Below are 69844 nucleotides of genomic sequence, written 5' to 3'. Positions count from 1 at the left end.
ATGAGAATTGATAACATATGAGATCCATCAAAGTCAAGGTCATGGTTCGAACCCCGGAAATGTCACTGGCAGATCGGAGGGTTGTCAATGTTTCTTCAAATTGAAGTTATCATTCCAAATTATCATTCCAAATTTTCGTAGTGGAGCCTTGGGACCTACACCTTAAGTTATTCTTCTAAATATATTACTATTTATCTTTAATAATCCAATAACACATGTTTTCATCCTCAAATTAGACTACTTTTCATTAAAAAGACATAAAAGGTAAAGATGTTCACTTTAGGTTATATTTATAATTTCTAATAATTGGAGGTTGTTTTTTTAAATATAGGAATTATTTTGTCTCATTCACCACAAATATTTCTTTAAAAGTTTATGCCATGTAAAAGTGATTTTGATGACAATGGTTGGCTTGCAACACTTTCATTAAGTAAAGTTTTAGTTTTATATTGTAGGATAATGGATTAGAAAGGACAAAATCAACGTGAATCTTTTTTATTTTATAAAAATAATATTTTCTTTTAAAATACACATTTAAATAATAAATTATTCTTCAAGTTGAAAAATGAAAGAGACTAATTTTATAATTTAAGAAATGAAATGACAAATCTAACCTTCCATTTTTTTCATTAAAAAAAATACCCATTTTGAATAAGAATTTCTTCATTTTTTTTCTTACAAAAAAAACTTTAAAAAAAAAAAAATACACATGTAAATAATAGAATCGTTGATTGGTATTTATGTCCAAAATTGTTTATTCTTCAAGTTAAAAAATTAGGAGATGTTAGGTTTACAAATTTGAGACATGAAATGACAAAAACACTTCTCGTTTTTTTTCATCCAAAAAATACCCATTTTAAATAAGAATTTCCTCTTTTTGTTTTTTTACAAAAATAACTTTTTTCTTTTAAAATACACACGTAAATAATTAAAATCTTAAATGATATTTATATCAAAAATGGGTTATTTTTTAAGTTAAAAAATAAAAAAGGTTAATTTTACAAATTTGAAATCATTTCATTCATTTTAATCTATTAATCTTATATTGTACTCATAATCATATTTTTCTATAATGTATTATTAATTTTTTGTCCAAAAGTACGTGTCAAGTGTTATTACAATAATAAAGTAATTTTTCTAAATTTTTAAAAGTAATTTTCATGGCCCTATTGTGAGAGTAATTAACACATTTATATTATTTGGATATAAATCAAAAGAAGAAACCTTTATAAACGTTAAAAAGTATTTTTTAAGTTTCCCATAATCATTCTTAAACATTTAATTAGAAATTTATCGAATATCTAATTTTTTTATTAAAAATTTTCAAATATTATGAATCACTTTTACCCTTCTTATATTATTCTTTTTTTTTTTTTCAATGAATCTAACAATTACCAAAGGAAATCGAATCATACACAAGGAAATATAATACATGTTAAAAATAAAAATAAAAATAAAAAACTATCCAAAAAAGCCTCCTTGAATATAAAAACCATAAAATTACCTGTAAAGTTGAAATTCACTATATCAAATAAAATTACATGGTGGAAGCGGATTTATACCAGATCTTATGATTTGATGTCCACGATGCGACACAACATGTACCTCCTGGTGAACTCCAGAGGATGCAAATTTCTATCATGAGCCGAAAGCAAATCACAAATAATTTTGAGAGTTTTGGGGTATGGAAAGATTAATAATATTTTCACAATTGGTTTGACATCTGTTTTTATAAACAATTTTATGTTTTCTAAATTAAAAAAAATAGGAAAACACGTTTGATAATAAATAAATAAAATTGTTTTCAGTTTTCTATTTTTAAAAACAAAAAATAAAACCTTTTTAAAAAATATCTTTTAATTATTTTTACTTATTTTAAAAATAATTATACACATATGAAAAATGATTAAAAATAAAGTACCATATGTAAAAATTATTTTTAAAACATTAAAAACAAATTAAAAATATTTATAATTTTCAAATATACTTTTATTTTACAAAATATTAAATAACCTTAGGTTATGTTTGGTTCCTGGAAAATACTAAGGAAAGAAAAAAAATATAAAGAAAAATGATTTTTTCATGTTTGGTTGTCTTATGAAAAATATAAAAGAAAATTAAATATAATTAAAGCTAATTAAAAACTTATGTATTTTAAAATTATTTAATCTTTATATTGATGAGTTAAAATAAATAAAATAAGTTTGAAGTAAAAAATAAAAATAACTTATCAACTTTTATTCCATTTTTTATTTTCCTTTACTTTTTCTTTTATTCTATTTTTCCTTTGTATTTTCTTTCCCTTGCATTTTCCCTCAAATTTTCTGAAAACCAAACATAGCCTAAATAATAGTTTTTAGGAATTGTTCTTAAAAATTGTATCACTTCTCTATACTTATCTACCTTCCTTTCTCGTACATTCACTTATTTATTTATTTATTGTTAATTTATTATCATACACGAAAATTCTCCTAGTTATATATGTTTACAAATCTATTTGGGTATTAAAGAAAGAAATACTAACTCACTCAAAAAGGCATAAGTGTAAAAAATTACTTAATTTATTTTATTGGAATCCATTAAAAAACAAAGAGGATATGCTTACTATAAGAGACAACGTAAAAGGAACAGTTGTTGACACTGGTAAAGTGGTACTCGTATGTATCTTTTATAAAGTTAAAATATTTTAATTTTAAATATAATTTATTTATACATAAATTTTCGACGAGAAAAATGTTTTAAAATTATATTTTGATTTGTCATTTTATCGTTTTATTTATTTATTTTTATCAAGAGAAAATTTTTGAGGAAAACTTGATCAATGAAGTAGCATATTTAATGGACCGGAAAACAATCAAAGTTCATAAAGGACTATGCATATGCTTGAGTTGAAAACAATCCATACTTTTAGCTCTGGTAAATGATTTTTCAGGTTTTTTTTTTTATTTTTTTTACCATATCATAAGCAATAATTAAAAAGATGAATCTATATCATAAATAAGTGTACAATACTTCGATGGAAAAGAAGTCAAAATAAATATTTTTTTATTTGACTTTTTAAATAGAATTTTATTTGAGAACTTTTTTTTCAAAACAATATTACATATTAATCCAAAAGTAAAGAGTGTTTTATAAAACTTAATACTTATTACTTAATAATTTAAATTGGTTTTAAGTTATTGATTTAAAACTTATCACTTAATTTTTATTTTAAATATTAATATTGTTTGATAAAATTAACTTAAAATTTATTATAAATCATCAAATTGATATATTTATTCTCATAAATTATAATTAAGACAAAAAATATTGAATAATAATGAAGATTGTGGAATAGCAAAAATGACTTAAAAGGTAACTAAGACAAATAAAAATAAAATTAAGATAGAGATTTAAGAATAAACTAATTATTTTTACTTATTACTTAAAATTATTTTTTACTTTTAAGTCATACTATTAAGTTATTTTACCAAATATACTTAATTTACTTAATAACTTAAATTAAGTTATTAAGTTACTTTAAGTTATTAAGTTGTTTTACCAAACGATGGCTAACTCTTTCTGTACAAATTGCATTTTTCTTTCTTGGTTTCTAAAAATAATGTTTTTTTCATAGAATTTGGTTAATTTGTGGATTACAGGACTGCAATTTGTATAGTTGTAGATGAAACTGGACCCAAGGCTGTCCAAATCAAGGCCCAACTTCACCTTGGCCCAATTTGCTGGCAACCAACTCCTTTGCATATGAAATTAACAATGCACTAACATCCCACAATTGCATGCTTATACATGAATAGTGCCAAATTTAAAAAAATAATTTATATTTTCTATAGATGTTTGCATATGGAATTGCCAAACATATTTTATGTTCATGCAATTAAAAAAAAATCATTTATATTTTCTATTTTAAAAATAACAAAAATAAAAATATGCTCAAGCATGACTTGATGAATTTTGAAAAATAATTACCTCAAAATTAAGAACTTTCAACATTGCTTATCATTTGTTAAGTGCAGTGAATTCATGATTATGCTAAAAAGCCGTTAAAGACTTTGAATTTGGTTTTTGAATAGAAGGGGATGATAAGAAGCTTATTTTAGTCTTTTGAAACTTCAAAAAGAAGATGAAATGACAAAACTAAAAAGGAAAAAAAAAAGAAAAAAAAAGTTTGAAATACAATAATCTCTACTTTAGTTTTCTCTCCAATTAAAGAAAATAAAAAAGAAAAAAAATGAAAATAATTAAGCTAAATTCGTAGACATAAACATCTATAGTACTTTTGTTAAAAAATATTGAAAATTATTATTTAGATTTCTTATATGTCTCTTTCTATGTTAGTAATAACACTCTAGATCCTGTGATTGAGAATTATCATCTCTCCTATCATAATATCTTTATCTCGATTTTTTTTTACTATAATGTGATTTAGAATCCATTACAAGAGATTGTTTGATATGAGACAAATTACTTGGTTACTAGATATTTTGTCTTTACAAAAGCAGGTGACGCTTCAAAGCGTAGTCACCACTATCTCATATGATTTGGTAGAGATGCTAATAAAATAATGATTTGATCTTCCTTTAATAATTGAGTGATGCACTAGTTAAATTTATTTATATAACCTGTAACATCCATTCCTTTATCTATCTTAAATCCAAATATTTGTTTTTTTTAAAATATAGCTTATTTATTAAGGATTTTGACACATAATTTTTTTTCTAAGTTCTCTTATAAATTAGAAGGAAATTTTGCATTCAAAACATTGTATTTCATTTCAAGAATAAAATTTAAATGAATAGCGCTTACTGTTCTTACTTCTAATTCTTCTCATTTTTCATTCATTATGTTCTTTAGTTTTTTGTCTTGTAAATTTTTGAGAAATTCTTGTTGTATTAAAATACTTTTGATAGTACTTTGTCAAATATTGAAATTATTATTCCATCAAAGGGCCTCATATCATAGATAAGGCCTAACATCATCTTCAAATTATTTTTTCCCATGATCTTCTTATCATAGCTTTGATACCATTTGTTAGGAAAAATTACAACAACTAAACTCAATAGAAAAAAAAAGAAGATTTATGTGGTTCAATATAATCACCTATGTCCACAAAAAGAGAGAATAAATCTATTAACAAACTTGAATACACACTTCAAACTTTTTCAACTTTTCATTACTCAAAACCCAATACACACTTTGTATATCTCTTTTCACTCTTTTCTTACTTTTTCCTTATCTCTATAAATCCTATATGAAACCACATATTTATAGAACTCATGGATTATTTCTTACTTTTTCCTTTTCCTATAAATGCTATATAAAATCACATTAGCCACCCATTTGAGGTGTCATGTTGTGTCCAAGGCCCTCCTTGGTTGCTGGAACATGTCATGACATTGCCCATGACCCTTTGATTGAGGTACATGTCATGGCATTGCCCCATGACCCTTTGATCTACCTCGTGCATAAGGTTGAGCACCCTTATGTCAGCGTCAGAGAGAGAGAGAGAGGTTGCACTACTCCTTATGCCATTACGATAACAAGTTGCACATCACATGTTATGGAGCCCATGTGTGCATGCTTACTGTTCATCCAAGTGTCATGGTCATGCACAAGGTTGTGCCTTAATGCTCCCTTGGTGCAACTTATGACTTGCCTAGGTGTCCATCACCTTTAGTCACCTACTCTCCTTATAAAGCATTTTGAGCTATTTTAAAATTTTTTTGAGGATATATCATATATACTTGAGGAGACATAATGGATTTATTAAAATAAAATAAAAAATTGAAAAATAACCTTTCCACTTCCAAACCTTCTTTTCAAGGTTCCCCTTCAAAGGAAAAATGGCAACAAGCCAAAATTGCAACCTTAAACTTTAGCTAACTTAGCCCATGCCACTTCTTGTTGTGTGCGGTGCATGCGTCCGTGCTATGTACATGTATCGATAACAGGTAGCCAGTACACCATCATTGCTTTATTCTTTGTTAGCATTGGGTCCACACTCAGGCAGTCAAAGAAACATAAATAAAACCTGACGAAAGTGAACAAAAACCTGACAACATGGCATGTGGAGTCCAATTTAAAGAATTCAAGAAAGAGAATCATGAGGACAAAAACTAAAGGGAAAGATAGTTTGAATAGTTCTATAAAAAGAAATCAGTTAAGGCAAAAATCTTATGCATGCAGGCGTGGGAATCTCTTAATTGAGATAGCTAAAAGAGGAAAGCTTGGAAGTGAGGTTGATAATGGACGCTTCAAAACCCAAAAGAAGAAAAAGAAAAAAAAGAAAGGAAGAAGGAAATAAAGGAGAAAGAAAAAGATTGTTCAAACAACCTTCATGATCTATCACATGTACTGACCATTTGGAAAAAAAACAGATTGGGAGAAGCGACTACCTAGCTATCTTCTGATGATATCATCCACTAGAATCACCACAAGAAAGATATTGCTGGCAATTGGAAACACTACACATAAGAAGTAAAGGCTAGACAAGAAATCATTTAAAATGAAGAATGTAGAGAATTGAGGATAACTGCTAAATAGCAAGAGCGGTTGCCCTCTTCTTCCCCCACTAGCTTTCTCATGCTAAGATCAATGTTTTCCGGAAGGAAGTCTATGTTTGCTTCATCTCCTTCATTTATTTTCCTAGCCTGAATATCCAGCTTGCCCATGTAGTGGCTGTATGGCTGGCGGGGACGCACATATAAATGGTGGCCTAGGTGATGACCATTACTATCCCAAGGATGTTGACTGTGATCACGTGTGCAGGGGCACTGTAGTAATGAGCATTAGAAATAAGATGCTTCAAAGACCCAAAACAGAATTTCCAATAAATTAAGAGTATCTTGTCACAGATTTAAGTATTTCCTAAGCTCATGGATGAAACTTAAGCAACTCAAGACATTTGACATTGCTAAGTTAGCCTTCGCCTCATACTTAGCTAGCTATGCTAAGTAATGCTATGCATCTTGATAGATAGGATGGGCTACGAAGGCAACACTTAAAAGAAATAAAACTTTGTATTGTATAAGGAATGCTTTATAAGGCTAGAAGCTCTCAACTTGCTTAATGTCTTGACCAAAAAGGGGTCATTTTCTATTTATAAACAACCAAGAAGCTCTCTAGAAGCCACAAAGGTTTCACTATATCTTAGAATTCTTTGAAATGCTTTATACAATGACTATGTACAAGTATGTACAAGATGACCCTAGAACTCTTTAAAACACTCTACTCATTTCTCTTGTCCTTCATCCTTTGTGTAGAGATGTGTGGGGTATCTCTATGTTTTCTTGGAGCTAGTCTTTTACACTCTTCTACTAGTAGCCAAATGTAGATGACTCCAAGAGGTTTCAGAAACTTTATGATTTCTTATATAAGTTCAAGAAATGGTTATTTGATTACGTTGTGTAAAATAATGAAGAAAAATAATAACAAAATTATTTAATTTATATATAATGAAGAAAAATAAGTTAAATGACTTTTAAAAAAACATATAAAAACAATTTATTAATTTTAAAACTATTTTTTATTTTCCTTCATTTTTCTTATTTATATTCTTCCTTCCTATTTTCTTTCCCACACTTTTTTTTTTTTGGGAAACATGACCTAAAAAGCCCATTTTTACTAGGATTTTTAGGAATATAATGTTTCTTTAGTAAGACTTTTTGAAATAATTTTAAAAATAATTTCTTCTTTGTCAATATCTTTAAAAAACAATTATGCAATTTTTGTTGAGATTTTTGTCAATATTAAGAAAATGAGATTTTTGTAGGAAGAAAACAGAAACCACAGGTAAAAACATGTTTGGATGATATTCAAATCAGTGTTTTCAATTGTTTTTGTTTTTTTTTTTTTTTTAACAAAAAGTAAAAAATGATTTCTAAATGATTGAAATCCGAGAAAGGAGTAAAATATTTTGTCAGGCACAAAATATATATAAAAAATTACAAAAATTAAACAAATATCATTATATATATATATATTTAAAATCAAATATTATCTTAAAATATGGTATATATAATTTTTTTTGTTTATTTTCTTATTTATTAAACTATGTATTGTTATAAGTGAATATATTTTATATTAGATAATATCTTTGATTAACTATAAGCATATTAAAATATTTTATTAAATTATTTTAAAATAAAAATATAGTAAAAAATAAATAATTATTAACGAATAAATGTAATATAATAATAAATTCAAATATATATAATAAAATATTATCTTTTTAAAAATATATTATATAAAATTTTAATTATATTTCATTTTAATATTTTTTTGGCAGTGGAAAGTGGAAACTCCAAACCTAATAAAATTTTATAAATAAAATTTTTCACTTTTCTTAATAAAATACATTTCCCAGGAAAAAAAAAAAAGGAAATGAAAATTGTTTTTAGAAAATGAAAAGTATAAAACGTTTCCTAAGTTTTTAAAATTAATATTTTTATAAAGCCTTATAAAATCCAAGTCTTCTTATAAAGATGAAAATGACCCATCCACATCTCTACACAAAAATGATGGGGAAGGGCAAAGGAATAGTGTGGAGCACTTGAGAGTTCTTTGGATGTTTGTAAAATATTCAACAAAATTTTACAAAATAAAATTTGGTAAAATGACAATGCATATAACTTAGTAATTATAATTATAAATTTAAATCTTAATTCAAGTAATTTTTACCACCTTAAGTCATTACATGGTAAAAACTTTTTTATTTAACAATTTTTACAACAATTGCAAGTGATATATATTAAAATGTAAAAGAGAAAAAAAAAAAAAAGGTTGAAAGTTGTCTATAACAAAGATAAATGGAATTTAGTTGGAATTCAAATTCTTATATTTTAAAAACATATTTTAAATATGTTTGGTTACCAGAAATTATCAAAGAAAAAAAAAAGTGTTAAAAAATATGATTTTTTTTATATTTGATTTTATTATAAAAATATAAATAAAATTCAAATATAATTTAAAATTATAAAAAAATTATATATTTTTAAATTATTTAATCTTTAAATAATAAAAAAATAAATTTACATAAACATATAAAAATAATTTATTAAATTAAAATCTATTTTTATTTCTCTTCATTTTTTTCTTTATTTATTTTTCCTCTCCCTCACATTTTCGGAGATCCAAACATAGGAAGGACATAATTCTTAATTCTGACCAAGTGTACAAGTCAAACAAAATTTGGGCACCTTTGGTGGCCACATGGGTTTGATAAATATTGTTTGTCATGTTTGGCTTGTGGCCCCATTACTTCTTGAAAACCAATCAATTGTGCCAGAGATGGTGGTAGCCCATGATACCTTCATCATTGTCTTGTTGCCTTATTTGGATTCTTCTCCATTTTCAAAATTAACTTATGACCCACCATAATTAATTCATCAAATAAATAATACCAAAACGAAATAGAATGGAAAAAAAAGAAAAAGAAAAAGAAAAAAGAAAATATGTTGCTTCATTTAACTTAACCTACTCTTCAATTTCAAATTCGAAATCTTAATAGTAAAAAAAATATATGATTATATTTTTTGTAATAATATTATTTGTATATGGTCATATTCTATGAATCATTTATTTTTTATTATGTTGCTTATATCATGATGGTATTTTATTTATTTATTATTTGCATAATAAGATCATATTTTTTGTTTTATCATGATTGTGATATCCCATATTGGATAGAGGGATAGAGAATAAAGTTTTTGACATTATATAAGTATAAACTTCGTTTAATTTTATAGATGCGTTTTAAAATCGTGAGATCCATTTAAATTTAGAACGGATAATTTCATATAATTAGGTGTAAATTATTATAAATGGTATTATAATCGATTCTTGACTTCAATGTGGGGATTTGTCTGGCTCTTTGAGAGGTGTTTGTTTGCTTGACCCCGTAAATTAACGATATATAACATCTGACGTTATATAAATATAAACTTTTTTTAATTATATAAACGTTTGTCATATCTATTTATACAATTAAATATAAGTTGTTAAAATGAAATTTATAATTAATATAAAATATTTGATATAATAAAAAAAACACAACAAAAATCAAGGTTATTTATCACAAAATAATTGTTGTAACATGCATTTACATGGTTGGGCTTTCATCGGCTACAACGATATTTATAAACATTTGATGTAATAAAATAAAAAATCAAAGCTATTTATCACAAAATAAAAAATAAAAATTGTATTTTTTTTTCAAGTAGCTTTACCATTCAAGTATTGGAGTTGCCATATCCATGGACAATGTAAAGATATTGAATGGATAATGTTGTAGCATTGGCACAATTAAAAGCTACCCAAACTCATCATGGCTTAATACAAATAAATATTAAAATATTAATAAAAATTATATAAATAAATATTAAAATATCAAATAAAAATTAAATAATATTTGACTCATAGCAAATTACAAACTAATCATTGCCCAATTTAAAAATTAAAATAGAGAATAAGTGTTTGGGATGATAATTGCGACCCACGTGGGTTTGGGTGTGATATGTGGGCTTTACACACTGCGTTGGATTCAGATCCAACAACTCAAGCTGAATTTGACTCTGGTTTTTCTTCCCATTCTCTCCTCTTCCTCCAATCACAAAGTGCCATGTCATCTTGGGGACGCACTTTCTATCTTTTTTTTATTATTTTTTTCCTCAAGTCTTCGTTGGCCTAACTGAATTAGGAAAGAGCGGCCCCAGTGGAACCTAACCAAAGGAAAAAAAGCTCACATGAGTTGGTTCATGGACCAGGACTCAGATGGTGAAGCCTCATCATCCGTTTGTTCAGAGGGTGGCCCCATGACCGCCAACCATGGCTGGCCCATCCAGAATTTTCAACCGACCGGTGTCTTGACAAAGCATATTCATCATTATTAGGGCATGTTTTGTTACAAAACTTTGTAAAAATAAAAAGAGAGGAAAAAAAAAATTTCTTTCAATATTTGTCTCATAAAGGGTAGTGGGAAGGAATAGAATATTAAGAAATGCATTTTTTTCTTCCTTTTAATTTTCATAAAATTTTAAATTATATTTTTTTAAAATTTCATAAAACACTTTAAAAATGAAAAATTCTCTAATCTCAAAACTTTTAAATAATTTCTAAAATTAGATATTAATATTCTTAAAGTTTGAAAAAAAAATAAAAATCATTGTAAAATTATTAAGAAGTTTTTTCGCTTGTAAATCTAATCCAAAATTGTGAGATATTTCTATAAATATATCCAAATCTAACCATTTAAAACGACACCGTTTTAAGTAACAGAATCCATTTTCTCCCAATTTGTACAAATCCAATCTCATTTCCTTACTTTCCTTCAAAATCAAATTTTCCATTTCTAACTTTCTTTCAATTTATCCAAATCCAAACTCATTTCCTTATTTTCCTTCAAAATCAAAGCAGATTTTCCATTTTCCATTTCCCATTTTCCTTTTTACACGCCTCATTGTCCAGATTAGCATCCCTTAAATTTTCTGTCGGAAAATAAATTCCGCTCAATAGGATTCCAAAACCTTGAAACGCCTTTGGTTTCTCATCTTCAAAGAAAATACATTGGTTTTTTTCCCTGACATATATCCGAAAATTATATTGAAATATTATCAGGCAATAAATGCGGATATGTTGATGGCAATCTCCATAAATATCGCCTCGGTTGATGTCTATTTCAGAAACCGACTTAAATACGAGGCCGTTTTGCTCATCCCTCAGTCATCTTCATCGACAGCGATAACAGAGCAGAGCCAGAGTGCTGTTTTCTTGCCCTTGCCGTGAAGATGAGAGTGGCGGCGTACGTTAGCGCGGTCATGCTAACGTGCGCGTGGTGCGTATTGTCGGAGCCGAGGCTGGAGGTGCCGATGACTCTGGTTCGGAATGCTTCTCATCAGGGAGCTTGTGAGTCATGAGTCACGGGTGGAGATTAATTTTATGTTTATTTTATTTTTATTCTGTTGATGAGTGATTGATTTTCCTGTTGCCTTTTTCTTTTCGGGGAATGTTTGTGTGTAGTTTGCTTAGACGGGAGCTTGCCGGCGTATCATCTGCATAAAGGATTCGGAGCTGGAGCTACCAACTGGCTTTTGCAGTTTGAGGTGAGTTTTGGCGTTGCGTCCAATCCAAGAGCGCCACATCAGCAGTTTTTGGATTGATTTGGATTGTTTTAACTCTTATTGGTGGGACCACATCACCGCCAAGGGCAGCCATGTCTCCGGTACACCGGCTGCCGAAGGAGTTGCCTAGTTGCTGATGTGGTGCTCCAGCTCTGAAACCAAGTATGAGCTAATAAAGCTGTTTTTAATTTTTTTAATTATATAATTTTGAAAATAAAAACGATAGTTTATAGGACAAATCATATTTATGAATAATTGATCAGTTGATAAACCCACATGAATATTATTACAGGGAGGTGGGTGGTGCAATGATTTAGAATCATGCTTCGAGAGAGCCGGTACTCGTCGTGGATCAACTCGTTACATGTCCAAGTTTGAGGTCTTTTCTGGAATTTTAAGCAATAATGCATCTCTAAATCCAGGTACGAAGAGCTTTTCGTAAAACTTTATAAAGAAATAGTTATTTAATTAGTAGAAATTGTTTGTTATTTTATAAAATATTTTATTCATAATTTTATTCTATCATTTTATTAAACGATTTAAGTCATGTTTGTTTTTTTAATTAGTGATTAATATAATTTTTATAATATTTTATTTTCATTAAACATTAAAAAATAAAAAATAAAAATTATATTATTATTATTATTTTTATTTTAAAAAAAATTAAATATTTTAATTCTTTTTTATTCAATCAAAAATTTATAATAAATCATAAAAAAAAATAGAAAAACAAATTACATCAAAATTTATTTTTAATAAAAAATTAAAATAAATATATGCACTATAATGAGTGATACTTTTTAATAATTAAATATAAATATAAGGATGATATTTAAATGTAAAGATGTTTTTAGACTATTAAAAAATTATATTTATTTATTTATGTTATTATTTGAGAACTCCCTTTTTGGACATTAATGTCCTTTGACTGTTTTTAAAGTGAAGGTCAAGGAACCTTTTTCTTTTGCAGAAAAAGGGTAGTTCCGGAAATCTCGGTAAGAAGGGGAAGACATGTCCATCTTCCTCATTCTGGAGTGTCCCTTTCCCATCATTTATTTAATGAAAGGCCCAATGCATCATTTTTTTTTTGTTTTTTTTTTTACTTAAAGCCTTTTCCTTTTTGTCAGCCATTGTTGGCCGTGGGACATGAAAGGACCAAACTGCCTTTTGTTGTTCCTCTATTCTCTCAAACCGTTTCTATGTTTTTAAGGGGTACAATTGTATTTTGAAAAGTCTAGTTGGCAACAAGTTGTAGACTTGTCTTACTTCTCAATTGTTTGAGTGTTTGCCTTTTTGGAGCCTTGTGGCACTTGCTTAAATCTTCACCGTTCATTTTTGTGATCATAGATAGAAATTTCATTCCATCCAATTTTGCACATGAACCCCCCACCGACTGAAGAAAAATTATAAAATGATATGACACTAATTTTTTCTTAATATATTTATTTTTCCAATTTTGAATTCAATTTGGTAAAATATTTTATTTTATTGAGCTTTAATACAAGAATTGAGTATGTCTTGAAATGCAAGAATTGCTCATGAAAATAATAATATTAATAATAATGAAGCTTTGATTTAGTAAAATTGCTTCCATCATTGCTTTGTAAGTTGTAGGAAGATATGGAAGTCAACATTATTGTAAAATTTGTAAATTGTAAATAGTTAGGAAGGTGCAAGAAAATTGAATGAAATGGATTAAGAGAGAATAGAGGATCATTGTGATGTAACTTTTTAGTTGTGTATTCTTTTGAATCACTTTGAAAAATGATTGAAGTCATAAGACACCCATGATAAGACAATAAGAAAAGTTCTTTGTTTTCGTCATGAACTAAATTGAGATTATTGGAACGATTAGAGATAATCATACACAAGTCCTTAAGAAAAAGGTTTCAGAGGCTAAAATATATTTAAATATTAATTTTAAACATCTACTTTCCACATGTTTTCTTAAGGAAGATCTTTACAAGAAACATGGTCATGTGCTAAGAAATTATATTAAGAGTTTGGTCAAGACAATGATCCTCTCGTGTTTCTTTTTTACATATTTCGTCTCAAAGTAGAAAATTGTGGGAAGGATTTAAAATGACTTATAAATTTATTTGTTAGCACAATGTTAGAACTTTCAATAAAACCCCCGAGTACTAACCTTTTAGTTAGACAAAGCATATGATGTCATTGATTCCATAAAAAGAGTTTACATGATATTTTATTATACATGTTCATTGAAATTATTTTATTATGTTCATTAAAAAAAATTTTCAATGAATTTATATAATATTTTTTGCATGTAAAAATTTGAAAATTGATATCCATATGAGGTTTATTAACTTCAAATGCAGTTTGTATCTAGTCTTTTCTTCCCATTTAAGGGGTAGGCTGAAGAGATTTAATTGATGGAGAGAGCTTGTAGACTTCTAATAACTCCTACAGTTTGGTGGAATGAATGCTCTTCTCAACAAATAAAAAGATGTTCTTCTTAATTTTGATAGATAGATGGGTATAAAACGGTTAGGTAATATCTGAATATGAGGTGATAGATTTATACCCACTTTGTTAATTTTTCCTGCTTTTTCTTAATGTTACACATGCCATAAGAAAGTGAAAAATCAATTGGCCACATTTAATGTAACAAGAATACCAACCAACATATCGCTTGCATTAATGGGTCAGTGAAGTTTTTTTTATTATACAATGACAAAGAGCATATAATCATGCCATTATTTTTATATGTTGATGTATCATTAGATATTGAATTTATTAGCCAATTATGCCTAGTTATTAAATGCTCAATGAATTGTTGAGTACTCATCTTTTAATATTCTCCTATCTAATAAAGACTATTTATCATGCTTTTTTGCTTATCTAGAGAAATAGCCATTGAACACTGAATATGAATGTTGACTAGATTTTTACAATTGGAACCGGGTGAAGCTAAGATATTGTGATGGAGCCTCATTTGCTGGGGATGCCAAGTTTGACAATGGGGTTTGTCTCTTACCCAACCTCTTTTTGTCACATGTTGGTCTTTGTCTTCCACCTTTTTACCAAGTTTTTAACATATATTACCTAACATTTCTCTTTTAATTTCATTGGAGCTTTTTGGTTTTCCTTTTATTTCCTAACTAGAATATAACTTGCTCTTGTTACAATTCACTTCTTTTACCATTGTTTTCCATTCCATATGAATTTGAAGAAAACAAGCTAGTTATCCATCCAAATTTATTGAATTTCATTATTAATGCTACTTGAAGTACTTCAAATTTGGATATAAGTATTGTTTTTATATTGAATATAAAAACCATGGTTGAAGGTTGGATGTGGATATATAGTTATGATTGAAATTATTCTAAACAACATTTTAGCTAAGTCTTTCTATGTTTGGGAAATGAACAGACCTCAATACTCTACTTTAGAGGGCAGAAGATTTGGCGAGCAATAATTAATGATCTTCTCCCTAAAGGATTAAGCAAAGCAAAGAAGGTAACAATTATTTAGAGTGGATTTATTGATCAAATTGCTTTCTTTTATTTTATTTATTCTTATTATTATTATTATTTTATACTTTTGCTTTGCAAGGTGACAATATGGCATCATAGTAATTTAATATGATTTATGTGTTAATATGACAATGCAACATCAGTTCTATATCAATAAAATGATGATATGTGTAGCATCTTTTCCTCATCTTCTCTTTAGCTCAGTGAATAAGTCATATAAATACTTGCTAAGAGTAGAGACATCTATGTATGCACTCATATTTCATGTCACTACATGCATTTCTCAAACATGTGTGTTCTATATGATGTGTACTAATGAATATATTTGCCTTTTGTAGTTAATCGTTTACTCAATTTTGGCCATTGATGGTCTATGATTTTAATATTGTACATGTTAAAACCTCTCACCAAAATGCTTCACCAAATACAAATAGGATGAAAATGCCCTTAATTTTGTGATGTTCACATGCCTTCCATTATTCTTTTAGACTAGTTCAAATGCTAGTAATTTTTTCATTCTGTTTTGGTACATTTTTATCAATTCCATTAAATTAATGCAAAATCTGCTACAAGTAGATGTAAATAAATAGAAGAACTTCTACACCAAAATGCTTATGGGATCATCTACAACCTACCAACAGGGTGATTATCCTTGTTTGGTGAAAGATTTTGAGTTTTACCTATGAGAAATTGAAAATTGAAGAAAAAAATATGGCTACAAGTTTGACAGCTAATATCAATCATTACTATTTGAAACAAATCGTTTTTCTTCAAGTGAGCTACTCATGGAATAGTAGTCATTATGAGAATGTTGTTTATTTTTGTCATTAGCAGGCTTCTTAACTTTAGAAGTAAGGGCTTAACTATATTGTCGGAATATTAATTGAATCTCTTCTCTAGGCTTTACTTTCAGGTTGCTCTGCTGGAGGTCTAGCATCTTTTTTGCATTGTGACAACTTTACCAGCTTTCTACCACAAAATGCCAGTGTAAAATGCTTGAGTGATGCTGGATTTTTTCTTGATGAGTAAGTTCTCTCTTCCTTAATTTATGGTGAACCAAATCTTGTATATTTTTTCTAATGTTGGATTTTGGCTTTTCATTACAGAAAAGACATAAGCTTGAACCACTCTATGAGGGCCTTCTATGAAGAACTCATTTCCCTGCAGGTACATCTTTTGTAATCTTTGAACTTAAAAGTAGCCTACTTGTTTGCACATAAGTTGATCGAAATTTGCTCGTTGCTCGTTGACTACAATGACATGCATATACAATATTCTAAGAGCATTTTTTTTTGTTCATTTTGTATTTACATGACAGGGGGTTGAAAAGAATCTACATGAAAACTGCACAAGTTCTCTCCATTATCCACATCTAGTAGGATTTTCAACAACCCTGCTGAAATACTATAGGTTCTTCAATGCATTCTTTTTACACTCTTTAACATTTTTCTTTTCTATTTTTGCACAGTGCCTCTTCCCACAGTATGCTTTGGAATTCATTAAGACACCCTTTTTTATCTTAAACTCAGCATATGATGTGTACCAAGTAAAATTCTCTATGTTTATTGCTTTGAATCTCTTACCATGTACTTTATGTTGCAATATGATGCTATAGTTAGACAATGAGAAGTTTTTTTATGTTAATAGTTTCATCATATATTGGTGCCACCTACTGCTGATTTGCATGGACGTTGGAATCGTTGCAAGCTAGATCCTGCGGCATGCAATCCAAACCAGCTAAGTATTTTGCAAGGTTGTTCTTCTACTCCTCTTAATATTCTTTCACAATTTTTAAGAATTTTATATATATATATATATATATATATATATATATATATATTCTTAGTTTTTATCATACTTTAGGAGCTCCTGCTTTTAGTGCTTTCTTCTTTTGAAAAAAGAAAAAGAAAAATCATATTATGCAAGTTACTTCTGAGAATGCATGACTATCCCAAATCTAAAGTTGAATTCAATTAAGTAGAAGGAAACCATTAAGTAATATTTATGAAGTTTAAAAATTTTAAAGTATCCATTTTGGTCCATTTATTACTTTCAATTTTCGTTGTTCAGGTTTTAGGAAAGATATGCTTACAGCTTTGAACCAATTCTATACTTATTCAAGAAGAGGAGGGATGTTTATAAATTCATGCTTTGCTCATTGCCAAAGTGAGTCACAAGACACATGGCTGGCAATTGACTCCCCAAGGGTGAACAATAAGGTATTTAAATTTAAGTCATTGCCTTCATTTGTATTGTTGTTGGCTTCCATTATCTACCACTAGATTAAGTTTAAAAAGTATGCAACTAAGATAGTTAATGGATGAGAGTTGAATTTTGAAATTCTATTGAAATCTGATTTAAAAGTGGCAAATAAGGTTAGTTTGCCTTTCCAATTTCCAACAAATATTTGAGTTAGGAAATGACCAATTCAAATTTAGATACAACCAAATGTTATATATCTAATATATTGGAACACAATCCTATTATGCGAGATATGCCCAGTGTATTTGTTTTTTTTTGAACCTGATTACGAGCTCATGTATGATAGATACTTAACATTTTTTTTTTTTCTGGAGCTGACCTCTCAATCCTATTGACTGAAATCCATTTTAGGATATGACCTCTCAATCCCATTGACTAAACACATTTTAGCTTGTGTATTATCAAATGTCTAGTTATTATTGTTTGAACACCAGTGTACCTGAGTTCAATTTAGATCCTATTAGTTGATGATGCATATGCTTTATGTGACTTTTGTGCCATGGTTCTCATAGATAAACTATCCCACTATTTATATGTAACTTCTAATAGACCTTATGTTGACATATCATGAAGTGATTGATATTTGTCATAATAATGCAAGGCATTTTTGGCATTTCTTTTCTCTTTAGCTTGTCTTGGGGTTGCCTTTTTTTTTTTTGTGAAATATTTGCTAAAGGGATGGAACATGAGTCATGTGAGTAAACATAGAAGGAAAATTTGGAGGACAACCCTCTTTGCTTATTTTGGATACTTTGAAAAGAAAGGAATCAAAGATATTTTAATGAAATTCAACACTTGGTTCTTTATTTACGGCAAAGGACTCTCTTATTTGTACCATATTCTAATAGCTTCACCAACATATTCAAGATGGTCTTGTATCCTTGTTAGATTTTATTGATTAGTTAAGTATGTGTTAGTGGGAGAGTGTTTTGTGTGCATATTAAGGTGGTTTTTGTTTGTTGTTTTGGCATCCTTTGTATATCTCCCATTACATGGGGTTTATCCTCGACTCTTTGATTGGTGCTTTTAATATATTTTTTCCTTTCAAAAAAATAATGACCACATGTACTATCATTTGTAAATTTTGTTTTTTTTTTTTCCATCTTTTTCAAGAACTAGAAACCTTATCGAAAACCAAATTATCTTATTTAGACCATCACATAAGCAATTGGTGACTGGTATTTTAGAAGAAAGATAACTAAAGAGATTGAGTGTGCATATCCTTGTGACACCACTTGCCATAGTCTTATATCATCGTCTTAGGTATTGCCCTTGCTTACATACATTGAAATTAAAGCTATTCCTTATATTTTCAATATAGGAATGAAGGTTTTTATAAGGTTTCATTATTCTCACACACAAGTTGAATTGTAGGTCTCAAATCAAATATTTGTAGGGTGGTAGCTGTCACAGGCTTCTTTTTCTTACTCAAGGAAATGAAGTAATTTGATAGTTTTATAAAAACCACATCAACACTTGAAGGAAGAATATAGTTTCACATAGATAGTTCAACAATTCAAATAATTCGGCGAAATTGGCATCATTCTTGCAATTCTATCAATCAATAAAGATCCATTTCTTTTATTTCTTTTTCTATTTTGTTTGTCTCTTTTGCAAAATTAGAGGAACTACAAAGCTTTCATTAGTTATTTTAGTTATTTCTCTAGAAAGTCTTCCTTGACTTTTGCTTAAGCAGATCACTTTGATTTTCAATTAAATTGATAGACATTTATTTTATGCTTACATCATACAATTAGTATCCTTAAGTTCTCAAATGGTGGTTGTTATCATTAATTGCTAGGAAAGTTACATAGTATGTGAGACGTGTTCATCAAAGAAAATTATTAATAGAAGGGAAAATATAGGAAAGTTCTAAAGGATATCAAATAATGAAAGTTTCTAACATCTAATTATATCTCACGAGTCATATCTCAAATAAAGTTTTCATGAAAGTTTCTATGTAGTGCTTTTTGTTATTGTGACTTAGAATAAGAAATATTGGTCCAAAAATTAGGTGTGTATTGTGAAAAAAGAATTCAATTTTAGGCCATATAAAACTTAATTTTAGTTATCTTTCTATAGTCAAGAAATCCAATGCTTGGTTCTTTGTTTTACAATAATGGACTCTCTTATTTGTACCATACTCTAATGGATTCACCAACAATATTTAAGATGGTTTTGTATTCTTGTTAGATTTTATTGATTAGTTGAGTATTAGTTAGTGGGAAAGTGTTTTGTGTGCATATTTAAGGTGGATTTTGTTTGTTGTTTTGGCATCCTTTGTATATCTCCTATTACTTGGGGTTTAGCCCTAACTCTTTGATGGATGTCTTTTATATATTCTGATTACATATCCTATCATTTTCAAATTTTGTTGTTTGTTTGTTTGATTTTTTTTTTTCTTAAATTAAGAAACCTTACTAAAAACCTAATTATCTTATTTAGACTATCGCAGAAGCAATTGGTGACTGGTACTTTAGCAGAAGGATAACTAAAGAGATTGACTGTGCATATCCTTGTGACACCACTTGTCATAATCTTATACCATTGCCTTAGGTATTGCCCTTGATTAAATGCATTGAAATTAAATTTGTTCCTTATATTTTCAACATAAGAATGGAGGTTTTTACAAGGTTTCATTATTCTCACCCACAAGCTGAATTGCAGGTCTTTGATCCAATATCTGTAGGGTGGTAACTGCCAAAGGCTTCTTTTCATACTCAAAGAAATGAAGTAATTTGATAGTTTTATAAGAACCACATCAACAATTACAAGAAGTGCACATTTTCAGATAGATAGTTCAATTATTCAAATAATTCGATGAAATTAACATTCTTGCAATTCTATCAATCAATAAAGATTTGTTTCTTTTATCTTTTATCTTTTTTTTTATCCTATTTTTTCCCTTTTGCAAAATTAAAGGAACCACAAAGCTTTCTTTAGTTATTTTGGTGGAAAGTTATGATTCCTTGACTTTGCTTAAGAAAATCACTTTGATTTTTAATTAAGTTGATAGACATTTATTTTGTACTTACACCTTATAATTAATATCTTCAAGTTCTCAAATGATGTATGCTATCATTAATTGCTAGAAAGCTTATATATGTTTTATATAAGATATGTTCTTCAAGGAAAATCATATTGATAACTAATCTCTCTCTCTTTTTGGGAAATTAAGTGATTTTTTAAAGTTTTTAAACTTCTTTTCAAGGAGTTGATATATGACAAATCAAATATTTTATAACAATTTAATAAGTTTTTAGGTTTGTTTCCTACTTTTCCATCATAAATGATGAGAAGAAAACTGTTCACATATTTCATTGTAACTTCATTTAAAAGAGTTTGTTTGAGAATTTCTAATTTTAATTTTGATCTTAAAACCACATAAAAGCAAAAGGAAAAATAAAATAAATATGGAATCTTTTCATAGAGCAATAAAAAAAAGAAAAGAAGATTAAAATATAAAATTTTTTATAAATTATAAAATCTTCATCTATTTGTTATAGTAATATGAAAAACAATAAAGAAAATACTTATTGTCTTGTTTGGATACACTTTCGTTTTTTTGTTTTTAATATGTAAATCTTACACGCTAGTCCAATCAATTGAGACGTAAAAACATTTGTATTCAATTTTAGTCCATAAAGTATTAGTGTCTAAATTAGGAAAAGAAAATTTTATGATAGCAATAATGACAATTGAACAAAAAATATACATCAATCATATAAAAACTAATTATACCTCTTCAACCAACTTGAAATATTAGGGTTTGTTTGGTTGCTGTTTTTGAAAACTGTTCTGGAAAACAGTTTTTGGTGTTTTTTAAAAAAAAATTGTGTTTGGGAACTAAATTTTGAAAAATAGTTTTTGTTCTCAAAAACAAAAAAACATGTTTGATTGAGTTAATAAAAAAAAATTTAGAACAAATAAATAAAAAACACGTTTGAAAGATTTTTTTTTTCTTTTCTAATTAATAAAATATTTTCTTCAAGTAATTTTATATTATAAATTTATAAATAATTTTTAGATATATAGTTCATTTAAATTAAAAAAATTATTTATTTTATTAATTTAAAAATAAAAATATTTTTTATATTTTTTTAAAATAAACCAAACATAATAAAATCATTTTTATTAATATTTTTTTTATTTAATTTTTAACTTTATTAAAAATTATAGCATATTTTATTAAGTTGAGATAAAATTGTTCTCATGATTTGTTAATTTTTTTTTATCTCTACTAAATATAAAATTCAAAATGCCACCCACTTCAAGCCCTTTTCTGAAGTTGCCCTCCAGCCGAGAGAATCCCTAAAAGGTCCTATTTTCCTCTGCCACTCTCAATCCTCGCAGGTACTAATCTAATCATGTTATTATTATTATTATTTTTTTTGCAACCCCCGTTTGATTCCCAAAAAAATCCATCCCCCATTCGATTTCCGGGAAAATTCATCCTCGTCTGATTTCCGAGAAAATCCAAGCAAAAACCCTGCAACCCCCGTTTGATTCCCAAGAAAATCCATCCCCCATTCGATTTCCGGGAAAATTCACCCTCGTTTGATTTCCGAGAAAATCCAAGCAAAAACCCCAAGGAAAACCAAAAAAATGGATTTTCTTTTGCTCCCTGTGTTTTCTGGATCTGTTTTAGGGGTCTCTTTGCTATTATGCCATTGGAATTAAATTTCATTAACCTTGAATCAAAATTGAGAAACGGGAAAAATCAAGAAGAGGCGACGCGACTGTGCTGGAGAAGAGATGAAAACGGGAAGAAAAAAAAAACACGGAGAACAGATGGTTTTTTTTTGTTTAATTTTGTTCTGTAAACAGTAAAAAAACGGGGAAAACAACATTTTGTTGTTCTCTAAACAGTGTCATTTTGAGAACACGGGGAACAACAAAAACAAAAACGACTCTCTCAACCAAACGAGTTTTTGGTGTTTTTTGTTTTCAAGAATAGAAAACAGTGCTTGAAAACACTAAAAAACAGGCCCTTATTATCCCTTTTATGAAATCCACATAAAGTTGGTAGATATCAACTTTTATGTGAAATTATGTGAAAGACTTCTGATATCAAGGATAAGAGGCATGCACATGGATTTTTATCATAAAAATATTAATGATAGTTTTACTCTTTTTTCTAAAACTATGATTTAAATAAAATCAAATATTAAACTTGATCAATTGACCTCAAATTCTTTTACTGATTTTTCTAATATGTAGAGTATCAACCCCTAAATTTTTCTAACAAACTTCCATGACATTGACTATTTCAATTGAACAAGAAAAAAAATGCTACTCATACAAAATCTAATGCTACTCACATGCAAAATCTAAATATACTAGTTCAGTCAATTTGAAATATTATTTTCCTTTATATGATTGCTTTACTCCGTCATGACTTTCTCTCAAGTTTCTATGAGCCTTTTTGTAGTTAGATTATAAGTAAACCGATGTGCTGTATGAAATAAGTTAAAACGAACCCTGAAGATGGGAAAGATGGGAAAGTTTGAGAAGTCTTCAATTGAAGGGTCAAGTAATTGCATCAATCAAGTTTGTGTGATTAAAGTGAGTTACGTTCAAGTTCAAATAATAGTTATTAGACTTATTAAATATTGATATTGTGAATATGCATTTTTCACTTATGTTTCTACTCGATGATGAGACTCGTTTTTTTAGTAAAAAACTTATTATTATTTTTTTATATAAAAAATTGGAGTTGTCACTTTTTATTATTTTTTTATAAAAAAGAAAAGAAAATAAGAAATAAAACCTTAAAAATGATTCCTTATTTCGGAAAAGCATATCTTTGAAAACTGAGTCAAAGTTCGGGGGTTAGTTACTCTTTGTGAAGGTACCAAAAAGTAGCACCCTTAAACTCTAAAACAGGTCTCTACTAAATAAATTAGGGTAACTATGACAATTAATTTGTAAACTAGTGAATGCCAAATTAAGGAGGATGTAGAAAAGGTGATAAAGAATACAAAACATATAAAAAAGACACTCAAACAAGTCATGCATATCAAAGAAAATCAAACAAATGAAAAATAGGAGAAATGTACCTTAATCGCAAATAGAACACTATTCAACATAAGAGTTAGCTTAGTAAATAAATCATAGCAAAAGATCCACAGTACACACAACATGCATTCCATTTAAATCAAGAATAAAAAAAGTGATCAGCATAACAAAACATACATGTCTATAAAACTAAGTAAATGAGAAAAATGAAGCATACCTTGATAGCATATAAAGCGCTAGTATAAAACCATAGGATTAACTTAATATTAAAGCAATAAAATGATTTGGAATAACATGTCAAGAGAAGAATATGTATAAAAGAAAACTCATCTCAAAATACATAATATATCAACAATAAATTGTAAAAGTCAAAGCAACCTAAAGAAGCTAAACCATCAATAACAAACAAGTTTTCAATAAATAGGCAGATCGGGGGCATTTACAAGATAATTCTGAAATAAATACCTAGTAGTGCTAAAACATCGCAATAAAAATTGAGAAATATCATAAAAGAGTCTAGATCATGATATAAAAGTCCAAATAATTTAATTATGTACCAATTAATACTAGATTAAATCACAATAAAGCTATTACGCATAATTTTTAGCAATTGATTAGAATAGAGGAACTTGAAAAATAAATCCTAAAACAAATATTTAATCATGAAATTTTATCATAAAAAAATTCCACATCATCTTCAACAAGTCTAGAAGGCAATCCAATTAGCCAAATTAATTATGTCTCATTAAGTACCAGTTTTAATCACAACCGAATTAGTCTAGAATAGAGTAGATTTCCAAGGCATACAAGATTTAATTTATTTATATAACTCAAAGATGTCCTAAAATCCTAAAAACATTTACACAAATTATTTAATATGTCTAAATTGAAAGAAAAATAAACCCAAGAGATAATCACATAATAACATATTTAAAATTGAATTAACATTTATCAGCTCTAGAAAAGGTTTTGTGCAATAAGTATTTAAAAGAAAAATCATATCTCTCTTTTTTTAAAATAATTTCTTAATATTTTATGTGTTTAAAATCAAATCTAAGAAGTCTCAATTAAGAGGGAAATATTCAAAGAAATTAAAGAGGTCATTTAATAATTTATTTTTATAAAAACATTTTGGGTGTCTAGAATAGTGCTTAAATTGTATATACTAGAAGACTAAATTGAATCTATTATTTGGAGAAGTGTGTTAGGTTCAAACAAAATTTGTTTCACATATTTAAGGAGTCAATAACAATATGTAAGCATTGAAATTTTTTTAGAAGATCTCTAAGTGATTGGATTCTAATTGACGGTTTCTCATTTTTTAATGCATTCAACGACATAATACCACCCCTTAATGAGTCTCCATAGCTGGCTGCCAACATCCCCATGTTTTCTCATTTTTTAAAAATTGTTTTTGATAATATAACATCACCATTCTTAAATTCCCATAGCCGGCTACCACTATTCCCATATTCTCATTATTAAATTCAAACAGTAAGGCTACTCGAGACCATGAATTCTTATTGAAAAGTAATCATTCATGCAAGCTCCATAAATAGCCACTTTCCATCATTAAAAATTCATATTCTCATTGTTAAATTCAAGCACTAAGGCTACTTAAGACCATGAATTCTCATTGAAAAATAATCATTCCTGCAAACTCCATACATAGCCACTTTCCATCATTAAAAATTCAAAAACCAAGCATGTTTAAATAACCATGAATGCCATAAAAAGGACTACACCATCATTTTTTTTCTTATTACATGGACACTTATTTTCATTAACTTTCATCCACAAATCTCCATTAACAATATCAAATTCAGCCTTAAATTTCAGCCTTGTGACTCACATGTGTACATCCATAATTTAACTCATTCATGATCCATTAAATTTTAACCATGCCAACCTCCATAAGTAGCCACAATTCCACCAATATTTCAGCCATCAATACATACATATGCAGGTAGGAACATATCTCCATATGGCTGTCTATCCTTGCATCTATACATCTCAATTTTTGTTTTTAAATTCAATAATAATCTGAATCGACTAAACATTAGACCTCATGAAGAACAAAAATTAAATTCAATTTTAGCCACAAACAAATCTCTCTATGGCGGGCTATCTTGCATCATTGTGTCTTTTTGTTTTTTTAAATTAAACAATGTAATTCTATGACCCACCACCATCCATTTCATTCATAAAAAATAGGAATTTTTTTTTGAATAAAAAAATATTTTATTGTTTTAAAATTTTAATTAAGTCATAATATATTTTTAATATTCAATGGTTAGTCTTATTTGTTTTGCCAATAATATTTAATTATGATTACTTTTTATCTTTGAAAATTTTAAAATAAAATCTATATATTTTAAGGGTAAATAAATCATAACGTGCATAGGGATGATGCAATTGTCTAAATAATTGATATTTTGTTGAGTGTGGGAGACAAGTGGGTTGCTATTGCGGTTATTATCTTTCTCCCCTTGTAGTGCCACACTTTTTGGCCATAGGACTGGATGCAATTTGATAAAATAATAATAATAATAAAAAGTTACTTGATTATTTTTTTAACTTGTAAAAAATGTTTTAGTTTAAAGTTATATTTGGTTAACAAGATATGACATAACATAAGATAAGATAAGAAATGGATTCTAAGATAGGATAAGAAATGAGATCCTATATTAAATTAGACATGAAATAGGATGAATGAAAGCATAAATTGAACCTCTTACCATTAAACCTTAATAAATTAATAGTCTGGGACCAAGAAAAATATATTAATTAAGTGAACACTAAATATTAATCAATAAATTAATAATTTATTAACTTATCAATTAAATAATAAATTATTAATTTATCAATACATTTCTTGCTTTTACAAACTATTATATCTATTCTAATTAATGAAAATGTCGCACCAAAAGTATTTCTTTCTACGTTATGAAAAGTTAAAGATGAAATCCAAGTTGACATCAATTTGAAGAAGAAAAAAGCAACACTTTAACCTATATTTTACAGAGTTCTTCTAGATAAATCATTTGAATTAACTGCATATAAGAAAATCATTAATTTATGTACTAAATGAGTCCTATATATATATAGGTTTTTTTATAATGTATTCTCTTCTAAAGTTATTCAATTATTAATTTAGAGAACAAAAAAAATGATTAAATTCAATAAGTATTGAAAAAAAAAAAAGAAACTTGATGATAAAAGAACATAATATATTTTACTCATTTTTAATATGTACCATCAAAACTTTATAAGTAATGATAAAAGAAAAAGAAATATATGAGACCAACCCTCAATTAAGATAATAAAATTTCATAGTAGTGGTTTTTCCAATAGAAGAAGGAAAGGTATTCAAAGAGAATTAATCTTAATCAAAACCTTATACATCCAAATCAAGCCAATAATATAATATAGATAATTTTTTTACTCATTTTTAGTATGTATCATCAAAACCTTATAAACAATGATGAAAGAAAAATAAAGATATGAGGTCAACCCTTAATTGAGGTAATGAAATTCCATGGTAGTGACTTTTCCAACAGAATAAGGAAAAGTATGTAAAAAGAATTAATCTTAATCAAAGCCATATCCATCCCATCTTAATCAAGTCAAGAATATAATATAAATGTTTTTACTCATTTTTAAAATATACCCACCAAAACCTTATAAACAATGATAAAAGAAAAAGAAAGATATGAGGCCGACCCTCAATTGAGATAATAAAATTCCATGGTAGCAGCTTTTCTAATAGAATATATGGATTTTTTTTTTCCATAGTAGTAGCTTTTCCAATAAAATTCCATAGTAATAAAATCAATTTGCAAGTATATGGATTGTTTTTGCTCATTTTTAATTAATATTAAATTCACTAGACATGTATATTATACTCTCACATAACTTATTAAATATGGTAAAGAAAAATATTATCCATAAATTTGGGCAATCAGATTTCATGCTTGTCAGCTTTTCTAATAGAAAAAGAAAAAAAATAAAAAGAAAAGAAAAAATTCACAAGTTTAATGCAACATTTTTAATAATAGTTAGTACTATCACAAACTATATATCATGATCACAATGCTTTGATTTAAATATAAATGGGTTGAATAAATAAGAAAGATTTACATTAACCAATTTTCTCTTAGAAAGTATTTCATTCAAAACTGTTTTGATTATCAAAATATTTATTAATATAAGAAGATTTATATCAAACGTTTCAAATTATTTTAGTACATAAAATGCTTTTATTATTCTTATGCCCCAATTTTAATAATGGAATTATAAATTTTGGTATGAGATGTGATAGAACTATTTCTAAATATTTGAGTTAGAAGTAGTTTCTTTTTATTCTTTTGAATTATAGTTTACAACTTAGTAATTATCATAATGAATAACTTTAAATAATAAACCAAAAACTTATATGCAAGTTATATTTCAAAGAGCCATGGAGGCAATACATTTTCTTTTTGGTGGGGGTGGGCAATGACAAAAATAATATATTATGTTCATCATTTACAAATTGCAAAGTTGTTAATGATATTTATTATTATCAAAAAAAAAATTATATTCGGATTTTCATTTTTCTAAACTTTGTTAATTATTTAAAGAGATTTTTTCCCTAAATTTGAGGGAATACAAAAGAGGATTTAAATATAAAATAAACATACGGGCACATGAATAATTTGTTTTTATAAAAACATTTTGGGTTTCTAAAATAGTGTTTAAATTGTACATAGTAGAAGACTAAATTGAATCTATAATTTGGAGAAGTGTTTTAGGTTCAAACAAAATTTATTTCACACTTTTAAGAAGTCAATAACAATATCCAAGCATTGAATCTCTAAGTGATTGGATTCTAATTTACAAGTTCTCTCATTTTTTAATGCATTCAACGACATAATACCACACCTCAATGAATCTCCATAGCCGGATCCCCATGTTCTCCTATTTTAAAAAAAATGTTTTTAATAATATAACATGACCGTACTTAAATTCTTATAGCTGTCTTCCACTATTCCCATATTCTTATTATTAAGTTCAAGCACTAAGGCTTCTTAAGACCATGAATTCTTATTGAAAAATAATCAATTCATGTAATCTCTGTGCACATCCACTTTCCATCATTAAGAATTCAAGAACCAAGCATATTTAAATAACCATGAATGCCATATAAAAACTACACCATTATTTTATTTTATTTCATGACCACTTATTTGCATAAACTTTCATCCACAAATCTCCATTAACAATATAAAATTTAGTCTTGAATTTCAGCCTCATTACTCACATGTATACATCCACAATTTAACTCATTCATAATCCATTAAATTTTAAGCATGCCAACCTCCATTCATGTAGCCACAATTCAGCCACATTTCCATCAATATTGCAGCCATCAACATATACATATGCAGCCATGAACATATCTCCCTATGGCTGGCTATCCTTGCATCTTTACATCTCAATTTTTGTTTTTAAATTCAATAATAATCCGAATGAACTAAACATTAGACATCATGGAGAACAAAAATTAATTAAATTTCAGCCACAAACATATCTCTCTATGGCCGGCTATCTCTGCATCATCATGTCTTTTTGTTTTTTCAAAATTAAACAATGTAATTCTATGGCCGATCACCATTCATTTCATTCATAAAAAATAGGGAAAAAAAAAATTTGATTGCTAAAAAAATATTTTATTTGTTTTAAAATTTTAATTAAGTCATAATATATTATTAATATTTAGCAATTAGTCTTATTTGTTTTGCCAATAATATTTAATTACGATCACTTTTTCTCTTTGAAAATTTGAAAATTAAATCTATATATTTTAATGGTAGATAAATTGTAACGTGCATGGGGATGATGCAACTGTCTAAATAATTGACATTTTGTTGAGTATGGGAGACAAGTGGGTTGATAAATTGTTAATATTAATTTGTGCCTTAGAATGATTTCAACTCATCCACCATTGATGGCAATCTCTAAAGCAATCATTGTGTTTCCCTTGCTTTGCTTTCTATCCTCTACCATCTCAATTCTATGTTACCCATACCCCTTGGTTTGTAATGAAACTGAGAAACATGCCCTTCTAAGTTTCAAACATGCTCTCTTTGACCCTGCACACAGCCTCTCATCTTGGTCTGCTCAAGAAAACTGCTGTGGATGGAATGGAGTCCATTGCCATAACATCACTGGTAGAGTCGTTTACCTCAACCTCTTTAATTTTGGATTGGTTGGCAAGCTTAGTGCTTCTTTGCTCAAATTAGAATTTTTGAATTACTTGAACTTAGGGTGGAATGATTTTGGAGGTACTCCTATTCCAAGTTTCATAGGTTCCATACAGAGTTTAACATACCTCGACCTCTCATTTGCTTCATTTGGTGGATTAATCCCTCCTCAGCTTGGAAATCTTTCCAACCTTCTTCACCTTCGTCTAGGAGGTGCTGATTCCTCCTATGAGCCACGACTTTATGTTGAGAACCTTCGTTGGATTTCTCATCTTTCTTCTTTGAAACTCTTGTTTATGTCTGAGGTTGACCTTCACCAGGAAGGTCAATGGATTGAATCTACATCTATTCTATCTTCTCTTTCCATGTTGCTCTTGGAGGATTGTGAACTCGATAACATGAGTCCATCTCTTGAGTATGTTAATTTTACATCTCTCACAGTCCTTTCTCTTTATGGGAATCATTTTAGTCATGAGATACCCAATTGGCTATCTAATCTCACCACTAATCTTTTAAAACTCGATCTACGTGACAATTCTCTAAAGGGTCATATACCCATCACCATTCTAGAGTTACGTTACTTAAATATTTTATATTTGTCAAGAAATCAATTGACAGGGCAAATACCGGAGTATTTAGGGCAACTCAAACATCTCGAAGCTCTTTCACTTAGATATAATTCCTTTGATGGTCCAATTCCTTCATCTCTAGGGAACCTATCATCCTTAAGGAGTTTATATTTGTATGGAAATAGGTTAAATGGAACTCTTCCAAGCAGTCTGTGGCTTCTTTCAAATTTGGAGGATTTAGAGATAGGAAATAACTCCTTAGTAGACACAATATCAGAAGTGCATTTTAACGAACTCTCAAAATTGAAGTACTTAGATATGTCCTCAACATCTTTTACTTTCAAAGTCAACTCCAATTGGGTCCCCTCTTTTGAACTTGAAGAATTGTTGATGAGTTCCTGCCAGATGGGCCCCAAGTTTCCTACATGGCTACAAACTCAAACATCTCTTCGGAATCTGGACATTTCCAAGTCAGGAATTGTGGACATAGCTCCAACATGGTTCTGGAAGTGGGCTTCACATATAGAATGGATCTATCTCTCTGATAACCAGATATCCGGGGATTTATCTGGAGTTTGGCTTAACAATACTATCATCTATTTGAACTCTAATTGCTTCACCGGTCTGTTACCTGCAGTGTCTCCAAATGTTACTGTATTGAACATGGCCAACAATTCTTTTTCGGGACCAATTTCCCATTTCTTGTGCCAAAAGTTGAAGGGAAGAAGTAAATTGGAGGCGCTGGACTTGTCAAATAATGATTTATCTGGAGAGCTTCCTCTGTGTTGGAAGTCTTGGCAGTCTCTGACTCATGTAAACTTGGGAAACAACAACTTTTCGGGTAAAATTCCTGACTCCATAAGCTCTTTATTTTCACTCAAAGCATTGCACCTGCAGAATAATGGCTTATCTGGAAGCATACCCTCATCCTTGCGAGAGTGCACATCTTTGGGGCTCCTGGATTTAAGTGGTAATAAACTTTTGGGAAATGTACCAAATTGGATAGGAGAATTGTCAGCTTTAAAAGTTCTCTGTTTAAGATCTAACAAATTCATTGCCGAAATTCCTTCACAGATCTGCCAACTTTCTTCTCTTATAGTATTGGATGTTTCAGATAATGAGTTGTCTGGAATTATACCCAGGTGTTTGAATAATTTCAGTTTAATGGCCGCAATAGAGACTCCAGATGACCTGTTTACTGATTTAGATAATTCCAATTATGAATTGGAGGGTCTTGTGTTGATGACAGTTGGAAGAGAACTTGAGTACAAAGGGATTCTTAAATATGTTAGAATGGTAGACCTGTCAAGTAATAATTTTTCTGGATCAATCCCTACTGAATTATCACAACTTTTTGGACTACGATTCTTAAACGTGTCTAAAAATCATTTGATGGGAAGGATACCGGAGAAAATTGGAAGAATGACATCTTTACTATCTCTTGATCTCTCCACAAACCATCTTTCAGGTGAAATTCCTCAAAGTCTGGCCGATTTAACATTTCTTAATCGCTTGAACCTATCATGCAATCAATTTCGGGGAAGAATTCCTTTAAGCACACAGCTTCAGAGCTTTGATGCATTCAGCTACATTGGCAATGCCCAACTTTGCGGAGTCCCTCTTACAAAAAATTGCACAGAAGATGATGAATCTCAAGGTATGGACACCATTGATGAAAATGAAGAAGGTTCTGAAATGCGATGGTTCTACATTAGCATGGGACTTGGGTTCATTGTAGGCTTTTGGGGAGTCTGTGGTGCTCTTTTATTGAAGAAAAGTTGGAGGCATGCTTATTTCCAGTTTCTTTATGACATTAGAGACTGGGTATACGTGGCCGTAGCGATAAGGTTGAATTGGTTCCACGACAATTTGAGGAGGCTGTTGGTAAGTGAAACACATCATTGATCATCTTCCATCAATTTTTGATTCAGTTAATATTTTTAAGTTTGATCGGTTATTTTTAATATTTCAGTTTATACTTTCTTATTCATTTTATCTTATATATTTCGGTTTGATGTGAATTTTTATTAGGATATGAGAGCCACAATTTAATTAATTTATTTCAGCTTTTATTGAGAATTTGAATAATTGTTTCAAGATTTAGAACCAAAGCTTAACTATTGAAGGTCCTTAACAAAATAATTTTTGCAAGTCTACTTCATTGCCTAAAAATGATTTGAAAATACTTGTTTTCAATTTGCCAAAAAAAGTTTTTAGGTTTATTTTATTTTATTTTATTTATTTTTATCTTTATTGACATGAAATTTAATTGACAAGTTCATCATGATTAAACTATCATAGCCGTTAGAGAAGAGAAGAGAATTGATGGTGAATTTTAACGATATCAAAAACAATTTCAAATGGAGACCTTTCTAGGCTTTTGATTTGTCATTTGATTAGCATAATAATTTATTGAAATGATTATTATTTTTCTTTTTTTAGACCCAAAAAATAAATGAATAATAAACTAGACGTTCTCAATCTAGTTTCCTGAACATATAAGAAAACATGATTTTGCATATGGTTAAGGATAGATATTTTAAAATAAAGTAGCAAAAAATAGTAATGTGGGAAAAAATATATATATATATATGATGTTATATGGTTTAGTATAAATGATTCTCAAGATATGTAATGGCACAGGGAAATAGGGAAGATTAAAGAAGGGAAACTTCAACTGTTCGGATGATCTCGCTTTCAACTCAACTTGAAGCTCACGAAGGTCCCCCTTAATATAGTTTTCATAATACTTTGTTTTACTTGTATTAATTTCAACATATAAGAAAAAGTAGTTACTTTGTCTGGATTATATTTTTATATTTTTGCAGTTGGATGAGTCTTTATTGAATCACACTCCTAAGCAAATTTCACATATTATAATTTAATACTTCATTAACTTTTTTTTCATTTTTTTTTGCATATTTTAATGCTTATATTTTTTTTCTGTATAAAAAAACATTTGTTAGTATTAACTCCTGCGTTATTTTTGCATGGAGAGACTTTTAGGTAATGTGTGTCTCTTATTGTATACTAAAAATATTTGGTATTCACTCATCATTTACTTAAAAAATAATGAAAAAAGGAATATAAGATAACATAATATTAGATTAAATCACAATAAAACTATTACATATAATTTTAGCAATTGATCAGAATAGAGGAACTTGAAAAATAAATCCTAAAACAAATATTTAATCATGAAATTTTATATTAAAAAAATTTCACATCATCTTCAACAAGTCTGGAAGGCAATCTAATTAGCCAAATTGATTATGTCTCATTAAGTACCAGTTTTAATCACAACCGAATTAGTCTAGAATAGAGTAGATTTCCAAGGCATACAAGATTTAATTTATTTATATAACTCAAAGACGTCCTAAAATCCTAAAAAAATTTACACAAATGATTTAATATTTCTAAATTGCAAGCAAAATAAACCCAAGAGATAATCACATAATAACATATTTAAAATTGAATTAACATTTATCAGCTCTAGAAAAGGTCTTGTGCAATAAGTATTTAAAAGAAAAATCATATCTCTCATTTTTTAAATAATTTCTTAATATTTTATGTGTCTAAAATCAAATCCAAGAAGTCTCATTTAATAATTTATTTTTATAAAAACATTTTGGGCGTCTAGAATAGTGCTTAAATTATATCTACTAGAAGACTAAATTGAATCTATTATTTGGAGAAGTGTGTTAGGTTCAAACAAAATTTATTTCACAAATTTAAGGAGTCAATAACAATATCTAAGCATTAAAATATTTTTAAGGGATCTCTAAGTGATTGGATTCTAATTTCAATTTCTTATTTTTTTTTTTAATGTATTCAACAACATAATATCACCCCTCAATGAGTCTCCATATCTGGCTGCCAACATCCCCATGTTTTCTTATTTTTTAAAAATTATTTTTGATAATATAATATCACCATTCTTAAATTCCCATAGCCGGTTGCAACTATTATTCCCATATTCTCATTATTAAATTCAAGCACGAAGGCTACTTAAGACCATGGATTCTCATTGAAAAATAATCATTCATGCAAGCTCCATTCATAGCTACTTTCCATTATTAAGAATTCAAAAACCAAGCATGTTTAAATAACCATGATTGCCATAAAAAAAGACTACACCATCATTTTTTTCTTATTACATGACCACTTATTTGCATTAACTTTTATCCACAAATCTCCATTAACAATATCAAATTCAGCCTTTAATTTCAACCTTGTTACTCACATGTGTACATCCACAATTTAACTCATTCATGATCCATTAAATTTTAACCATGCAAACCTCCATATGCAGCCACAATTCAGCCACATTTCCACCAATATTTCAGCTATCAACACATACATATGCAGGCAGGAACATATCTCCATATGGCTGTCTATCCTGGCATCTATACATTACAATTTTTGTTTTTAAATTCAATAATAATCTGAATCGACTAAACATTAGACATCAGGAAGAACAAATATTAAATTAAATTTTAGCCACAAACATATCTTTTTATGGCCGACTATCTTTGCATCATCAAGTCTCTTTGTTTGTTTTTTTTTTTAAAATTAAACAATGTAATTCTATGACCCACCACCATTCATTTCATTCATAAAAAGTAGGAAATTTTTTTTTTTGAATAAAAGAATATTTATTGTTTTAAAATTTTAAGTCATAATATATTATTAATATTCAATGGTTAGTCTTATTTGTTTTGCCAATAATATTTAATTATGATTGCTTTTATCTTTGAAAATATTAAAATAAAATCTATATATTTTGAGGGTAAATAAATCGTAATGTGCATGGGATGATGTAATTGTCTAAATAATTGATATTTTGTTGAGTGTGGGAGATAAGGGGGTTCCTATTGCGGTTATTATCTTTCTCCCCTTGTAGTGCCACACTTTTTGGTCATAGGACTGGATGCAATTTGATAAAATAATAATAATAATAATAATAAAAAGTTACTTGATTGTTTTTTTTAACTTGTAAAGAATGTTTTAGTTTAAAGTTATATTTGATTAACAAGATATGACATAACATAAGATAAGACAAGAAATAGATCCTAAGATAGGATAAAAAATGAGATCCCATATTAAATTAGACATGAAATAGGATGAATGAAAGCATAAATTGAACCTCTTACCATTAAACCTTAATAAATTAATAGTCTGGGACCAAGAAAAATATATTAATTAAGTGAACACTAAATGTTAATCAATAAATTAATAATTTATTAACTTATCAATTAAATAATAAATTATTAATCTATCAAGATATTTCTTGCTTTTCCAAACTATTATATCTATTCTAATTAATGAAAATGTCGCACCAAAAGTATTTCTTTCTACATTATGAAAAGTTAAAGATGAAATCCAAGTTGACATCAATTTGAAGAAGAAAAAAACAACACTTTAACATATATTTTACAAGTTCTTCTAGATAAATCATTTGAATTAATTGCATATTAGAAAATCATTAATTTATGTACTAAATGAGTCATATATATAGGTTTTTTTTATAATGTATTCTCTTCTAAAGTTATTGAATTATTAATTTAGAGAACAAAAAAATGATTAAATTCAATAAGTATTGAAAAAAAAAATTGATGATAAAAGAATATAATATATTTTACTCATTATTAATATGTACCATCAAAACTTTATAAATAATGATAAAAGAAAAAGAAAGATATGAGACCAGCCCTCAATTGAGATAATAAAATTTCATAGTAGTGGTTTTTCCAATAGAACAAGGAAAGGTATTCAAAGAGAATTAATCTTAATCAAAACCTTATACATCCAAATCAAGCCAATAATATAATATAGATAATTTTTTTACTCATTTTTAGTATGTATCATCAAAACCTTATAAACAATGATGAAAGAAAAATAAAGATATGAGGTCAACCTTCAATTGAGGTAATGAAATTTCATGGTAGTGGCTTTTCCAACAGAATAAGGAAAAGTATATAAAAAGAATTAATCTTAATCAAAGCCTTATCCATCCCATCTTAATCAAGCCAAGAATATAATATAAATATTTTTACTCATTTTTAATATGTACCCATCAAAACCTTATAAACAATGACAAAAGAAAAAGAAAGATATGAGGCCGACCTTGAATCAAGATAATAAAATTCCATGGTAGTAGCTTTTCCAATAAAATTCCATAGTAATAAAATCAATTTGCAAGTATATGGATTGTTTTGCTCATTTTTAATTAATATTAAATTCACTATACATGTATATTATACTCTTACATAACTTATTAAATATGGTAAAGAAAAATATTATCCATAAATTTGGGCAATCATAATATTTCATGCTTGTCAGCTTTTCTAATAGAAAAAGAAAAAAAAAATAATAAGAGAAGAAAAAAGTCACAAGTTTAATGCAACATTTTTAATAATAGCTAATACCATCACAAACTATTTATCATGATCACAATGCTTTGATTTAAATATAAATGGGTTGAATAAATAAGAAAGATTTACATTAACCAATTTTCTCTTAGAAAGTATTTCATTCAAAACTGTTTTGATTATCAAAATATTTATTCATATAAGAAGATTTATATCAAACGTTTCAAATTATTTTAGTACATAAAATGCTTTTATTATTCTTATGCCTCAATTTTAATAATGGAATTATAAATTTTGGTGTGAGATGTGATAAAACTATTTCTAAATATTTGAGTTAGAAGTAGTTTCTTTTTATTCTTTTGAATTATAGTTTATAACCTAGTAATTATCAGAATGAATAACTTTAAATAATAAACCAACAACTTATATGCAAGTTATATTTCAAAGAGCCATGGAGGCAATACATTTTCTTTTTGGTGGGAGTGGGCAATGACAAAAACAATATATTATATTCATCATTTACAAATTGCAAAGTTGTTAATGATATTTATTATCATTAAAAAAAAAATTAAATTCGGATTTTCATTTTTCTAAACTTTGTTAATTATTAAAGGAGATTTTTTCCCCAAATTTGAGGGAATACAAAAGAGGATTTAAATATAAAATAAACATACGTGCACATGAATAATTTGTTTTTATAAAAACATTTTGGGTTTCTAAAATAGCGTTTAAATTGTACATGGTAGAAGACTAAATTGAATCTATAATTTGGAGAAGTGTTTTAGGTTCAAACAAAATTTATTTCACACTTTTAAGAAGTCAATAACAATATCCAAGCATTGAATCTCTAAGTGATTGGATTCTAATTTACAAGTTCTTTCATTTTTTAATGCATTCAACGACATAATACCACACCTCAATGAGTCTCCATAGCCGGCTGCCACCATCCCCATGTTCTCCCATTTAAAAAAAAAAAAAAAATTTTAATAATATAACATGACCTTCTTAAATTCTTATAGTTGTCTTCCACTATTCCCATATTCTTATTATTAAGTTCAAGCACTAAGGCTTCTTAAGACCATGAATTCTTATTGAAAAATAATCAATTCATGTAATCTCCGTGCACATCCACTTTTCATCATTAAGAATTCAAAAACCAAACATATTTAAATAACCATGAATGCCATATAAAAACTACACCATTATTTTATTTTATTACATGACCACTTATTTGCATAAACTTTCATCCACAAATCTCCATTAACAATATAAAATTTAGTCTTGAATTTCAGCCTCATTACTCACATGAATACATCCACAATTTAACTCATTCATAATCCATTAAATTTTAAGCATGCCAACCTCCATTCATGTAGCCACAATTCAGCCACATTTCCATCAATATTGCAGCCATCAACATATACATATGCAGCCATGAACATATCTCCCTATGGCTGGCTATCCTTGCATCTTTACATCTCAATTTTTGTTTTTAAATTCAATAATAATCCGAATGAACTAAACATTAGACATCATGGAGAACAAAAATTAATTAAATTTCAGCCACAAACATATCTCTCTATGGCCGGCTATCTCTGCATCATCATGTCTTTTTGTTTTTTCAAAATTAAACAATGTAATTCTATGGCCGATCACCATTCATTTCATTCATAAAAAATAGGGAAAAAAAAAATTTGATTGCTAAAAAAATATTTTATTTGTTTTAAAATTTTAATTAAGTCATAATATATTATTAATATTTAGCAATTAGTCTTATTTGTTTTGCCAATAATAGTTAATTACGATCACTTTTTCTCTTTGAAAATTTGAAAATTAAATCTATATATTTTAATGGTAGATAAATTGTAACGTGCATGGGGATGATGCAATTGTCTAAATAATTGACATTTTGTTGAGTATGGGAGACAAGTGGGTTGATAAATTGTTAATATTAATTTGTGCCTTAGAATGATTTCAACTCATCCACCATTGATGGCAATCTCTAAAGCAATCATTGTGTTTCCCTTGCTTTGCTTTCTATCCTCTACCATCTCAATTCTATGTTACCCATACCCCTTGGTTTGTAATGAAACTGAGAAACATGCCCTTCTAAGTTTCAAACATGCTCTCTTTGACCCTGCACACAACATCTCATCTTGGTCTGCTCAAGAAAATTGCTGTGGATGGAATGGAGTCCATTGCCATAACATCACTGGTAGAGTCGTTTACCTCAACTTCTTTAATTTTGGATTGGTTGGCAAGCTTAGTGCTTCTTTGCTCAAATTAGAATTTTTGAATTACTTGAACTTAGGGTGGAATGATTTTGGAGGTACTCCTATTCCAAGTTTCATAGGTTTCATACAGAGTTTAACATACCTCGACCTCTCATTTGCTTCATTTGGTGGATTAATCCCTCCTCAGCTTGGAAATCTTTCCAACCTTCTTCACCTTCGTCTAGGAGGTGCTGATTCCTCCTATGAGCCACGACTTTATGTTGAGAACCTTCGTTGGATTTCTCATCTTTCTTCTTTGAAACTCTTGTTTATGTCTGAGGTTGACCTTCACCAGGAAGGTCAATGGATTGAATCTACATCTATTCTATCTTCTCTTTCCATGTTGCTCTTGGAGGATTGTGAACTCGATAACATGAGTCCATCTCTTGAGTATGTTAATTTTACATCTCTCACAGTCCTTTCTCTTTATGGGAATCATTTTAGTCATGAGATACCCAATTGGCTATCTAATCTTACCACTAGTCTTTTAAAACTCGATCTACGTGACAATTCTCTAAAGGGTCATATACCCATCACCATTCTAGAGTTACGTTACTTAAATATTTTATATTTGTCAAGAAATCAATTGACAGGGCAAATACCGGAGTATTTAGGGCAACTCAAACATCTCGAAGCTCTTTCACTTAGATATAATTCCTTTGATGGTCCAATTCCTTCATCTCTAGGGAACCTATCATCCTTAAGGAGTTTATATTTATATGGAAATAGGTTAAATGGAACTCTTCCAAGCAGTCTGTGGCTTCTTTCAAATTTGGAGGATTTAGAGATAGGAAATAACTCCTTAGTAGACACAATATCAGAAGTGCATTTTAACGAACTCTCAAAATTGAAGTACTTAGATATGTCCTCAACATCTTTTACTTTCAAAGTCAACTCCAATTGGGTCCCCTCTTTTGAACTTGAAGAATTGTTGATGAGTTCCTGCCAGATGGGCCCCAAGTTTCCTACATGGCTACAAACTCAAACATCTCTTCGGAATCTGGACATTTCCAAGTCAGGAATTGTGGACATAGCTCCAACATGGTTCTGGAAGTGGGCTTCACATATAGAATGGATCTATCTCTCTGATAACCAGATATCCGGGGATTTATCTGGAGTTTGGCTTAACAATACTATCATCTATTTGAACTCTAATTGCTTCACCGGTCTGTTACCTGCAGTGTCTCCAAATGTTACTGTATTGAACATGGCCAACAATTCTTTTTCGGGACCAATTTCCCATTTCTTGTGCCAAAAGTTGAAGGGAAGAAGTAAATTGGAGGCGCTGGACTTGTCAAATAATGATTTATCTGGAGAGCTTCCTCTGTGTTGGAAGTCTTGGCAGTCTCTGACCCATGTAAACTTGGGAAACAACAACTTTTCGGGTAAAATTCCTGACTCCATAAGCTCTTTATTTTCACTCAAAGCATTGCACCTGCAGAATAATGGCTTATCTGGAAGCATACCCTCATCCTTGCGAGGGTGCACATCTTTGGGGCTCCTGGATTTAAGTGGTAATAAACTTTTGGGAAATGTACCAAATTGGATAGGAGAATTGTCAGCTTTAAAAGTTCTCTGTTTAAGATCTAACAAATTCATTGCCGAAATTCCTTCACAGATCTGCCAACTTTCTTCTCTTATAGTATTGGATGTTTCAGATAATGAGTTGTCTGGAATTATACCCAGGTGTTTGAATAATTTCAGTTTAATGGCCGCAATAGAGACTCCAGATGACCTGTTTACTGATTTAGATCATTCCAATTATGAATTGGAGGGTCTTGTGTTGACGACAGTTGGAAGAGAACTTGAGTACAAAGGGATTCTTAAATATGTTAGAATGGTAGACCTGTCAAGTAATAATTTTTCTGGATCAATCCCTACTGAATTATCACAACTTTTTGGACTACGATTCTTAAACGTGTCTAAAAATCATTTGATGGGAAGGATACCGAAGAAAATTGGAAGAATGACATCTTTACTATCTCTTGATCTCTCCACAAACCATCTTTCAGGTGAAATTCCTCAAAGTCTAGCCGATTTAACATTTCTTAATCGCTTGAACCTATCATGCAATCAATTTTGGGGAAGAATTCCTTTAAGCACACAGCTACAGAGCTTTGATGCATTCAGCTACATTGGCAATGCCCAACTTTGCGGAGTCCCTCTTACAAAAAACTGCACAGAAGATGATGAATCTCAAGGTATGGACACCATTGATGAAAATGAAGAAGGTTCTGAAATGCGATGGTTCTACATTAGCATGGGACTTGGGTTCATTGTAGGCTTTTGGGGAGTCTGTGGTGCTCTTTTATTCAAGAAAAGTTGGAGGCATGCTTATTTCCAGTTTCTTTATGACATTAGAGACTGGGTATACGTGGCCGTAGCGATAAGGTTGAATTGGTTCCGCGACAATTTGAGGAGGCTGTTGGTAAGTGAAACATATCATTGATCGGTTATTTTTAATATTTCAGTTTATACTTTCTTATTCATTTTATCTTATATATTTCGGTTTGATGTGAATTTTTATTAGGATATGAGAGCCACAATTTAATTAATTTATTTCAGCTTTTATTGAGAATTTGAATAATTGTTTCAAGATTTAGAACCAAAGCTTAACTATTGAAGGTCCTTAACAAAATAATTTTTGCAAGTCTACTTAATTGCCTAAAAATTATTTGAAAATACTTGTTTTCAATTTGCCAAAAAAGTTTTTAGGTTTATTTTATTTTATTTTATTTATTTTTATCTCTATTGACATGGAATTTAATTGACAAGTTCATCATGATTAAACTATCATAGTCATTAGAGAAGAGAAGAGAATTGATGGTGAATTTTAACGATATAAAAATAATTTCAAATGGAGACCTTTCTAGGCTTTTGATTTGTCATTTGATTAGCATAATAATTTATTGAAATGATTATTATTTTTCTTTTTTTAGACCCAAAAAATAAATGAATAATAAACTAGACATTCTCAATCTAGTTTCCTTAATATATAAGAAAACATGATTTTGCATATGGTTAAGGATAGATATTTTAAAATAAAGTAGCAAAAAGTAGTAATGTGGGAAAAAAATATATATACATGATGTTATATGGTTTAGTATAAATGATTCTCAAGATATGTAATGGCACAGGGAAATCGAGAAGATTAAAGAAGGGAAACATCAACCGTTTGGATGATCTCGCTTTCAACTCAACTTGAAGCTCATGAAGGTCCCCTTAATATAGTTTTCATATTACTTTGTTTTACTTGTTGTATTAATTTCAACATATAAGAAAAAGTAGTTACTTTGTTTGGATTATATTTTTATATTTTTGCAGTTGGATGAGTGTTTATTGAATCACACTCCTAAGCAAATTTCACATATTATAATTTAATACTTCATTAACTCTTTTTTCTCTTTTTTTTTTTTTTTTTTTGCATATTTTAATGCTTATATTTTTTTTCTTTATAAAAAAACATTTGTTAGTATTAACTCCTATGTTATTTTTACAAGGAGAGACTTTTAGGTAATGTGTGTCTCTTATTGTAGACTAAAAATATTTGGTATTCACTCATCATTTACTTAAAAAATATTGAAAAAAAGGAATATAAGATAACATAATATTAGATTAAATCACAATAAAACTATTACACATAATTTTTAGCAATTGATCATAATAGAGAAACTTGAAAAATAAATCCTAAAACAAATATTTAATCATGAAATTTTAGAATAAAAAATTCCACATCATCTTCAACAAGTCTAGAAGGCAATCCAATTAGCCAAATTAATTAATCATGTCTCATTAAGTACCGATTTTAATCACAACCGAATTAGTTTAGAATAGAGTAGATTTCCAAGGCGTACAAGATTTAATTTATTTATATAACTCTAAGATGTTCTAAAATCCTAAAAACATTTACACAAATTATTTAATATGTCCAAATTGCAAGCTAAATAAACCCAAGAGATAATCACATAATAACATATTTAAAATTGAATTAACATTTATTAGCTCAAGAAAAGGTCTTGTGCAATAAGTATTTAAAAGAAAAATCACATCTCTCATTTTTTAAATAATTTCATAATATTTTATGTGTCTAAAATCAAATCCAAGAAGTCTCATTTCATAATTTATTTTTATAAAAACATTTTGAGTGTCTAGAATAGTGCTTAAATTATATCTACTAGAAGACTAAATTGAATCTATTATTTGGAGAAGTGTGTTAGGTTCAAACACACTTCAAATAAAAACATTTTGGGTGTTTAGAATAGCCACAATTTAATGTATTAGTTTAAGCTTTTATTGAGAATTTGAATAATTGTTTTAAGATTTAGAACCAAAGCTTAATCATTGAAGGTCCTTAACAAAATAATTTTTACAAGTCTACTTAATTGCCTAAAAATGATTTGAGAATACTTGTTTTCAATTTGCCCAAAAAAAAGATTTTAGGTTCATTTTATTTATTTTATCTCTATTGACATGGAATTTAATTGACAAGTTCATTATGACTAAGCTGTCATAGATGTTAGAGAAGATAAGAGAATTGATGGTGAATTTTAACTATATCAAAAACAATTTCAAATGGAGACCTTTCTAGGCTTTTGATTTGTCATTTGATTAGCATAATAATTTATTGAAATAATTATTATTCTTCTTTTTTTAGACCCAAAAAAAATAAATGAATAATAAACTAGACGTTCTCAATCTAGTTTCCTTAACATATAAGAAAGCACGATTTTGCACATGGTTAAGGATAAGATATTTTAAAATAAAGTAGCAAAAAGTAGTAATGTGGGAAAAAATATATATATATACATGATGTTATATGGTTTAGTATAAATGATGCTCAAGATATGTAATGACACAGGTAAAGCAGGAAGATTGAAGAAGGGAAACATCAACCATTTGGGTGATCTCACTTTCAACTTGAAGCTCATGAAGGCCCCTCTTAATATAGTTTTCATAATACTTTGTTTGAATTATATTTTTATATTTGTGCAGTTGGATGAGTCTTTATTGAATCATACTTGTGGGAAAATTTCATATATTATGATTTATACTTCATTAACTCTTTTTCATTTTCATTTTTTGCATATTTAAATGCTTATATTTTTTTTTCTTTATAAAAAACACTTGTTAGTATTAACTCCTATGTTATTTTTGCATGGACACCTTTAGGTAATGTGCGTCTCTTATTTATACTAAAAATTATCTAAATAATTTTTCATTTTATTGGCCCTTGAATTTTATGCACCACAAAATCTTTACTAAGAACCCATCAATACTATGTTGTACATTTCTCAAGCACAATACAAGTTTTAAATTTTTATACTTGTCATCAACTTAACTGTCAAAGAAAATACAAGTATTTAAAACTCAAACATCTCGAACGTATGTCACTTGTAGCAATTCCTTTGATGGTCCAATTCCTTTATCTCTAGGAAGCTTAAGACTTACTTCACATGATTTTGAAAATTGTTTTTAAAACTATTTTTAAGAGGAAAAGTGAATAAAAAAAAATAGTTTTTTTGGGTATTTTTTTAAATAAGGGTGGTTGATAAATTGTTTTTAAGAATATTTTTTTAAAGAAAACAAAAATAAAAAACTCAATCATTTAGATAAATAAAATTTAAATTAAATAAATTTAAATATAAATATTTATTGGTAAAATATGAATAATAATAATAAATTAAAATAATAAATTATATTTTAATTAAAAATGATACTATTTTAGCCTATATTATAACATGTGCATATTAACATCTTTATAAAAATATGATTGATTAAAAAAAAAATTATAATAATTTAAAACAGAAAATGATTAATTTTAATTTTTAATATATTAAGTTTTTCATTATATAATTTTTAATACTCAATTATAGTTACAGTATTTTGAATTAGTTATTCGATGTTTAATTAACTGATCAATTTTATAATTCATGAAAAAAAATTACATAATTAAGTTTTGTTTAATTCAATATCACTTGATTTTGAATCTATTTATCTAGTAAGATACAAAAAAAATTATAGTTTTTCTACAGAGGAGGAATAGTTCAATCATGACTCACTCTAAACCTACTATTTTGTGGTACTAATTGGATCTATTTTTTAATCCAATTTATTTTTAGAAATTACTAAACTTATTATTTTAAAACCTATGTTCATAGCAAGACTTGGTTTAGTTTGCCTAAAATGGTGCAGGGCCTAGCAGATAGAAAGATGAATTGGCACATTGGATTGGAAAATAAAAATGGCAAGTGGCTGGGCCCATTTGCCGGTCCAGAAGTTCAACGGATTGACCAGACTGCAAAAGGAAGTGAGCAAATTACGGTCTTTTATTTTTATTTATTTAAATTATGTTTTATGAGAGTTTTTATATTTTATTTATGAAATTTTATTTAAAAAAAATTATGATTCAGAAAGAAATTTAATGTAGAAATAAGAAAATATTATTTCTTATAAAATTTTTTATTTTAACTTATGTAAAAAGTTATTTATATTAATATTATTCTTTAAAAATTGTAAAATTAGCTTATCTTACGGTTTTCAATTAAGAGAAAAAAAATAAATAAAAAGAACTCCATTCAGGCCTAACATATCACACATTACAATAATTTTAATAAATGCCAATTCTCTTAATTACAACTAAATTAATTTTAATAAATTAATTTTTGATGCCTTAGTTGGCTCTCTCACTCCACTATTATTCTACTCATTCAACAAGGCAAAACATCTCGTGAAGCTTGGACTACTCTTGCCTATACTTATGCACTTCCTTCTCAAGGCCACATTAAGCATATTAAGGAACAACTCAAGCATGTTACCAAAAGTTTTCAAATGATCACCGAATTCATGCAATTTATAAAGACATGTGTCGACAAACTTGCTCTTTTAGGCAAACCCATGCATGACGAAGATTTTATTGAAAAGATTCTCGATGAACTTGACCGTGAATACAAATCTACTGTTGATACTATTGAAGGACGTGGGACTCTAATATCCTTTGATGAACTTCATGAAAAATTGATTAATAAAGAGCACTGTGGTGCACCGTGGGTTGTTTGCCCAGAGGATAAATTGTTTGCCACTGGGCAAGGGCTTACGCAAGTTGACAAGTTCAGATTATTTGACATGGATCCTTTGCTTTACTTAGGTTAACATTATTTTATTTCGGATATTTGGGCTTCTGTGATTTGATGAATCGGGCTTCAGTTATTCAATTGATTTAGGCTAGCTTAGATTTTGGGCTTTTTAGTGGTGACGTGGGCTTGGGCTTCATTGATTTATTAAATTTGAATTGAGCCATGAACTTGGATATTTGTTTTAGCCTTATTTTAACTTTTGGATTTCACTTGTTGTCTGTATTGGTTTGGGCCTGTTTTGGATAATTGTGCATGGGGGGATGAGGACCACGGACCACGTGGAGGGCTAGCTGTGGCTGGCTGAGAACGAAGCCAACAGTAAAGGCAACAAAGATAGGGGAGTCTCAGAATATAGTTGGAGAGGAGAGAATGTATTTTCCTTGAGCTGTTGAGAGACTGCGCGGACATTGATTAACGATATTAAAACCGGCGTCGTGAGGATTCTCAGTCAATTGTTGGGCTAGGCCCATCTACGAAGCCCATGAGGACTGAAAGTGCTTTGAGCACTTTGGATTATTTTTTATATTTTATGCAATTAGGTGAGCTTTTGTCCTTTAAAAAAAAAAAAAAAAAGACTATCTTCGTCAACCATTCTAAAAAAATACTTTTCTATTTTTAAGAAAAAAAAAAACAGAAAAACATGTTTGGTTATTAGAAAACAAAAAAGATGTTTTCCGAAAATATCTTTTAATTGTTTTTATTTATTTTATTTAGATTTTTTTAAAGAATAATTATATAAATATGGAGAATGATTACAATCAAAACACTATCGATAAAAATTATTTTTAAACATATAAAAAACAGATTTAAGAACATTTTAGGGTCAATTTTACTATGTTTTTTATGTTTGTTTTTAAAAGTTGTTTTCAAGTTAAAATAACAAAAAAAGAAGAAGTTTTTTAGTGTTTTATAAAAATAAGATTGTTTAACAAATTATTTTTAAAAACAGTGTTTAAAATAAAAACAAAAAATTTGTTTAGATAAGTTATTTTTAAGAATAATTTTTCTATTTTGATTTTATAAAAATATTGTAATTTCAATTTATATAATATTAATTAAATTTAGTTCAAGTCTTATTAAAAATAAAAATAGTTTTGTAATTATACACAATTTTAAAAAAATAAATAGTTTTTAATAAAACACAAATAGTAATAGTATAATAAAATCATAAATTATATTTTTTATAAAAAAAATGTACTACTTTATTATATGTTAGAAACATAAATATAATCTTTGTAATTTTTTGTTAAAAATAAATAATAATAACTTAAGAATACTAATTGTTAATAATATTTGATTTAAAATGAATAACAAATAAGGTTTAACTTTTTAAACATACAAATGAGCCATGTGTTTTATTACATGCACAAATTTAATATTCAATTACGAATATAATATTTTAAAATGTTTTGATTTAATTTGTAATTAATCAAATTGATTTTTTGAATTTCAAATTATTCTTAATTCTTAAAAATTAAAATATTCATTAAAGAATTCAAATTATTAACTATACCTTAATTTATAATATATCAGTTTTGATCTTTTTTTAGTGATGAGATCCATTTTCAAATTATTTTTTAAAATTGTTAAACCCATTAATAAATTTAATACAAAGTGTAGCTTAATTTAAAAATTTATAAAAATATAGTCATCTGTAAAAAAAAAAAAAAAAAAAAAAGTTATTGTGAACCAATTCTTATCCATAAATTTATTATATTGATCAATTTATTATTGGAGTTTTAAATTATTTTTAAAAATTACTAAACTTTCTAATTATTCCAATGCCTTAAGTTTTGTAAGTTGAATTTGAAGTTCATTTGCCTATTGAAAAAAAATTAGAAAATAATGATTTTATATAGAATAGAAATAATAGAATTGTTCTAAACCGATTTTTGTCTATAAATTTATAATATTAATTGCATTATTATTTGAATCTTAAGTTATTTTTAAAAATTACTAAACTCGTAAATAAATCCAAAGCACTAAGTGTTGCCTAATTTGAAGTTTATTTACCCAGTGAAAAAGTTTGTAAAAATATGATATATGTAAAAAAGAAACTAACCAAGACATTTAAAATGATTTTTGATCTATGACTTTCTAATATTATTGAGTTTCATAAATTTTTAGTACTAATTAAATCGGTTATAAATTTCAATTTTTTTTGAAAAGTAATAAATTTTATATATCAAACATAATTTGATTTGAAATTTAATTGCTTAATGCAAAATTATAGAGAAATTAAAAGAAATTTGAAATTTAATTGCTTAATGCAAAATTATAGAGAAATTAAAAGAAATTGTAATTTAGAGGAAAATCATATTTGAAAATTGTATCATGGAGAGAGAAAGAATAAAATCATGTTTAATTTTATTTGTTTTTTTTTAATTTTTTTAAATTTCTCTGTGTTTTCCTTTTATTTTTAAGAAGTGGTAAAAAGACTTTTGAATATTCTAATATTATTAGGATTTCCAACCTCAAATTCTATTCAATATATAGAAGAGGCAGTCCCGGCTTCTTATAAGAAGAATATTAGTTATGTTGGTATGAATAAAGGTATTGAAAAAAAAAAGGAAAAAATGTGGAGATAAAAAACCAAAATTATCTTATTTGATTTGTTAAAAAATTCAAAATGGAAATGAAATATAATGAAACTTAGTTTAATTTATTTATTATCGGACATAAAAAAACAAAGAAAATTAGATATAACTAAAATTATTTAGAAATTTATATATCTTCAAATTATTTTCTATATAATTAAAGGGTTAAATCCCACCCAATAAAAGTCCAATAAAAGAAAAAATAGTTTTTACAAAGAAAGAACATTTAGCATTAATAAGCTTTGGATTATATCATTATAAACAAAATGCATAAGAAAACTCCCAACTAGGGAAAATTGGATATGAATTAAAAAATTCACCGACTGAAAAATAATTGAATGGCTTCATATGAATGTTGGTACAATCCAAATTGGAAGTGGCATCAACCAGCTCTACATGTTATCCAATATGGGATATTTTGCAATTCTTCTATTCTCCAAGTTGAATACACTAAAATGAAAAGGCCCCAAAGTAATTGTAGTAATTAAAAAAATTGTCATAAAAGTATATAGAATTTGGCTTACATCCTAAAGAAGTTGAAGCCAAGACGGAGATGGAATGATTGTCTCCCAAGCTATTTACTTCAATCTACTCACAATTCCCACCACAATCAATAATGATAAACCATCCACAAGAAGATCCACAATATGTTACGTTACGAGGTAGCCTTAGGCCCTTAACTCGAATTCATCGAGCCTTTTTCGGGTGATCATGCTGTACAAAAACCGCCTTTCTTTGGAGTTATCCTTGGGAACGTTGGTGTTGAAGATGATTAGGTTGTTGGAAATTCTCCAAAGCTATAGATTGCCAATGGGTGTAGGCGACACTTAACCAAATACAGTCTGAAATGGGGACTAAAAGATCTAAAATTGAATCAAGGAGATTGTTTGGGAGTGATCCTCAATCTGAGACAAAATTTAACGTCATAGCTTCCTTCCCAGCCATCAACATGAAGATTATACTATAACGATAACGACAAAACCCTAGTTCTTGAGTTCTTAAGTTCTAACTTCTAATCCAACAAAAATAATGTATAAATACCCAAACGATGAAACCCTAGTTCTAATCCAACTAAGGACTTTTATTAACACACAATCTTTTATTATAATTAAATGAAAAATTTAATAAATTGCATCTTTTTTAATAAATAGAAAATAAAGAAAATATTGTTTTAATTTATATTTTTATTTTTAATACATAGAAAAAAAAAAGCAAGCATTAGATTTTTTTATTTCAAATTCTAAAAAATCCAATAAATATAAAAAGGGTTTCTTAGAATTTTAAAGATAAACTTAAAATGGAAGAAAAATGCATGGAGACTTTTTCCCTTTTCTTTCCATTTTTATTTAAATATTATTATGGGTGTGGCTTTGATTAGTGATCATTGGTTAATGATATTTTCTAGAAATATGTTGATAATAAAATGAAATGATAAATGGCAGAGAATATTTGTGAAAGTATTTTGTTAATAAAATGATCAAGAATTTTTCTTAAAATTCTTTTAATAATAATAAAATGGTAATAATGGAGTTCTTTTTCTGATTTTTTTTAAATAAATTGAAATAATCTATGGTTAAAAATGTACTTTTATGAATTTATTGAATCAATAAATCAATGATAGATTTTATTTTTTTTAAATAGAAGTAAAACCAATATTGAGAATAACATTAATTGCAATAAATGGTAATTTTTATTAGGATTTTATTGGGATTCTTAGCAATAAAATGTTTCTTTAATAAGAATTGTTTAAATAATTTAAAAAATAATATGTTCTTTGTCAATGATTTTTCTTTTTTTCAAAACATAATATAGGTAATTTCTCCATCATCCACATCTAGTAGGATTTTCGACAACACTGCTGAAATACAATAGGTTCTTCAATGCATTCTTTTTACACTCTTTAACAATTTTCTTTTCTACTTTTGCACAGTGCTTTTTCCCACAGTATGTTTGGATTTCATTAGGACAACATTTTTTATCTTAACTCAGAAAATATTGTGTACCAATTAAAATTTTCCCTATGTTTATTGCTTTGAATCTCTTAGCATGTACTTTGTGGTTCCATATGATGTTATAATTAGACATAATGTTTGAAAAATTAGGATATTTCGCCCATATTTCGGTCATCACCGATTATTGGTTGGGCAAAAAATCAGGAAAAAATGGCGAAATATCGACGGTGAAAAAATTGGAAGTCGTGCATGGAAGGATAGCGTGCAAAAAAATCGCTGATTTATCATTGATTTTTCAAAAAATCTCCCACAATTATATTATCATTTTATTTTTTTTTAAACTATTTTCCATATTTATCTCATTAATCCTATTTTAAAAAATCACTATCACTTTGTGGACCATCGTCTTTTTCACGTGTGTCTCCACTCGATGGCGAACTAGCTTTTTATTTATTGAAAATTGGATTTGTTTTTTTGAAAAAGACTTATTTATTTTTAAAGAGAACAAAATAAGAAAGAAAATCCTAGTGTGACTTCTTATTTGGAAAAGACAGTCTGTAAAAAACAAAAGTCGGGTATGAGAGTCAGATTACTTATTGGGAAGGTATAATAAAAACTGTAGTACTCCTTTAAGCCCCTAAAAATGAGTCTCTACTAAATAAGGTGAAACACATATGACAATTAACTAGGAAATCAATGGATACCAAAATGATAATAGATCAAAAGTAAGTTATGGTAACGAATAAATAAACAAAGTGAGAGTGAGAGTGTACCTTAACAATTGGTAATAAAATGCTATCATAAAACAAAGTTAGTGCACAATGATAAGTGTAAAATATTTTACACAAAATCAATCAAAATCAAACAATATCAATTATACAATTCACTTGAATTATTTTCAAAAGAAATGTTAAAAATGTTGTGCCCCTACCAAAGCCCAATTGATTTTGTATGAATTAATATCACAAATTCCATTATTTTGAAATTATGAAAATCATATCCATGTTTATTTAAAATCAAGAGAAACAAAAGATTATTTGAAAAAAAAAAAAATTGTGAAAGTGCTTATATGAAGGGAAAGGTAGCAAGTTTATTAAAAATGAGATTTCTTTGACCTAAAACCTTAATAAATGAAGAAAAGTTGTAGAATTAAAAATATTTGAAAACTGGAGTGAAATTAAAATTATTTGAAAGAAAATTAGAATTTTGAAAATTATTTGAAAATTGAAATCTTAAAAATTAAATTAAAAAAATAAAAATTTAAAAGAAATATTTGAAAATGGGAGTTTTGAAAATTGGAATTTTGAAAAATTATTTGAAAATGAGAGTTTTGAAAATTAAATTTGAAAATTGGAATTTTGGAAAATTGGTTGAAAATGGAAGTTTTGAAAATTAAATTTGAGAATTGGAATTTTGAAAAATTATTTGAAAATGGAAGGTTTAAAAATTAAATTTGCAAATTGGAATTTTGGAAAGTTATTTGAAGATTAAAGTTTTGAAAATTGGAATTTTGAAGAATTATTTGAAAATGGAAAATTTAAAAATTGAATTTGAGAATTGGAATTTTGAAAAATTATTTGAAAATGCAAGTTTTAAAAATTGAATTTGAGAATTGGAATTTTGAAAAATTGTTTAAAAATAGAAGTTTTTAAAATTGGAATTTTGAAAAAAAAAAAAAATTGAAAATGGAAGTTTTGAAAATTAAATTTGAAAATTGGAATTTTGAAAAATTATTCAAAGATTAAAGTTTTGAAAATTAAATTTTGGCATCAAGAAATAAAGAAAAAAAAAAGAAAAAAAAGATGACATATGGCCTTTGGGTAGTACATTGGAGTGGGTCCTACAACCAAATTTTGCCTTGGATCAACATGGTTGAGGACATCTCTTGTTGCAGATTTCTTCATCTTGAGTGTGTAATTAACTTTACCAAAAATGGTCAAAAAGGTCCCTTCAAGAGTTCCCAATCATATGCCAACTTGCTCTCTAGACACACACCATCAGTGTCTTTCCCATCAAATCCTTCCCTTCAGGCTCCAATAGTCACACCAAGTTTCTGCAGCATAGGCCACAGTCTGTCTTTCTGATCATTCATACAAGTGTTGGTGATCTGCCCGATGGGTCCGTAATAGAGCCAAATAAAACCATGCTTGCGAGTGCGATGACCAGCGTTCTTCTTGGTCCATTTTTTGGTATCAGTGTCAAAGAAATTCGCACCTCACAACCTTTCCATCATCTCAAATTCATCAAGTTCATGTTCCAACTAAAGCTACCATCAACTTGGAGTCCATACTGTGTAAGCATCTCAACCTACTGCAACTTTTCCCAAGTTCACATTGATGCACCAATATTAATAATAAGCTTCCTTGCATCCTCCATGCAATCCTCGGGGTGCCAAAAATTCTCCTCAAAGCAAGAGCATTCTTTCTCAGACCCAGAAACTCATTTCGGATCAATGCCAAACCTACTCGTTTGCTATCATGTCCATGGCAACTAGCTTTAGTGTGACAAACCAATGGGAGCCTTTTCAGATGAATTGTGCGACAAGCTTGTGCTTTTAGTCTTTGAAATAGGATATAGTGTACACTTCTTAGCTTACAAGTCAAGGTCCGCATCAAAACAAAAAATTGATTATTTCCGAAAATCAACCTCGCAGCATTGTGTCGCACCAGCGAGAATCCCAAGTGCCTCCCTATTTAGAAGAACAGTTAGAACCTAAGGATGTGGTTGGTGCAGGGATGTCTTTCCAATGCCATAACCCTATGCATCTGGGCTCCACATAGAAACTCTCTCTTCCCTGTTCGCTGAAGTGGTCCGCTAACTTCCCCTGTTCCATAAAAGGAGGTGCTAGCGATATCGACAATGCGATTGGATGCTTGCAAAGGTGCACTTCTGATAACTCGAAATTGAATTTTGAGGGCACATTTACAAAAAAATTCCACCTTGAGCGTGTTTCTTTTTCATGAATATCCAAAAAGATCTTGCAAAGTACCTCTATAAATGATAATCTAGATTTCCAAATTCTATATCATGCCATACATAAGGACTGCCAGGATGGAGAGCCATTTCAGTGCATGCTAGGTTTTGAACCTACTGTGCTTAAGGATTGGCAATAGGAGGACCAATCAGATGGGTGTATGAGTTTAATGGATGTGATGAATGGGAATATGAGTGATGGAGCATGCACGCATCTTACAGTGACACGCATCTTACAGTGACACGTGGCACGCATCTTACAGTGACACATGACAAGCATTGTCATCCAGATCACCCTCATCCGGATCTTCCTATAAAGCACACATGACGCACTTTTTATCCGGATTGCCTCAAGGAAGAGCAAACAACGCTTACAAAGCATAGACATCCGGACAGCTTCCATAAATGCGTCCGCTCCACAATACATCCGGATAACCAACATGGGCTATCCGGATATGATTGCCCGGATCATTGACTAAAGTAAAGCAAGTCTTACACGCTATCACAACAACTAGCCATGGCCCACGTCCCATCACCTGCAGAGTGAAAGGACGGGTTGAGGTGACAACAAGTCACTTCCCACGATCATTCTACATGATCACTTCCCACGATCTCTGACAGCCGCATCACCTACCACGGTTTCTGACAGCCGCCCGTAGGGTGGTGATGACCCTGCTGCCATCCAATGTCATCATGACAACATAAAATATCTCCCCACCATTAATGAGAGGAACAGTATTCCTGGCACTATATATAAACCTTCACACGAAGAGGAAGGTAATCGCCTGATACCTAGTAAAAGGCCAACTGATTTATATCTCCCTCTCCAACCATGGCTAACAAAACCATCGGAGGGTACGTCCGGACACCCTGTCCGGATGCCTTTTTGCAGGTATAACGACTGAATCAAGAACCTTTGTGGGTTGAGATCGCTTGTCCATCCATTTGGCAACTACGTGGAACTCCAGAAGCGCGAGGTATCAACAATTCTGGCTTATTTATTACTTTCAATTTTTGTCATTTAGGTTTCAGGAAAGATATGCTTACAACTTTGAAACAATTTTACACTTATTCAAAAAGAGGAGAGATGTTTATAAATTCATGCTTTGCTTATTGCCAAAGTGAGTCACAAGACACATGGCTTGCAATTGACTCCCAAGAGTGAACAATAAGGTAGATTGCCTTCATTTGTCTCATTGTTGTCTTCCATTATCTACCACTAGATTAAGTTTAAATATGTAACTAAAATAGTTAATGGATGAGAGTTGAATTTTTTGAAATGCTATTGAAATCTGATTTAAAAGTGGCAAATAAGGTTAGTTTTCCTTTCCAATTTCCAACAAATATTTGAGTTAGGAAATGACCAATTCAAACTTATATACAACCAAATGTTGTAATATATCTAATATATTGGAACACAATCCTATTATGCGAGATATGCCCATTTGTATATATATATATTTTAACCTAATTACGAGCCCAAGTATGATACTTGGCATTTTTTTTCTTGAGCTGACCTCTCAATCCTATTGACTAAACCCATTTTATCATCTAACCTCTCAATCCCATTGACTAAACCCATTTTAGCATGTGTGTGTTATCAAATGTCAAGTTATTATTGTTAGTTCAAACGAGTGTACCTGAGTTCAATTTAGATCCTATTAGTTGATGATGCATATGCTTTATGTGACTTTGTGTCATGGTTCTAATAGATAAACCACCCCACTATTCATATGTAACTTCATATCATGAAGTGATTGATATTTGTCATAATAATGCAATGCATTTTTGGCATTTTTTTTCTTTTTAGCTTGTCTTGGGTTTACCCTTTTTCTATGAAACATTTGCTAAAGGGATGGAACATGAGTCATGTGAGCAAAAATAGAAGAAAAATTTGGAGGACAACCCTCTTTGCTTGTTTTGGATACTTTGAAAAGAAATGAATCAAAGATGTTTTAATGAAATTCAATACTTGACTCTTTATTTATGATAAAGGACTCTATTTTTTGTTCCATATTCTAATGGCTTCACCAAGATATTCAAGATGGTCTTGTATCCTTGTTAGATTTTATTGATTAGTTGAGTGTGTGTTAGTGGGAGAGTGTCTTGTGTGCTTGTTTGAGGTAGTTTTTGTTTGTTGTTTTGCCATCCTTTGTATACCTCCCGTTGCTTAGGGTTTGTCCCCAACTCTTTGCTTGGTGTCTTTTATATATTTTTCCTTTCAAAAAAATAATGACCAAATGTACCATCATTTGTAAATTTGTTCTCTTTGGTGTTTTTTTTTGTTTTTTTTATTTTTTTTTGTTTTTATTTTTGTTTTTTTTCAAGATCGAGAAACCTTACTGAAAACCAAATTATCTTATTTAGACCATCACAAAAGCAATTGGTGACTAGTATTTTAGAAGAATGATAACTAAAGAGATTGAGTGTGCATATCCTTGTGACACCACTTGCCATAGTCTTATACCATCGCCTTAGGTATTGCCCTTGATTACATACATTGAAATTAAAGCTATTCCTTATATTTTCAATATAGGAATGAAGGCTTTTATAAGGTTTCATTATTTTTAGCCACAAGTTGAATTGCAGGTCTCAAATAAAATATTTGTAGGGTGGTAACTGTCATAGACTTCTTTTTCTTACTCAAAGAAATAAAGTAATTTGATAGTTTTATAAGAACCACACCAACACTTGAAGGAAGTGTATAGTTTCAAATAGATAGTTCAACAATTCAAATAATTTGGCAAAATTGACATTATTCTTGCAATTCTGTCAATCAATAAAGATCCATATCTTTTAATTTTCTTTCTTTTTTTTCTCTTTTGAAAAAATTAGATAAACTACAAAGCTTTCATTAGTTATTTTAGTTATTTCTCTAGAAAGTCTTCCTTTGACTTTTGCTTAAGGAGATCACTCTAATTTTCAGTTAAATTGATAAACATTTATTTTATACTTATGCCTCACAATTAGTATCCTCAAGTTCTCAAATGGTGGTTGCCATCATTAATTGCTAGGAAACTTATGTAGTATGTGAGATGTATTCATCAAAGAAAATTATTAATAAAAGGGAAAATATAGGAAAGTTTTAAAGGATATCAAATAACGGAAGTTTCTAACCTCTAATTATATCTCTTGAGGAACATCTTGCATAAAGTTTACATAAAAGTTTCTATGTAGTACTTTTTGTTATTGTGACTTAGAATAAGTATTATTGGTCAAAAAATTAGGTGTGTATTGTGAAAAAAGAAATCAATTTTAGGTCATACGAAACTTGATTTTAATTATCTTTTTATAGTCAAGAAATCCAATACTAGGTTCTTTGTTTTACAATAAAGGACTCTTATTTTTCTCCATATTCTAATGGATTCACCAACATATTTAAGATGGTTTTGTATCCTTATTAGATTTTATTGATTAGTTTAGTATTAGTTAGTGGGGGAGTGTTTTGTGTGCATGTTTGAGGTGGATTTTGTTTGTTGTTTTGGCATCGTTTGTATATCTCCTGTTACTTGGGGTTCAACCCTAGCTCTTTGATGGATGTCTTTTATATATTCCAATCACATATCCTATCAATTTCAAATTTTGTTGTCTCTTTGTTTTTTTTTTTCTAAATCAAGAAACCTTACTAAGAACCCGATTATCTTATTTAGACTATTGCAAAAGCAATTGGTGACTAGTATTTTAGCATAAGGATAACTAAAGAGATTGTTTGTGCATATCCTTGTGACACCACTTGCCATAATCTTACACCATTGCCTTAGGTATTGCCCTTGATTAAATGCATTGAAATTGAATTTGTTCCTTATATTTTCAATATAAGAATGGAGGTTTTTATAAGGTTTCATTATTCTCACCCAAGTTGAATTGTAGGTCTTGTAGGGTGGTAACTACCAAAGGCTTCTTTTCATACTCAAAGAAATGAAGTAATTTGATAGTTTTATAAGAATTACATCAACAATTATAGGAAGTGTACATTTTCAAATAGATAGTTTAATTATTCAAATAATTCGACAAAATTGACATTCTTGCAATTTTATCAATCAATAAAGATCTGTTTCTTTTATTTTTTTTTCTTGTTTTTTTACCATTTGCAAAATTAAAGGAACTATAAAACTTTATTTAGTTATTTTGGTGGAAAGTTATGATTCCTTGACGCTTAAGAAAATCACTCAGATTTTTAATTAAGTTGATTGATAGACATTTATTTTATACTTACATCTTATAATTAATGTCCTCAAGTTCTCAAACGGTGTATGTTATCATTAATCAGTGTATGTTATCATTAATTGCTAGAAAGCTTATATATGTTTTATATAAGATGTGTTCATCAAAGAAAATTATTAATGAATGGGAAAATCTATGAAAGTTCTTAAAAATATTAAATGATAAAAGTTTCTAGCATCTAATTCTATCTCTTGAGCTATATCTTGAATAAAGTTTTCATAAAAGTTTTGCATGTAATACCTTTTGTTATTATGACTTAGAATAAGTAATGTTGGTCTAATAAAGTGTGTATTGTGAAAAAGTAAATCAATTTTAGGTCATATAAAATTTGGTTTTAGTTATCTTTCTATAGTCAAGAAATTGGTTTAGAAGAATTGGTGCTTCAAATAATGCTTTCACATGAAGTCTTCCAAAAATGCTTTTAGACTTTGAATAATTGTTGCTTTCACAGGAAGAATTAAAAAGCATTTTTAAGTCTTTGATTTCACATAGGAAAAGAGCCATGGATGTTTGATGAGTCCTTTTAAGTAAGGGAAATGTAGTTGCATCTTTTAAGCTTTTCCTATCTAATTGAGTTATAATGGGTTTTTAAGTCTTTGGTTTCACATAGAAAAGAGCCATGGACCTTTGATAAGTCCTTTTAAGCAAGGGTCATGTAATTACATCTTTCAAACTTGTCATATCAAATTGAGTTATAATGGGTTTTTAAGTCTTTGGTTTCACATTGGAAAAAAGCCATGGACCTTTGACAATTCCTTTGAAGTAAAGGTCACGTAGTTACATCTTTTAAACTTATCCTATCAAATTGAGTTATAATGGGTGGAGAACATGAAACACAAAAGAAGTTGCCTTGAATGATGATTTCCATTTTAAGGTATTGGCTTCACATGAATTGGTATGGTATAAATTACCAAAAAATAAATAAAAATTGTATCATGCATAATACAAATTTTAAAAAGTCAAAAAAGTCGTTTTTAGATGTGAAAATAATTAAAGGTAATTTTTAAAATATTTTAGATGTGAAAATAAGTGAAGGTAGTTTTCAAAATATTTATCTAGATATGCGGGTTTATTTCGTGATACTAAACTAATTTCTCTTTCCTTACATATGCATGGTTTATTTAATAATACTATAACTAATCTCTCTCTCTCTCTCTCTCTTTATGGGAAATTAAGTGATTTTTCTTTTTCTTTTTTTTAGTTTTTAAAGTCTTTTCAAGAAGTTGATATTTGACAAAACCAAATATTTTTATAATCAATTTAATAAATTTTTAAGTTTGCTTCCTACTTTACAATCATAAATGATAAGAAGAAAAATGTTAACATCTTTCCTTGTTACTTCATTTTAAAAGAGTCTGTTAGAGAATTTCTAAATTTAATTTTGATCTTCTAACCATGGAAAAGCAAAAATAAAATAAATATTGGGTCATTTCATAGAGCAATAAAAAAATTAGAAGACTAAAATATAAAAAATTAATGAAAATTTTATAAATTCTAAAATCTTTATCTATTTGTTTTAATAATATAAAAAATAAAGAAAATACTTATTATTTTGTCTACATATACTTTTGATTTTTTGTTTTTAAAATATGAAAAATAGTATTTCTTATATAAGATATAATAACTCTTATAGGCTTATATTAAAAAAAAAATTCAAAATTGTTTAAAAAAAAATTAAGGAGTCAAAAAAATTTTACTTCCTTAAATTATAAAATTTTTGGATATTTTATTTTAATATATAAGTTTCTAATTTGAAAAATAAAAATAATCTTCCTAAGATTTATATGCCTAAAATTCAATATACAAGTAGGTTATACAATCACGTAACCTTATTAATTATGGTAAAAGAAAAAAAAAAGTATTACCCCAAAATTGTGGTAATAAATAAATTTCATGATTGTGGGCTTTTTCAAGAGAACAAAAAAGTATCCAAATTCAAATAGTAAATATCAAACTTGTCATATAATGATATTCATGACTTTCCCATAAGTCAATTTTTTTAAACTATTTATTACTTCCCTTGCAATGGATAAGATTGTGGTTAATTGTTAGTTTCTCACTAATTTATTAACTATGATCCATCCTCTTCACTTAAGTTGTCCAATGGTTAGAAGCTTCAACAAATTATGCATCTTCCCAGGACAAAAACAGACCCTAGAAGGGCACTAAACTCCTAGACCTAATTGGTAGGAAACTATTAATCATATTTTCTTTTCATTATTTAATTCAAACTTTTGCAACTTGCTAGAAAGTGGTGTGCCTTATTAAATAAGCTAAAATGAACTCTAAATAGACGGAAGTAGGTTTTCTACAACTTCTAAAAAGATTTTCTTTCAATAATTTTAAGAAATAGTAAAATAAAGTTGATAATAAAATTAATTATTAAGACAAAAATAATGATTTAGATGTGAAGTTTTTTAAAATGTCAGAGTCTTTGGTTTCTCACCAAGTGTGGGACAATTGAAGTCTTTAAAGTCTTGATGTTGAAAGACCAACCAATTGATGTAATAAAATGAAAATGGACAAGTGACTGGGCCCATTTGTCTGTCCAGAAGTTCAATGGATTGACTATGTCTTTTTATACTTGTTTTTAAAAGTTGTTTTTAAATTAAAGAACAAAAAATGCTTTTTCAGTGTTTTATAAAAATAAGTCTGTTTGACAAATTGTTTTTAAAATAAAAACAAAAACTTGTTTAGATAAATTGTTTTTAAAAATAATTTTTCTGTTTTGATTTTATAAAAATATTGTAAATTCAATTTATGTAAGATTAATTAAGTTTAGTTCAAGTCTTATTAAAAATAAAAATAGTTTTGTAATCACTCACAATTAAAAAAAAATAGTTTTTAATAAAACACAAATAGTAATAGTATAATAAAATCATAAATTATATTTTTTTATAAAAAAAATGTACTATTTTATTATATGTTAGAAACATAAAGATATTAATATCTTTGTAATTTTTTTGTTAAAAATAAATAATAATGACTTAAAAATACTAATTGTTAATAATATTTTATTTAAAATGAATAACAAATAAGGTTTGACTTTTTAAACATACAAATGAGCCAAGTGTTTTATTACATGCACACATTTAGTATTCAATTATGAATATAATATTTTAAAATGTTTTGATTTAATTTGCAATTAATAAGATTAATTTTTTGAATTTCAAATTATTCTTAATTCTTAAAAATTGAAAGATTCATTAAAGAATTTAAATTATTAACTATATCTTAATTTATAATATATCAATTTTGATTTTATTTTTTTTAGTGATAAGATCCATTTTCAAATTATTTTTTAAAATTGTTAAACTCATTAATAAATTCAATACAAAGTGTAGCTTAATTTAAAAATTTATAAAAATATAATTATGTTCAAAAAAAAAATAGACTTATTATAAACCAATTTTTATCCATAAATTTATTTTATTAATCGAAATTTATTATTTGAGTTTTAATTTATTTTTAAAAATTACTAAACTTTCTAATTATTCCAATACCTTAAGTTTTGTAGTTGAATTTGAAGCTCATTTTCCAATTGAAAAGAAATTAGAAAATAATGATATTATATAAAAGAGAAACAATAAAGTTGTTTTAGACCAATTTTTGTTTATAAATTTATAGTATTAATTGTATTATTATTTGAATTTTAAGTTATTTTTAAAAATGACTAAACTCGTAAATAAATCCAATGCATTAAGTGTTGCCTAATTTAAAGTTTATTTACCTAGTGAAAAGGTTTGTAAAAATATGATATATGTAAAAAAAAAAACTAACCAAGACATTTAAAATGATTTTTGGTCTATGATTTTCTAATATTATTGAGTTTCACAATTTTTTTAGTACTAATTAAATCTATTATAAATTTCAAATTGTTTTTGAAAAGTAATAAATTTTATATATCAAACCTAACTTGATTTGATATTTAATTGCTTAATGCAAAATTATAGAGAAATTAAAAGAAATTTTAATTTAGAGGAAAATTATATTTGAAGATTATCAGATCAGATCATGTAGAGAGAAAAAGAATGAAAAATCATGTTTAATTTTATTTGTTTTTTTTATAGTTTTATAATTTTTTTTTTGTGTTTTCCTTATATTTTTAAAAAGAGGTAAAAAGAACTTCTACTTGTTTTTTTAAAAAATTCTTATTTATTTTACTTTATTTAAAAAAAAAAAAAAACAAAGATCAATAGCCAAATAGTATTATGAATTTTCAAAAACTGTTTTTTTTCAACTTCAAGTTCTATTCAATATATTGAAGAGGTAGCCCCTGCTTCTTATATCGGCTCGAAAAAACAAAAGGAAAAAACATGGAGATAAAAAACCAAAATTCTCTTATTTGATTTGTTCAAAAAGTCAAAATGGAAATGAAATATAATGAAACTTAGTTTAATTTTTTTGTTATCCGATATAAAAGAAAAACAAAGAAAATTAAATATAACTAATTAATTAGAAACTTATATATTTTCAAATTATTTAATTTCTATATAATTAAAAGGTTAAATTCCACCCAATAAAAGTCCAAATGCTCTATTCCCTTAAAAGAAAAAAATGAAGTTTGTACAAAGAAAGAAAATTTAGCATTAATCAACTTTGAATTGTATCATTATAAACATAATGTATAAGAAAACTCCCAACTAGGGAAAATTGGATATGAATTCAAAAATTCCCTGACTAAAAATTAATTGAATGGCTTCGTATGAATGTTGGTACAATCCAAATTGGAAGTGGCATCAACCAACTTTGCATGTTATCCAATATGAGATATTTTGCAATTCTTCTATTCTCCAAGTTGAAAACACCGAAATGAAAAGGGCCCCCAAAGAAATTGTAGTAATTAAAAAAATTGTCATAAAAGTATATAGAATTTGGCTTACATCCTACAGAAGTTGAAGCCAAGACGGAGATGGAATGATTGTCTCCCAAGAACAAGGTGACATCTCCCAAGCTTTTTATTTCAATCCACTCACAATTCCCACGACAATCCACCAGCTTGTAGATCTTAAATTCCTTAGTGATATCATCCTTATCTAATTTCCTTATAACTCGCAATAAATATTCTTTTCCTTCTTCATAGGATTCCATTAGGTAGATCATTTGGATGGAATGTGAGAGAAAATTGGGGGATGGAATCTTTATGATTGAATCTTTAAACTAAAATATCAATTTTTAAGTGTACACCAACTTAGAACAGAGGTCATCTAGTCTTAAGTCATCTCTATATTCTATGATAATCATTCTTCATGAAATGAATTTTCAATTAGTAATAGTGCTAATAAGAAATTTACAAACCAAAAAACCAACACTATAATGACTTTAGTTGCAAGACATAATAAGAAAGAGAAAAATATTTGAAAAGGGAAAGTATCATCTTCCTCATAGTGAAAAAATATTGGTTTGTCACAAGTTGAGACAAATTGCTTTCATGTATCACATTTGTTGAAGTTCATAGAAATATCAAAATTGTTGAAAGGTTTGTTTGGATATGTTTACTAATGAGTCAAAGTCCTTGTATTTTGTATTGTAGTTAAGAGTTTCAAGTCAACTAATTATCTTTATTGATCAACATTTCAAATTTTGTCAAACTCTATTATTCATGGTCTCTTTCACATTTACGTTATGGACACGTTCCAAAAATATCTAGGAATCACTTTCCCAATCTAGGTTCCAATGATTCCAAGAGTCTACATTTGACATTTTCTAAAAAAAATCTTTAGGTTATATTTGGTTATTATAAAGTTTGAGGAAAAATGCAAAGAAAGGAAAATAGAGTCAAAGAAAAAGGAAAGAAAAAAATTGTAGAAAAATAAAACATTGTAGACCCCCGGAAGCAGGGACCCTTCTTTTGAATTTTAATTTTCATTTCCCGGGGCTCGACATGATGGGAGGGCTGTGTTTGGGGGCTCTGAAGCTGCAGGGGAGAAGGCAGAGCTTTTGGGGGCTGCAGATGGGACGAGATACGGCTGGCTTGCGGCAAGAAGAGGGGAACAGAGGGGACAAAAAAGAGAAAAGGAGGATCCTTTTGAGGGTGCTGGCGGGGGATCTGCAGAGAGGAAGGGGGTGAGGAAAGCGGAGCAGAGTAGCAGGAGCCAAACCCACGGGTTTTCTGATTTGTTTTTGGGAAGAAGCCCTCTCAGGTGCGAGCCTCGTAGGTTTTTCTGATCATATTTCTCATCACCTTTGTTCTTCATGCATTTTCCTTATGGGTTTTAGTTTTCATTCACTGCTCGAACGTGTTTGCTCTGTTATTCTCTCGCTTTTCTTTGATTTCATTTGAAGATATCATGCGTATGGGTTCATTCAAATCGTGTTAGCGTTCTCCGTTTTTCCACGACTCATGGCCTGAGGATTTACACCTGGAACGAGGTTCAATATAATTATCATTGGATATTCTTTGTTTGCTTCTTGGGATTTACATTGTTTTTACCCTCTGTTTTCTCATTCTTCCACGCGCGTTTTATTTTATTTTAAAACCTGTGAATCTCTGGTTAGCTTGGGTGAGGCTAGAAGGAGAATGAAAATCGCTACATTAAAATCGCATCTTGGAGTTGTCAATGTTTCTTGAGAGGTTGTAGTCCTCATGGTGATGCCTGTGCAATATTCAACAATGTTTGAATCTGACTGCCCGAAGCAACCCACTTCTCCCTCTAATATCTTATACCCGTTGCCACCCACTCTACCCATCACGCCGCCCCACTAAGCCCATTTTCTCACTCTAAACCTTCTTCACACCCTTTAACCCATTTCATCTTTCGTCCATTACACTCTCTCTCTACACCACACCACCCATCTATCCTCTTTTAGGTGCCCTCCACGTTCGTTCTCTCCACCTTCGCATGGCCATGCATGGTTATGCTATTCTCCATGCACCTTGGTTCCCACGCATCATCCGTCATGCCCACCTTCTAACACCCATATTTCTACCTATCTCTCCCTCTCTCTTTCTCTAAAGCTCACGTCATACCCATTCTTCTAATCTACCCCTCACCACCACTTCTCTCCCTACATCCTCATACCCGTCACCACTCGAACCTCTCCGAGTGTGAGCCTTCTCCTATGTTTGGAAAATGGGCAGCAGCTAAGCAGCAGTTTCCTTCTTCACGAGCCTCGTCGGAGCCACCTTTGGGCTCGGCGCCGCCGCATCAATTCTGAACACCAGCTACGCGCGCACCTGCACCAGCCACCATGGCGGCAGCACCTTCTGAACGTCACCGGATCGCCGCCACGACTCCCCTCTTCCCCGCGCCGCCACTGCTCCTCTTTTCCCTGCGCTGCCACGGCTCTCCTCTTCATCGTGCCGCCGGTGGAGACTTCGCGGGTGGAGAGATAGATGGTGAAGAGATGGGCTGTTTTGCCCATGATGGTTTTGGGCTTGGGTTTTGAACTTGGAACCCAGGCCCAAGCCTATGAAGAGATGCCCACAATGGCTAATGGGCTTGAAGGCTTAGGTGACTTTGCTGTTGGTTTTGAGCTTGTGATGAAGCCCAGGCCCAAGCGGAAAGATAAAAAAAAATTAATGAGGAAGAGAAGGCCTCACTGAGTTATTTACCCATTTTAAAATTGGCCCATTTGCTTGCATATACTTTATATGAATCACTTTCTTTAAAGCACTAATTTCTTAATAAATTTTCTAACTTCCAATTCCCAAGCCTAATTTATAAAATTTTAACCTTCAAATAATACTTCAAAATTCCGATATTTAAAATTCAATTCCGATTTCCGAAAATTCTCATACTCACTTTAATTTATTTAATCACTAATACTTTATTCATTTATTTTTAAAAAAAACTCCATTCTTAATCTATTCTTTAAAACTTCCATTTACCGAATTAAATTCCGAAAGTTCCTATATTCACTTTAATTTATTTAATTACTAATTCTTTATTCGTTTATTTTAAAACTCCGTTCTTAATCTATTTATTTAAAATTTCTGTTTGCCAAACTAAATTCCGAAAATTCTCATACTCACTTTAATTTATTTAATCACTAGTACTTTATTCATTTACTTTAAAACTCCATTCTTAGTCTATTCTTTAAAATTTCCGTTTACCGAATTAAATTTTTAATTTTCGAAAATTTCAATATCCACATTAATTTATTTAATTATTATTATTTTATTTATTTATTCTAAAATTTTATTTCAAACAAATCAGTAAAATTTCCAACTTCCGTTTTAATAATTCCAAAAACTCCAATATTCACATTAATCTACTTAATTATTATTATTATTTTTATTTATTCTAAAATTCTATTTTAAACAATTCATTTAAAACTTTTGATTTCTGAATTAAATTTCTATTTCTGAAAATTCCGATATTCACATTAATTTATTTAATTATTATTATCTTATTTATTTATTCTAAAATTCCATTTTAAACAAATCATTAAAATTTCCGACTTCCGATTTTAATTTCTAAATTCCTAATCTCGAAAATTCACGTATTCCCATTAATTTATTTAATCATCAGTATTTTATTTATTTATTTTAAAACTCCAATTTAAATCAATTCTTTAAAACTTCTGATTTCCGAGCTAAATTCCTAATCCCGAAAATTCCCATATTCCCATTAATTTATTTAATCATTAGTATTTTAGTTATTTATTTTAAAACTCCAATTTAAATCAATCCTTTAAAAACTTCCGATTTCCGAGTTAAATTCCTAATCCCTATTCCCATTAATTTATTTAATCATCAGTATTTTATTTATTTATTTTAAAACTCCAATTTAAATCAATTCTTTAAAACTTCTGATTTCCGAGTTAAATTCCTAATCCCGAAAATTCCCATATTCCCATTAATTTATTTAATCACTAATACTTCATTCATTTATTTCAAAATTCCATTTTAAATCAATTCTTTAAAACTTCTGATTCCCGAATTAAATTCTTAATCCCGAAGATTCTCGTACTCCCATTAATTTATTTAATCATTAGAATTTTATTCATTTACTTTAAAACTCCATTCAAAATCAATTCTTTAAAACTTCTGATTTCCAAATTAAATTCCTAATCCCGAAAAATTCTCATATTCACAGTAATTCATCACTAATAGTTTATTTATTCATTCTAAAATTCTATTTTAAACATTTCTTTAAAATTCCAATTTCCGAACTTAATTTCCAATTTCCGAAATTCTAATTTCTTTTTAATTTAATCCTCAAAATTCCAACTCTTAAATTTAATTCCCCAGACCCCCGATTTTCAAACAAATTCCAAGAATCCAGTTTTCACTCAAATAGTTTTAATTTCATTTCAGCTCCTAAATAATCTTATGATTTTCTTGATTTTACATAAGCAATGATGAATTCTTCATGATCCCGAAACACGGAATTTTTGAGACTAGTCCATAAATAATAAATTGGGCTTTGGTGAGGGCCCTATATTTGATCCCTATTGATTGTCAACTGTTATGCTTAATATATTTTGCTTGATCTTCATTTTGCAATCCGATATGCATGAGCTATAATTTGTATTCGTTAATTGTGTACTGACCCCATTTTTATGATAGCGCATTGCTCGTTCAGGGCCTAGGTACGCCTCTACTCTCACTTTGGCCATTCTCTATGCATGTTTTGATTCCCATATGTGCATGATCAATTTGAGTATCTGTTGATTTTCCTATGGATTGTCACGTCAGTTTCATTTTATTAGTAGAGACCCGACTTTAGGGACCTAGAGGAGTGCTACGGTCTTTACCGTACCTTCCCGATAAGTAACCTGACTCCCGAACCCGATCCGGTTTTTCGTAAATCACCTTTTCCAAAATAAGGAGTCACACTTAGGGTTTTTCTTTCTTATTTTGTTTACCCTTTAAAAATAAAACAAAAATAAGTGGCGACTCCAAGTCATTTTTCTTAATCAATAAAAATCATTTTTCAAATCAAAATCGAGCTCGCCGTTCGAGTGGGAAACGCGTCGAGCAATCGAAATGCGGGGTCCACAAACATATTTTTAAAATCATTAAATTATTTTTATATGATACTTTAAACTCATTTTACTAATTTTTTATCTTTTATATAAAGATTAAATCATTTAAATATATATAAATTTTTATAATTTTAATTATATTTGATTTTCTTTTGTATTTTTTTATAATGAAACTGAAGAGAGAAAATCACTTTCCTTAATATTTTTCTTTTCTTAGTATTTTCAAACATGGCCTTATTGTTTCTTATCCTATGAGATGGATAAACCAAGGTATGAAAATTTTGTACCCTTATAAATTCCTTACTATTTCATGAGCCAAAAAAGTTTGAAGGACATAGAAGGATATAAAATCATCACATAGTAACATTGTCCATACAACTCAATAATCAATCTTGGAGATACATATGGTTTTTTTTTTTTTTCCAAAACTATGTGGATGAGATGTCATATGGGAAATATGTGAAAGACTTGCATTAATCAATAATTAAATCAAATCAAATCAAATCTTACACTCTAACCTAATTAATTGAGACGTAAAAATGTTTGTACTCATTTTTAACTCAAAGTATTAATGCCTAAATTATGCTAACAAAATTTCATGATAGCGACAATTTCAATTGAACAAGAAAAAAATTACCGGTATTTACATACAAAAATTAATTATATCTCTTGAATCAATTTGAAATATTATTCTCTTCTATGGAATCCACATAAAGTTGGTAGGTATCAACCTTATGTGAAAAACTTTTGATATCATGGATGTGAGGTATGCATATGAATTTTATTATAAAAATATTAGTTATGGTATTACTCTTTTCCTAATACTATGATTAAATAAAATCAAATGTTAAACTTGATCAATCAACTTGAGATTCTTTTACTCATTTTTTTAATACATAAAGTATTAATCCTAAATTAGGCTAACCAAATTCCATGACATCGACACTCACATCCAAAAACTAATTATACCTCTTCAATTAATTTAAAATATTATTATTTTTTCTCAAGATTCCATGATGCTTTTTGAAATGAAATTACAAGTAAACTGATATACCGTATGAAATAAGTTAAAACCAATCATAAGAATTAAGAAAGTTTGAAAAGTCTTCAAACCAAGGATCAAGCAATTACATCAATCAAATTTGTCCAATTAAAGTAAGTTATGTTCAAATTCAAATAATAAATATCAAACTTGTCATATAATGATATTCACGACTTTCCCATAATTCAATTTTTTAAAACTATTTATTACTTCCCTTGGAATTTTTTATTGTTTGTTTGGTTATAAAAAATAATAATAGTCTTTTATAAAATTTGTGTTTTCACCATTGTAGAAAATTGATGAATTTATGAAAACAGTTTCTTTTGGGAACCTATACTCACGGATGTTTTTATCTTTGAGTTTCATGAATTTATAGAATCAATTTCTTTTGAAAACATATACATAATGGGCTTTTTTATCCTAGAGCAATAAAGAGAAAAATATTATAAATATAAATAAGATGCTTTAAAATGATTGTTAAAACAACTTTAAATGACTAAAGATAACTTAAAAAAATTAATTCTATCAAAAGAGTTATAATAAAACAAAATGTTAAATGTAAATTAAATAAATTAAGATAATAGTTGCACAAGAAAAAAAAATAAAGACAAAGAAAAAAGGAAAAAAATATAAATTTGC

At 28.4% G+C, this 69844-nt stretch overlaps 2 protein-coding genes across 4 annotated transcripts; both read left to right on the top strand.

Moving 5' to 3' along the window:
• Nucleotides 1–11307: 11307 nt before the first annotated feature.
• Nucleotides 11308–20748, top strand: LOC100247339 (pectin acetylesterase 9). 3 transcript variants are annotated; one of them, XR_787930.3, is made up of 13 exons: nt 11309–11901; nt 12016–12098; nt 12409–12538; nt 15022–15101; nt 15510–15596; nt 16514–16638; nt 16720–16780; nt 16932–16988; nt 17082–17159; nt 17261–17366; nt 17684–17832; nt 20331–20431; nt 20543–20748. XR_787930.3 is itself a non-coding variant. In XM_002271637.5 (13 exons), the coding sequence occupies exons 1-12, from the start codon at nt 11784–11786 to the stop codon at nt 20429–20431; spliced, it is 1185 nt and encodes a 394-aa protein (XP_002271673.1). In that variant the 5' UTR covers nt 11310–11783; the 3' UTR covers nt 20543–20748. The 3 variants fall into 3 exon arrangements, 2 of the variants coding, with proteins under 2 accessions (XP_059589687.1, XP_002271673.1); XM_002271637.5 differs by having other exon boundaries at nt 11310–11901; nt 20321–20431; XM_059733704.1 differs by lacking the exon at nt 20543–20748 and having other exon boundaries at nt 11308–11901; nt 20331–20525.
• Nucleotides 20749–31112: 10364 nt separating this feature from the next.
• On the top strand, nt 31113–64398 carry LOC100261731 (receptor-like protein EIX2). Its single transcript, XM_059743410.1, has 4 exons — nt 31113–32591; nt 40301–41779; nt 45544–45658; nt 64154–64398. The coding sequence occupies exons 1-4, from the start codon at nt 31113–31115 to the stop codon at nt 64396–64398; spliced, it is 3318 nt and encodes a 1105-aa protein (XP_059599393.1).
• Nucleotides 64399–69844: the final 5446 nt, after the last annotated feature.

Source organism: Vitis vinifera, chromosome 16, assembly GCF_030704535.1.
Source record: "Vitis vinifera cultivar Pinot Noir 40024 chromosome 16, ASM3070453v1".
NCBI lineage: Eukaryota > Viridiplantae > Streptophyta > Magnoliopsida > Vitales > Vitaceae > Vitis > Vitis vinifera.
This window is presented reverse-complemented; position numbering and strand designations above follow the sequence as displayed.

Excerpts from the sequence above, each read along its gene's own strand:
- LOC100247339 (XM_002271637.5), top strand. The coding sequence starts at position 11,784 with ATGAGAGTGGCGGCGTACGTTAGCGCGGTCATGCTAACGTGCGCGTGG. Across the intron at positions 11,902-12,015 it reads TGCTTCTCATCAGGGAGCTT|TTTGCTTAGACGGGAGCTTG; the intron begins GTGAGTCATGAG and ends GTTTGTGTGTAG. Across the intron at positions 16,639-16,719 it reads GCTGGATTTTTTCTTGATGA|AAAAGACATAAGCTTGAACC; the intron begins GTAAGTTCTCTC and ends TTTTCATTACAG.
- LOC100261731 (XM_059743410.1), top strand. The coding sequence starts at position 31,113 with ATGGGCCCCAAGTTTCCTACATGGCTACAAACTCAAACATCTCTTCGG. Across the intron at positions 32,592-40,300 it reads ACAATTTGAGGAGGCTGTTG|ATGGGCCCCAAGTTTCCTAC; the intron begins GTAAGTGAAACA and ends AGTTCCTGCCAG. Across the intron at positions 41,780-45,543 it reads ACAATTTGAGGAGGCTGTTG|GGCCTAGCAGATAGAAAGAT; the intron begins GTAAGTGAAACA and ends AAAATGGTGCAG.